The 72089-nt window shown below is 44.8% G+C and overlaps 1 protein-coding gene across 1 annotated transcript; it reads left to right on the forward strand.

Moving 5' to 3' along the window:
- The first annotated feature begins 8753 nt into the window (after window positions 1-8753).
- LOC130127625 (heparan sulfate glucosamine 3-O-sulfotransferase 3A1-like) lies at window positions 8754-53992 on the forward strand. The gene is made up of 2 exons (XM_056297312.1): window positions 8754-9355; window positions 53371-53992. The coding sequence occupies exons 1-2, from the start codon at window positions 8754-8756 to the stop codon at window positions 53990-53992; spliced, it is 1224 nt and encodes a 407-aa protein (XP_056153287.1).
- The last annotated feature ends 18097 nt before the right edge of the window (window positions 53993-72089 follow it).

Genomic DNA, 72089 nt, shown 5'->3' on the forward strand with positions numbered 1-72089 from the left:
AGCCTTCATCCACCTTCACTGCTGTTGTCTTCTGCCAGTTCCGCCACTGAGGTCTTTGTTGGATTGCGCTTCATCTAGAACCTCCCCCTTGACCTATCCACTTTGGGTGACCCTACCAGGAGCCAAGCTCCGGATGGCATAGCTCTTGGGATCATTAGTACACAAGCTTCTCCATCACGGCACAGTGGTGATCCAGGAGAAGCAAGTACTCAGTATTCACAATGATAAACAACCCCATATACTGGAGGTTACTGGCTGCATTTCCAGTGGGAAACTCTCTTTACAGTGTTGGCTCCATACTCTGTTATATTCAGTGGCAATGATGCATATTGCCGAGAGCACTAAGTCCTAGTTAAGACTTAATGTTAAATATAACAGCTTTGACAAAAAGCCAATGCATTGCAAAGGTGTTTTTAAGGGTCGCACAGCAACAGCAGAAGCAATAATCCAGTTTTCCTCCACTTTTGTACAGGGTGCTACCAGTGAAAGGCTGTGGTGCCAATTGAATACGCACACTTATGACTCATAGACACAATACATTTTTACTGATCCATCCATCCATCCATTATCCAAACTGCTTATCCTGCTCTCAGGGCCGTGGGGATGCTGGAGCCTATCCCAGCAGTTAAATGGGAATTACCACATTATTATACTATACTCCAAAATACAACCTAACATCTATACTGGCACTGTCAGAAACCCTGCCTCGATTTTATGACAAAGAACATTTTGTCTGAGGTTGTACACGCATAGCAAAGTGCCATATCTTGTGGTTTTGGAAAACTTTACAGAGTCTGGTCAGGGTGTATCTGAATGAATGTAAATGACTAGGCTAAGTCAGGTGGCCTGGAGAGAGCCACCTGTGGAAACATGTAAGTCAACTTTCAGGTAGCTAAACTGACATAAATTTGGATAAAACTGAGATGACGGTACAATCACTTCACCCTGTGATGGCCTGGCGGCCTGTCCAGGGTGTCTCATTGCTTGCTGCCCAGTGACTGCTGGGATAGGCTCCAGCATCCCCGCGACCTTGACAGCAAGATAAGCGGTTTGGATAATGGATGGAATCTAGCTTGTTTCATTAACGTCATCAGTCCTGACGCACAACAAAATCACACATGTTAAGGACACGGGGAGCTATTACCGAAAACCTTTTAAACCAGCATAAGTGGCAAACTCCTATATACAATTTCAAAGTCTGAGATACACTCTGACGTGCTAAAATTACTACTTAATATCACTGGTCCAACGTCAAAATAATAGATTTTTGGCACTTTGGAGCAGTAAGGGCAGAAATGTTGGACAAGAAGAAAGTAAAAGACAGCCTTGGCAAGACATTGGCATGCACACACAGACGCAGCATTTGTCACCACCCTTTGATTATGTGCTGTGGCTAACAAGGTATCTTTCACGCTTCAGCTCCTATTAACGAGTCACTGAAGGCAGAAATTTAATTAGACTTCTGGGGTCTCTGAAAAAAAAAAGAAAAAAAAGCAGACAGTAAATAACTGGGGGCTCCGTTTTTTTTTTTTTCATGAGACACCACTTGGCCAGACGCTGACATTAACAAATAGTGTTCATTACATATTTTCCATCTGACCAGTCCACATCTTCCCTGATGTAAATATTGTGAGTGCAGGGCGAGAGGTTAGTTCCTCACCTAAATATGAAAGATGGCAAAGGCGGCCTTATCGCCAGTGAGACGGTGAGTTTATTGTCCAAATGACGATGAAAAATCACCGCGGAACACCATTTCCTCCTCATCAACCCCATTCAATATCGTCATTTAAAAAGAAAAGGGAGAGGCGAGTTTGCAGCTACACAACCACATTCTTTCGACATCCTTACCTCACTCAGCTTATCTAATGAGATAATAATTCAATAAGCATACGTATTCATGCTAGGACTCCCCACATGCACACACATGTGCACACACACACACACACACACATATGCACATACAGAGGCCAACTTTTTGAGAAACTCTGATGTGCAACAGTGCCAAAGTAGTTACCTCAGTATGGTTCTTATTTTGAGTTGGTTTCTTTGACCCCGGGCCTCCCTTTTGCTGCCTGTCCATGGGAGTGTTAGTTATCTACGGCGCCCAAAAGCCTCCAAATATATCACTGTCTCTCTGGAGGAACAATCGGAAAGAAACCCTCAACAACGGCTGTCAGTTTCATGCCCTTGGTGATGACACGAGACGTCATTCGATCCCGTTAGACGTCACCCCGGACATACACGCCGATAAATTCTTGCTGTCAACCACTCAGGTTTTAATGACCTCCTGGTGCATTTCCACATGCAGGACTGAGCTCAGGTGTTTTCAGATTGCGTGGTTTCAAGACCCAGGTTTCCTGTGTGTGGACCTGAGTTAAACAAAACAAAACACAACACAAAAAAAAAAGAAGTTAAATTTCACACCCATGACTGATTTGAACTGCCATCATCACCTTTTTGTAGACGGCCCTGGAGAAAGGGAAACGTCTATTCAATAAATATTAACTGATCACATCTCAAAGTAGATCAATCTCTCTCAATTCACGTCAGCCTGACTCAAATACAATCCATTTGTCATTAGCAATGGATTCCTCTCCAGCGGTAAGGCAATATCCGCCACGTCCAGCGCCAGAGCCTTGTCTATCACAGCATCTCTGCTCATATGCACTTCAGGGAGTTCATTAAGGGGGAGGAGGGTTGTCTAAAGTGAGCAGGCTGGTGTGGTGGTCTGCAAACACAGCAGCCTCGCTCCATACATCATGCTGCCTGACACCGTCAGCTCTCCTGACTCTTGACAGCAGCTGCCCCCGTCTCCCCCGGCTTTGCTTTCACTAAAAATTATTCTTACTACGTACAATAATCACACGGACCAAGGGGACTGTTTGTCTTGGCCTAGGTCCTAACTCTCACATGTCCATCAATGTGGAGTCTGGGATTGATCTGCATCTAAATGTGTGCTGAAGACCACACGGAGCCATACCATTTTTGGACAGAGTTTTGGGAGTCACGAACCCAGGTGTAGAGATCACTTTCAAAGATAACAGGTGAGAAGGAATGAGTGCGGCTGCCGTGTGATATCCCTGTAAAAATGCACTTCAAGAAATGTGCAACCACACTGCATTTTAGTTATGGTAATGGGCCTGATCATTATAATACCATCAAAATGATTCAGATCTTTGTTATGGTTGAGCAATCTGCCTAAAAACCACAACATCACATATTCAGTGCTGTATGTAATATTTTTTCCATATGGTCTGTGATACTGTATTCCATCAATAATTTGACACGAAACACGATCACCTGCCAAAATAAAGACCATTGCTATTCTGCATGTTTAACATCAGATTGGGAATATTCGACCCAACAAGAGGGCCACGGAACAGTCATACAGTTATTTCAGCCAGGCAGAAAAGGCACCTGGTTCCACAGCCAGTTGCCTTAATTGATCCTGCTTGGTCCCATCACGATTTGAAGCAACACAGTTTGTGCAAACTCAACGTCACAGGCTCAGTCTTGTGTGATTACCTTGCCCTGTGGTGTCTGAAACAACCAACAGACTGGCTGTCTTCTTTGGATATACAAGCAGATACTTATCTGCAGGAAATGGATCACACCTCCACATATCGCTTCTTAATGAACACAGCATGGTGTTGTTCAGCTGCACTCAAATGGGCTCACATCATCTGCACTGGTCATTCGGACGCCAGTATTAATCCCATATCTCCTACCACCATCTTCACATTTTGGCCCTGGACCAACCCACGAGAGGAGTCAAAAGGTCAGCGTAGCATACTTTTGTTCTCGAAGAGCCTCTCTCTCTCTCATATTTATACCATCACTTCTTTCATTACCAGTTATAATTGTATAGGGGTGTAGCAAAAGCAACAAGATGGCTTTTTAATGATACACAGACTCAGGGTGTTTGGTGCCTGACAGGGTAATGAAGTTATTTCATCATGCTGTGATAGGGAGTATATTACGATATGGAATTTCAGCTTGGTTTGGTAACATATCAGCGAAATTAAAATCACAAATAAACGTCCACACGGCATTGAAAGTGACGAGGGTGAGGGAGCACCCCTCCCTCCAAATGCTCTTTGAGAAGACTATAGTTAAACAGGCTAGGAAAATTATCGCTGACCCTTCTCATGTCCTGTATTCAGAATACGAACTGCTCCCATCAGATAGATGCTACAGGGTTCCAATTAAATACAGGAAAAGATACCTGAACGAGTATAAAAAAATCTTTCATCCCTCTATCAGTGAATCTCAAAAACTCAGGACATAAGGAGGGTGTGAAATAAGAGACTGTGCTGCATGTATTTGAATGAATTTTATGTCTGCACTTGTCTGTGCTATGCACTTTATGTTTGTTACGGCACTATATTGTATGTAGTTTTATGCGGTAGCCTTTATGTCAAAGACAAATTTACCTCAGGACAAATAAAGTAATCTTGAATATCCACTGATGCTATTACATATTTAACTGTCGTACATATTTAACAATAATTTGATGATATGGATTTAGATTTTCCGCTCTCTGGGGGAAAAAAAAAATCTGCCATGTGGAGAAAATTAGGGTAATGTTCCACATTTTGCTTAGAGAATAAACTCAGAAGTCACTGCGATATTATTATTATCCTCATGCCAAGTGCATTCGGAGATTGGTTTAGACAATAGTCCACCCGTTTTGATATGATATCGCCGCCCATATGTGTCGTTAACCCTGTTGCACCCGGACTGGCTTGTCGTTGAGCCGTAGCCTCCTCACTGGAAACAAAAGAGGCCAGTGAGTAGAAGAAATATGGATACACCATCACCCCGCAACCTCCCTCGCTCTCCCTCATAATCAGCTGCATCCTGCTGCCTCTCACAGGAAGGAATGTGGCATGAATGCTAACGCAACACACACAAGCTGTTGGGAGGGAAAACCCACAGATGAAACAGTGCAACATACAGTCCCCAACATGTTTTTCTTGCAACCACAAACTTGCTAAATCTTCACCAGATTGATTTGCCATCATCCGACAGAGTGGCAGTAAATTATTTTTTTTGCTGTTTGAAACATAATTTATGGTAACATTGTTATTTTAAGATAACATGATGAACAGCTCTCCTCTTAAAACATTTATTTTGGGCCCTCAGGTCTTACGCTGTAGCTGGGACACAGGTCACATGTAGCGTGAACTTTCCAGATTTTTATCAATCTTCGTTTGTCGTGTATTTTTTATGGTTATAGTGAGTTAATAAACCACATCCTTACACCCTCCTCTTCTAAAAAAAAAAGGGGAGAGAAAATTTGCAGCCATAGTACCGTGTCCTCCTCTTTTGCCCGTGGCATTGTTGAGTTTGAAGATAAAACAGTGACGAATGGCACAGTTTGTGCATTTTATTCAAATCGGTTGCATGTTGACATTTTTGAGAGCATTTAAAGAGACACGCCACTTCAGATGAGTGTTAATCTGATTGCGAGGATGATTTATTTGAATTTCCACCGTCAACAGAAACCCTTCCTGTTCTGTGCGGGGTGAGTAAAAGAAACGAAGGAACACACAAGCTCGATGAATGGCCAACAGCTGTGTATATAGAACCAAATACATTTCCTCTCATGCCAAAAAAAAGTCCCCGTTTGAGTGAAACATTAACTAGCTATGTCCTGCAAAATGAACCCATGCTCCGCTCGGGCTTGCCTACCAGGCCATACGTGTACGCTGGATTAGAGGTTTTCCTCAAAAAATGTCGTAAACATGCACTGAGTGTTGATTTTATGCCTCCCCCGAAGTCGTTGTGTTAATCACAATGCAAAGGATATAAAAATGGCGCTTACAGGAGGCAGGGTTGAACAATACCATGACCAATTTGCCGGTTCATAAGTGGGCAATACTTCAATTTCCAGCAAAATGAGACAGCTTTAGGAAGTTAGGAAAATTAAAGCCGAGGAGCTCAGCTTTTTTTTTTTTTGAAATTTGTGGTGGTATCCGTGGCTCATTCAAGAAATATATAAATTCTATCCATACATATTTCCAAATATGGATCTCTTTACTAATAGCACCGACCGTTTCTAGAAACGTTTGTTCCACCGAGTCTCATCCTGTGGCGTAAATATGTCTTCCACAAAACTGTGAATCTTATCAAACCTGTGCACCATCCAAAGAGGTTCGTTGTCCGAACCTGAAGATGAATTTCGCCCCAAATAGCAAAAAATGCAAAATTTTACAGCCGTCGGATTTCAGGTTGAGTAATGCAAAGCCATAATATTGGCAGTAAAGATGTCTCCTCCAAACTGACAGCTCCCAAACCTCAGTTCATAAACCTGTCTGAGGATTATGTGCATGGCTGAGATACTGAGTCTAACTACTTGGCCAGCTCAGCAATGGAAACCGTTTCCGCATGACCAAATTCTCACTGTTGATGGTGCATTTGAGAGCGCTAGCACACAAGTCTAGGTATGTTTTATACATTCCTATAAAACAACAATCAGACACAGATAATTCAGTCATTTCCTACTTGGCTTCGCTTTGGTCCATGTTTGCTTTCCCATGTCATGCCCAGCGAATTTATTCAGTATGCAAAGAAAAAGTGTAAGACTATATTCAAAGGATAATAAACAGTTTGTGTTTGTACTCCTTTTAAACTTAAACCCCGACTCTGCATCCAAGATTCCAAAAAGACTGCGTCAACGTAACCATAGTGCAGTAATTTGGATAAACGCAGAAGATGAAAGCCGGATTTCGTTTTTACATGCCTCCTAGACTGCTTGCACATTTTTCAGAAAGCACCAAAGTCTGGGTGTGTAATTACACACTAAATGCTGTTTTTTTGTTTGAAGGAAGTATGTGTCCCTGCACAAACATTAAACCCTCCCGAAAATGGCTACGTTGCACAGGGCACGCCCCAGACCCGGATCATACAGTCCCCAATACTAACCCAGCAGAAACCAGTGAGTGGCGCGGGCTCACTATACGGTGACAAAGAATGAATCTGGCTGTTGACCCGACTGTAAAATTGTCCCGTATTTGCATTCACCGCAAAAAATAAAGGCATCTACAAATATTTTAAATAAACCCTCATTGTGTCAACGTGTCCTGAGAAGTATACAACCGACAGCTGATCTTTTTTTTTTTTTTCCGTTTTTGAGTTATAGTATCAGTCTATGGGTATTCTACTCTCCAGTCTGATAGCGAGGATGTGAAGACATCTGACCCCTGTGAGGCAATGCTGACCTAAGGCTGAGCAGCCATGCTGTCTCTGCTGGGTTGGGGAGATGGAGAAAATAAAAGACAAGACAAGACAAGACAAGGGGTTTTGTCTTTGTGATTTGTTAAATGCAAGGCACCCCCCCTCCCTTGTATTGTTTCCACAACATGGGGGACATCTGGCACAGGCAATGCAGCCCAGTGTCTGAGGTCTCCATCCTCTCTCTCAAGCAGGGTGCTGTGCAGCATTGAAGCACTGCCCAGACATTCTCATGCTAATGCCCAAAAGGCAAGAGCAGATGTGAAACATTTGGCTCTGTTCTCTCTCACTTGTAAAGAAATAATGTGCCCTGTTATCATTATTTTACTTTTTTGTTCTACCGTGTATCTCCAAAAAAAAAAAAGAGACACAGAGAGAGACACAGAGAGAGAGAGAGAGAGAGAGAGAGAGAGAGAGAGAGAGAGAGAGAGAGAGAGAGAGAGAGAGAGAGAGAGAGAGAGAGAGAGAGAGAGACAGAGACAGAGACAGAGAGTTGACAGTGGGGGCCATCTTCCTTGGTGGCCTGACCAAGCTGCAGTGGCCGCTGGAAAGAAGAGGAGCGGTGGAGAATTGGCTCATGTGGTGAAGATGGTAGAATAATTTCTAAATGAGTATCAAGTTGAAATATGATAATATTTAGGGATAACTGCCGAAACAATCCTTCTAGTTTAATTCTAAATTAGCCCTCTGTGTTTTGTGTGTGTGTGTGTGTGTGTGTGTGTGTGTGTGTGTGTGTGTGTGTGCCAGTATGTGTGCGGTTGCGGTTGCGTGTTCAGTGTTCAAAGAGCCCGCAGAACTGCAGCCCTCGCACAGCTAAACAGGCAAATTATAAATTCATATGCATTATTATAGACACAAATATACTTCTAAACCCACAGTGAAGACCTGATGGGATTCATTTCATGTTCAGACCACGAGGATGTATCTGTGTTCACGCCCACCTGGAGTTTCATTGGCTCGCTGACATGTCTCCTTCTCCCTCTCTCTCCATTTCTTATACCTTGACCAAACACGTCGAGGCAAACGACACTGTGACATGCCCGCTGTCCAACCTGACAGGCTGCACAAGTTTACAACTCCACATACACACAGAGAAACAAACACCACACACATACACACACACAAACACGTGTTTAGAGTCCGGAGGTCCTCCTGCATGGTGGAAGCATCAGACACACTGAGGACGGACAGAGACAATCTCAGCTGAGGGCAACATAACGTGATGTGAATTATTACTTTAACAACACACCGTTTTCCATAACGATAGATGTCAAGTGTCAGGCATAAGCCGACATCTTCGGCTGTCTTTCTGAGGGGATTTCTCTTCATCATCTTCTTTATTCTAAATCGCAGCTAGAGGGTCGTTGTCCCAAAGGAGCCCGGCGAGGTGCTGAATCGACGGCCGCGGTGTGTGGATGCAGCCTCGCGGGGAGAAGTGGCTTTCCTCATGGCAGAGAGACTCCGGGATGTCCGCCTAGCATGGCTGCGGCTCCTCCACCGATCACCCGGGGATCGATATGGCTTTCAGCCGCGTCTGTAAACCGGACCCTCTTTCCCGGGGCGCCTTCAGGAAACCCGCGGTCATGCTGTGCTCTCTCCTCACCTCCCTGTACCTCCTGCACTGCCTCGCCGACCGCTGCGGCACCGCTCCCTCCCCGTCCCCGGTGAAAGCCTCCGGACCGGTCGACGCGGAACTTGACGACCTGACGACGTCGCTGAGGACGAGAAAGCGGCTGCTGCAAAGATGGACCGCCGCCGCGTCGGACGGCGCGGTGAGCGGCGGTCATCACTACGCCGGCCGCGACCGGGCGGAGAGAGGCGGCGGCGTCCGTAACGCTCGGCTCTCCTACGGCGTTCAGGAGTTGGACGGCGGGGCGCCGGAGGAGTCCTTACTGCTGCCCGCCGCGGATTTCGTACCGTCGAGGTTTGCGGGGGCAGGTAGACTGAGTCCGCTGGGAGAAGGAGCGAAGAAGCTGCCCCAGGCCATCATCATCGGGGTGAAGAAGGGCGGGACACGGGCGCTGCTGGAGTTCCTCCGCGTGCACCCCGACATCAGAGCCGTGGGAGCGGAGCCGCACTTCTTCGACCGTAACTACGACAACGGGCTTCAGTGGTACAGGTAGATACACAAACATAAAGAATCATCCAAATACTGTATATGTCATCATCAGCGCTAATTAACGTAAGCGGGTCTAGAAATTATAACATCTATAATGTCCGAATGATGATTTATTCGGTTATTCTGGATCATTTATTATCAAGAAGTTTGCCCCCCCCCTAATTTTTTTGCAAATGTTTTGGCTGTCAACTTGTCAAAGTAATACGGGTAAACTTAAGTCGTCGTTTCATGATTTTTATTCAAGCGAGAAAAGGAAAATTGTTTCGTTTCTAGACCTTGTTCATCACTTCAAATTAGTTGCTGTTCAGCTTTGTACTGTTGTATTCTGGCCCTATTCCCTCGTCACTTTCGCCCAAGTTTAATTTATTACTTTTGTTTTTCTGTCTAAATCACGACGCACAAGTTTTGGCACTAGTTAAGTCGCCGATTTTTTGTGAAATTTGTTTATTTCACAATGAAAACTTTGGAATTAGAAAGCACTAATACACGTAGCTAGACGATATTGCAAGAAATAAGTTGCATATTTTCCTTCTTAAGAACTTTTTAACGAGATGTTTTTCTTCTTTTGTCACAGATTTCCACCTGTTTGTTTGCGTTAAACATTTTATTAGCATATTAACAATTTGAATATTTGTGTTCCTTGTAATGGAAGCCATCAGTATAACTAAACTTTTTTTAAATTATCTTTAACATTTGCAATTTCCCACCCACCTCGATGTGCCCGTCTATAAAACCCACGTCTTTTTCGTACGGAAATTTGTTGAACTTCACTTTGATGGAGAAAAAGAAACTGAAATTAAGTTTAAATTTTTTCAATACTGTACTATAAGGTAGTTCCCCAGCAATATGTTGGATGTTTTATAACGGATACATTAATTGCAAAACTTTTGATCAACTCATCTCTAAAATAAAAATGACACTGAAAACTTAATGAAAAGAATGTTCACGTGTGATCCACGTACGTGCAGGGGCCTCAAGGGGCAGAATAGAAAACTTCATCTTTCTTAAACACAGTTGAGATTGAGGAAAAACAAGTTGAAAGTCTCGCAAAATCCCTTTTCCCCCTCCGGTGGAGAGATGCAAAGAAACAGTCAGTTGGATTTGACAAAAAGTTGATACTTTGGAGAACTCTTGGGACCACACAAACACGCTTTTATTCCCCTCCAAGGCGGGGTTACCCTTTGATATCCCACATTCCCCTTTCCAAAGCTAACAGATTTGGGATTTATTTTATCTGACACCTTGCGCGTGTTCGCGCGTGCGTGCATACATCCGAGCGCGAGCGCGCGCTCGCATTTCTGCAGGAGCTATGGAGAATAATGGCTCTCCTTCTCCGTGGTTCTCTGTCTAATGGTGCATTGCCGACATTGCAGGTCTGTTATTAAGAAGGATTAGGGCTATAATGAAAGGTTACCTGAGTGTCTCAGGAGATATAATTCACCTTTTGATTGAGTTAACACCATGCACAGCTCCCCTCTCTAAAAGCCTTGAGACAAAACTTTTACTCTCGCTCTCCGGCGACTCCATCCAACACCCCCCACCCATCCACCCCTACCCCTCCTTCATCAAACACTCTCTCTCCCTCTCTCTCCGTTTCCCCACTCACACACCTCCCTCTTTGTGCCCCTCTGAGTGAACACTCTCTTTTTCCCATCACTCTTTCACGCCCTTCTGTTTACCTATTCATCCATTGTGTGTGTGTGTGTGTGGGGGGGGTATATCCGTGAGGATCCCATCTATCCCGAGGAGTTGCCAAGATTCCCTGGAATTTGGATCGTGCATCCAAGGACGGACCTCAGTGCCGGTTACACTTAATGCCGCCCATTGAAGAGAGAAGGAGCCCTGAATTGAAAAGGAATAAATAACTGTTCCAGAGGCACGGCCCGCTCTGAAGGAGTGCATCTGCTCTTTGGGGCCGATCTCTATGGCATTCCCCTCCAAAATGTCTGATTGGGATCCTATTGATAGACTTTATATTTTGTGTATGCAGACTTCCTTTGATAGAATTACATTCATTTAGGCTCGTTTGCTCGGGGTCAAGGAAGTCTTTTTGTTACCTCCAAGTGTCAGTCAACAACAGGACAAGCCCTGTCCCCTCTGCTGTTCACCAGTCAGACTGACAAAATTAAGGCGCTATTTATTTTTTTAACAACTTTCATACGGCTCATGTGCTTTAAAAAAACAAAAACAACTCGTAAACTCTTGATATGTAAGTGTGGCCATTTGTGCCAACGGCCAAGAAGAAAACAGAAAAACCAAACAGAAAAACAAATGAAACCAGTAAGTGATTCAAACTGCACGTCAGACTGGATTTATTTTACTTTTCTTACATTTTCTACCCAACGGCTGCCATGCTGAAGCAAGGTTTTCTGTGACTATAATCACCGCGTCCAATTTTGCTGGAATCATGCAAGACTTTCCGTTAGCAACTGTTGCGGGCGCTTAAAACGTACTGGCGTTTGCCTCAAGAGGCCATTTTGTTTATCGTAATGGCCGATATGGCTCCTTCGTATGACGCGCTCGTCTCTACGGGAATGCGTGGGATAGGCTGACACCTCGCAGCTCTAACATGACGTGGCAACTCCCATAGCGCCGTTTTCCTTTTTTATTCCCGGTGCTTTCCCAGAATCCTACTTCACTGGCAGCTTGTGGGGATTCTCCAGAAAGTGCCCTCGAAGTCGCGCGCTCGCACACCCAAAGCTATGACGCAGAAGTATTTTAACCTATTGAGAAGGTTTACGTGTTGTCTGTCTCGGCTCGTGCTGTTGAAACCTTGGCAAACGTGAGCCCGCGTGCTGTGAAACAAACGTCCGTTGCTGCTTCCCGTCAGCGTTGTTGTGCGTGCGTGTGTGTGTGTGTGTGTGTGTCTGTCCTCGCTAACTTCAAGGAATCCAACAGCCCGCCAATAGCTGTGAAGAATACTCTGTCTTCCATCCTCATTTATTCGGATCTCCGAAACCACTTTTTCTTTTTCTTTTCTTTTCTTTTTTTCTTTTCTTTTAGGTTGGAGTGGAGCTTTCTGGGTGTTCCCAGGCGGTATTTCCAGTACATCGACCTCACTTAAAACCAAAGTGAAACGTAATCAACTTGAGGTTTTCTTCACTTCTTTGAACAAAAAACACCCATATTTTTTAGCTCGTTGAACAGAATATTCTGCTCCCTCTTCAAACACTTTCGTACAGAAGCATTCTTCTTCTTTTTTGTTTTTGTTTTGCTAGTGATCTGCATCTGTTAAATTCAGGCCTGTTCTTAAATAGGAAACCAACACTGGGCCTGATCGGTTCCGCCGGCCGTCGGTGTTAAATTCCACTAAATATTTCTCCTCGTTGTTGCAAGACAGTCATCCGCAACCTGTCGAGGGTTTTGTTGTGGAAATGAGCCGTCAGGGTGAACATGGAGGTCAGACACAAACACTGCGATGCGAGAGAAGGCCCAGCTAAGAGTGACCGGTACAAGGCTTGTGGTCTTCTAGGGTTACATCCAGACTGGCTTTCACCTGTCTAGAAGGAGGCGGCGTAGGGGTGTGTGTGTGTGGGGGGGTGATGTCAGCAGCCTGGTTGGATTAGGCAGCTCCAGATCCTCTAATGGGTTAATTACTCTTCATAAAAACACAAGTGACCTGTAAAATGGGGGGCACCGTGGTGCCGCGCTCAACACACCCAGACATAGACACACACTCGAAAATCCCCCGCGCAAGCGCACACGCCACACACTATTTTTTTCTTTCTTTCTTTCTCTCCCAGTCTGACATACACAAACATACCCCCCCCCACACACACACACACTCGTACACAAACACACAAGCAAACACACACTCGTCCACTTATCCAACCTTTCCCTTGTTATCGCTCCAATCCCCCTAAGCTTAGACAGGCCCAATGCATAACAGGACTCTGCAAAGCAAATAGACAGGGGATGAATGGCTGGCTGCTTATTTGTCTGCAAAGCCTTTGTACGGCTTTGATAAAAGCCAAGACTCAATTTGTCGCTGCGCTGTTATTTGACGCCGCTTTTTATAGCTATTCGCAAAAGTTCATCCGCTTTTATTCCTCTACTGTTGATATTGACTCGTGTTTACAAAACTATGCCATACTTGAAACCACGAGAGAGCAAATGCAAAGGGCATGCTCAATAAGAAAAATAGGAAAATTAGATTAAATTAGGGGGTTCCCTGTTCTTGAAACTGGCCTTATTTGAAAGGAAATTCTGTAATGGTGGTAAAAAGTGGTCTTAATAATAAAACTACTGACCCAGTTGGGAGTAATCTAGAAAACAGTGAGGCAGTGCAGTCTGGTTTATGCCTCTGGTCTGTATAGTGGCCTGGGGCAAAAGACCCTCAGATGTGGATATGCAGGGAGCATATCAGACTATGGAGGCTTTTACTACAACTGAAATGCCATACAAGATCCAGATGTAAAATGTGCGGCGTAATATTAAGTGCTCCATCCACGTTTGAATTCCATAAATGCCAATTTTCTCTCTCTTCTGTGATTATCGTTCTTTCCTACATTGGCCTTGCCAAACAGAGTTGTTGACATGGCTCCATTATGGATAAATTGCTCAGAGAAAGTAAACTCGCCCATTTGTCAAGTGCTGCTGGTGAAAAGCGGTCGAATTTCCAGCGTTTGCTGTAAGATCGGCTTCCAAGTTGCTTGTGTCTTGGCCGGGTTTAGGTGTCAATTAAGTGGGTGGCAGAGTTTAAACTCTGGCCTTGTTTGTTGCCGTCTGACATGTCACTCATCATCCAGCCAGCGGGGATGGTGAGGAGGACCTGTGGAAAGCCTGACACGCCAAAGAATGGGAGGGGTCGGCCTTTAACAGTGGAGGAAAAGTATTATGGCTCACTTAAGCTCTGTCTATTTGCAGAGTACATTTGGCCCATTCTGCAGACGCTATCATTTACCTAAAGTCCGATGAAAGAAATTGTATTTGTGAAACTCTTCCTTACCACCTCATAATAACTTCACAGGAAATTCGCCAACGTTTCCTAAATGCCCCGTGCTTGCACCTAACTATACCTTGTGATGCAGGTGGGCTGTTATCGTTTTGACAGGAGGATTGTGGCTGCAGCACCTCACTACCCTGAGTCCCGGCGTGTATTGTAAGTGCTTGTAGCAGGTTGTCTTGCAAGAATAGCACATCAGCTGAGGCATGAGACCAGACCTAACAGAGAGACCCCTGTGTGTGTGTGTGTGTGTGTGTGTGTGTGTGTGTGTGTGTGTGTGTGTGTGTGTGTGTGTGTGTGTGTGTGTGTGTGTGTGTGTGTGTGTGTGTGAGACAGAGAGAGAGAGAGAGGCCGAGAGACCGACACAGAGAAGGAGAAAGAGAGAGAGGGAGCGGGAGCAGGAGAAAAAAGGAGAACGAGCAAGCAAGGGAGAGAGCATATGTAAGCTGTAGGCACCTGCAGTATACTTTGGGTTCTTGCAGCTGCCCTTTGATCCAACCTGGACAGGAATATAGAGATGACATGTTTGTCAGAGTTTTAAATAGAGTGAGTGAGTTGAAAATAGTTCCTCACCACCACTCTCTTTTGCACGACTCCATACACAAACATTGACATGCCCCATGTGTCTTCTTGCATTTATATAATTATACAAACCAGAGGCACACAGTTCCCCTGTCGTGGTGGACTTGCGTGCATGTTTGTTTGTTTATTGTTCATGCGTGTGTGTGTGTGTGTGTGTGTGTGTGTGTGTGTGTGTGTGTGTGTGTGTGTGTGTGTGTGTGTGTGCTCATGCACATAGGAGTGTGTGTGTAGGAGTGAGCCCATATGCATGCCTTTGTACAAGCGCTCAGTCGAGAACGTCACTGTCTGCAAGGTAGGAGTATGAAGACTGTGAAAGGGGCCGTTTGTCTGAGCATTACTCTTCTGCACAGCAGAGTTGTTAAATGTAGACTTTAACACACTTCTCATAATTGGCCTCTGGTTTGATTTATCCGATTTTCCTTCACGTGATGATGCTGCGCTGGAAAATAGCGAGCAGCAGTTAAAACATCCTGAACGGGCGGCGGGCCGGGAAGAACAGCGGTGGCCTCAGGTTTCAGGCTCTGTGGCTGGCCCAGTCTCCCAGTATGGGGCCAGTTTATGGAGTGTGGGTGTGATGGGTGCATTGGATGGTGGGTGGGGTGGGATGGGGGATGGGAGGGAATCGGGAGGGCACACATATGAGAGAGGTAACATGATCCCGAGAGACCGCCTGAGCATGAGCTCAAAGCTGCCTTTGGGTTGTGAAAGTGATTATCATGGGGTATAATTGTACAGGACACAAGGGGCTCCCTCACCTCCCGCTGAAGGAATGCAATCCACCAATGCCTGTAGCCCTCCTCCCCCCGTGACCTCCACCACCCTCATCGCCATCTCCGCACACCCCCAGCAGCTGACCAGAGGAGGCCCCATAGAGGGGAGGTAGATGGACGCAGGGGGACTATCCAAAGTTCTGCCTGTCAGCAGCTGCCCTGTGGCATGCTGGGAATCTGCCCCCTTCTCCACCCCCCCTACCGATGGGAGGGTGAGGACAGGCAGCAGGTGCAAGCTGATCTGCAGACACCACCTGGACCCCTACTGGACCCTCACACCTGATGTTTTCACCTGACACACTTAAAATAAGAGCCGTTTGTTGTCCGCCATAACTCCAAAATGGAGGTGGGTGGGCTAATTTGGGAACTTCCATTCAAATGGCTCCGGCCCAGAGATCAGGAACCCCAAGAGCCTTGATGAGCACGTGTAGAAAGAAAGGGTAATTAATCACATTCGGGTCAGTAAAGGCCACCTTGAGGGCCGCCACAGAATGTGCCACCCTCCGAGTTCACGTCACCAACAGACGGGACTGCAGCGTCGCGCTTTGGCTACACTCGTCCGTCGGATTCTGCCGTTTACTCGATTTTGGGTTTCCGTGTACGTGAGCCAGCAACCTGTTTGACCCTTTGATATTTTAGGGACCTTCAGCTCGACAGCTGTTCTTTTTTTATTCCGTTTATTTATTTGTTTTACGAGGTCTTGGGCGTTACACTATCGGGTGTTCATTCTGGGGCTTGGATCACTTTTCTCTGCTGGGTATGCTTTTAAGACCGACCGTGCAATACATCGCACTGTCGAGCTGTGATTTGTTCTAACTGTTTTCATTGTAATACAGACAAAGGGGATATGTTTTGCCTTTTCATGACGTTACCTTTCGGTCTTTTCTACCCTTAGCCAGTACTGCTCCTGAACACTTACTGATTTAATGATTTTAATGCAGCGGCCACGACTGTCAGTGATGTTTGTTTGTTTTTCCTTGAGCTCCATGGAAACTCGCCATGTATTTTTTTATTTTATTTTGTAGCATCACAGCCTTGCTTCCTGCAGGCGCTTCACATTGTGTGCAAGCTGTCTGACTCAAATCTAACTAAATACATAAACTATGGTTGCCAGCCTCTGCGCGTATTATATTATCACTTCCTATTTATTTGATTTGTTCTCTTCTTGGCAGCGCCAAGTTGATGGACGTGAAGTGTTATCCTTAGAAAAACAAAGAGAAATGGTAACCCCGTCGTTTGGCACTGGCGAGTCGTGCACGAGGGGGCTTTGGCCCATACACTGTCTGAGCCTGCACAGCGGGAGTGAACTAAACAAACCAGAAAAACAGCCTCGAAAATTAATGCACATCAAGACTTTCAGTGTTTTTTTCTTTTTTGCCAGGAAGCATTAGGATTTTCAAAATATGGAGCCAAGACCATGTTATTTGGGCACAGAAAGGCTTGGTAAATGATGCATGGCTGGAGCGTGTACGCGTTACAGCCCTCACTGGTGTGGATTGGCAGGGTAAACCCTCGCCTCAGCATGATGGATCTCTCTTTCCCATCTCACAGGCAACAGCTTTATCACAGGACAGGGAGTGCTCTGCATTTTCCACCAGAGAGAGGAGAGAGAGAAGAGAGACAGACAGACGGACAGAGAGAAAGAGAGGGCGAGCCAGAGCCTCGCAAAGCCTGGGAACCAATAACAAAAAAAAAAACCAAAAAAAAAAAACGAGGAAGCCCTCCACTCTTGGGTGCTCCGTTTTCCGTTTTTTGACAGAAATGTTCTCACTAAAACGGATTTGCCACATATTCAGTTTTTTTCTTCTTTCTTTTCTGGCACACGTTGCCGTTCAATATTTCAAGTCAGGGTAAAATTAAAAAACTGTGAAGTATTTACTGCTAAAGGAAGTTGGAGGTCCATCTTTTCAGCTCTTCACTTCCATTCACTCTGCAATAAAGTGTTTTTCCCTCTTCAAGGGTCTTTTTTTTTCCAGGCTCACTGGTCAAACATGAAATTTTTTCCTTTTTGTGTGCTGCCTCTGTGCTCAAAGGCCTGGACGTTGATGCACTTGCCATGTGTGTGTTATCTGCAGCCGCCTGTGTGGTGATAGGATGGCACCAAACATCCCCCCCCGTTCCACTGAGGCCTGGCCAGTGCCAGCCGCCTTGGCAGAGTCTGCCCCCCAGACATCTGCAGAGGCCTTGCCAGGACGGGTGGAGATGTGCAGACGGCATCGCAAGCTCAACCTCTGTTTGACTGCAGAACCTCTGTCTCTGTGCTGAACAGAGAATGAATTTGTACCTGAGCTTTTAGCATTAATATGTGGATGTGTGTGTGTGTAGGTTTAGGTGTGTGTTTGCCCACTGAGTGAACCAGAAATGCAGTATTGGCATTATTCTGGCACGACCGACCGATATATTATTTTGTTCAGATGTTCTTTCAAAGCTTTCAACACTCAAAAGAGTTTTTTTCCCCACTAGATCCAGGGTACTCTGCATATTCCAGCGAGGGGGTGAACAAAGAACTGCATGGTGGTGGTGAGTGAAACAAAACATGCCAAAGATTAGGGTTTGGCAGTGCTACTGCGCCTGACCAGAAATCCTACACACTTATTTAAAAGGCTTATAATGAAGGCAGCGAATGAGGAGAGAACGACAGAATGGCGTTTAATCTGGCTTGAGTGCTATTTTATTCAAACAGGAGCGGCGCAGATCTGTTACATATGCGGTTTTGAAGAGCTACCTGTTTCCTGCAGCAGAAATCCAGCTGTTCAAATAAATGCCCTTCCTTATAGCCATTGTGTTTCAAATGCTAAAACATTGCAATTGTAAGAAGAAAAAAAAGCCATTTACGGTGTGCTCGTCAGGTATTTCTTTTAGATTGTCATGATTGGTTAAAATGTGCAACTGCCATATACCACAATCTCTTGCAAAGCACTCACGTGCCCTCTATTTCTCATTCGTAAAGACAAACAAGAGCCATTACAATCCCAGCTGTTTTGCTTTTCATCCTCCCAGCCATTTTTATTCCTTTTGGAGGAAAGATGGCATACAGCTTTTTTACTAACTCCCCCAAGTGCCAGGCGGCATGATTAAAGAGAGGAATGTGTTGGAAAATGAGTTTGCCATCGCGTAGCCGTTTATTGATAGATGGAGTGCAACAGCACAGCCTGCGTCTTTTTGCATAAAGATGGAAGAGGGTGATAAAGGGTCTGTGTAACGCTCAGCCTGTGATTGATATGCCCACAGTGGAGTGCAGGGAAGCCACCCAGTAATTCAATTAATCTTAACCTGAACACTAGTAATTGCTAATGCAACTAGCCCTGACTGTACATTAGACAGGAGAGGAGATTGCTATTACAGGAGCATGTCTTGCTGATGGAGGTAGGAGGAAGGAACATCCTCTGTGCTCTGGAGTTGCACATACCGCTTTTTTCCCTCATTTTTCCATCTTGGAATTTTTTTTTCTCCTGTTTTGTTTTTCCCAAGAAGAGGATTTACATGTAAATTACAGGGTGTAGAGAACAGATTTACTCATTTTGCACTGACATGATTCTGACGAGAGATGGCACATATTGTTGGAATTATGTTTGCAAAGATACACTGATGAGCCAAAACATTATGACCACCCGCCTAATATGCTGTTGGTCCTCTGTGTGCCACCAAAACAGCACCGACCCATCGGGCCATGGACTCTGAAGGTGTCCTGTGGTATCTGGCACCAAAACGTTAGCAGCAGATCCTTCAAGTCAGTTGCAAGGTGGAGCCGCCATGGATGAGACTTGTCGGTCCAGCACATCCCACCAATGTCCAACTGGATTGAGATCTGGAGAATTGGAAGGACAGGGCAACATATTGAACACTTCATCATGTTCCTCACACCATTGCTGAATAATGTGTGCAGTGTGGCAGGGCACATTATCCTGCTGAAAGAGGCCACTGCCATCAGGGAATACCACTGGTTGTACCTGGTCTGCAACGATGTTTAAGTAGGTGGCACGTGTCAAATTGACATCCACATGAATGGCTGGACCCGTGGTTTCCCAGCAGAACATTGCCCAGAGCATCATGCTCCCTCCACCGGCTTTTCATCTTCCCACAGTGCATCCTAGTGCCATCACTTCCCCAGGTAAACGGCACACATGTACACGGCCATCCACGTGATCTAAAAGAAATCGTGACTCATCAGACCAAGTGACCTTCTTCTATTGCTCCAAGGTCCAGTTCCGATGCTCATGTGCCCATTGTATGTGCTTTCGACAGTGGACAGGGGTCATCATGGGCACTCTGACCGGACTGCAGCTATGCAGCCCCATGTGCAGCAGGGTGCATTGCACTGTGTTGTGACACATTTCTCCCGTCACCATCATTAAGATTTTCTTTGACATGTGCCACAGTAGACCTTCTGTCAGTTCGGACCAGACGGGATAGGCTTCATTGCTCTTGCGCATCGATGAGCCTTGGGCGCCCAACACCCTGTCGCCAGTTTGTGGTTCGGACCACTGTTGGTAGGTACTCACTAGAGGCGGGACCCAAGGCAAATCTCGCAGGAACAGGCGGTTTTAACTTTGCTGCAGGCAGGAGCGGGCGGTCAAAAAATAAACTGCGGGTCCCGCGATTTATGTAGCGCTAACAAGAAAGATGGAGTCAACAAATGAAGTTGAAAAGAAACTCAAAGTTGGTCATTACAGTACAAAAATAAAGCAAGGAAGTCTGATATTTAGAAAAATGTCTTATGACAGACAAAGATGGAAAAGAACTGGACTTTGTTAGCTGCAACAAATGTGCAAAAGTGTTGATGTACAACGGGCACAAGTCCAGCACCTCTGGGTTGAGGCGACATACCTGCTCCTTTCTCCCCAGTCAGAGTAAACTGTCTTTCAAAGATACAGCACCTCTCCCTGAACATATTAAACAAGATATAATCGAGAAATGTGTCGCACTTTGCTGTAAAGACATTCGGCCGTATGACTTCATCGCCAGGAAAGGCTTTGTTGGCATAGTTCAATGTAGCCGCTAGATATGGCAAATTTGATGTAAGATTAAAAAAAAAGGACCGGTTGTTAAAATCCCTAGTGTTTGCACTGCAACAGTTTCGGTGGGAATTAAACTGGAGATGTCTGCCAAGGTGACATTGCCACCACCAGGACCCATCGTCAGTTGTGTACCTCAGCATCACAGGGTGTTTCGGCCTTTTATCACAAGACACCCTCCGCTGAGGCAGGCCCACCACAGGTTGATCGGTCCTGGGCGTGTGACCTGTGGTTAGCTGTAAAAGATGTTTTGCCTCACCCAACCACTGTACCCAGACATGTGGAGGGGAGAGTTCAGGCACTGCAAGCTTAGTGGCAATGCAGATCATCGAAACATGGATGTGCCATCACAACAGATACATGGACTGAGGATTACCACAAAACATCATTCATACCCAGCACCACCCATTACGCAAACAGCGATTTCAGTCTCGTTTCAAGGACATTGTTTGCGGCTCCCTTCAGAGACGGTGTGTCAAAACCAAGAGAGAAGATCAGCAACCTGCTGTTTGGGAAACTCCATGCATTTGGAACAAACGCGTCACTGCTAGCTGGCCGTGTTGTGTTTGTCACTGACCGTGGAGTCAACATAGTTGCTGCCCTTATTTATTTATTTTATCAGCTGAATAAAACATTTTGTTGCCAAGCAGTCGATTCGTTTTTCGGTTGCGTTTAATGGTGCAATTTTTTTGATACAGCGAAGTGTCATGTATGAATGCAGAGGAGGAGAACAGAATAGAGGAGCGCTGCTCCTTATCAGTGTGTTAAAAGACAGAGAAATGTAAAACAACCTCAGCAAAACAAACAACATAGGTTCTAAAATAATAAGTCAAATATAGTTTAATTTTGCCCTACAGTAGGTGTACTTATTGCACTGAAAGATCTGTAATTATTGCACTAGTATCAATGTAATTATGCACTAGACTGTAATTCCGCCCTGTTATTGCCGACAGGTATGCATCCCTTTATTAATAGTACACAGTAAAATAATGCGTTTTCCCTGTGGGACGGGAGAAGATAAAATAAATGGGCTTCTACTGTGCGGGTCTGAATGGTCAGAATGTTTGTGGGAGTGGACAAGCACATTGTGGGAGTGGACAAGCACATTGCGGGTGCAGGCGGTAGTGGTCAGAAATCCAGCGGGAGCGGGATTAAGAAAACAGTCCCGCGCAGGGGTCTAGTACCACTGCTGACCGGGAGCACCCCACAAGCCCTGCTGTTTCAGAGATGCTCTGACCCAGTCGTCTGGCCATCATACACTCAGACCTTGACATTGTGCCCTTGTTTCGAGATGATCAACATTATTCAGTTCACCTGTGAGTGGTCATAATGTTTTGGCTCATCAGTGCATTTGGTAGTTGGATTTCACTGCTGCTCTTCCTGGGAGATTAATTTTCCCGATGAAGTTATAAAGCCATCAGTGAAACAAGTGGTTACTTAGGAAGACAAAGCAATGGTATGTATGGCTTGTATGGTTTAGTCTTAATCAAGATTTACTGACAGGTACAGATTTAGAATAATCGTTTGGTTGCTCTGCTGTGTTTAACACGTATTGGGCTCTGCCATCTAGTGTCTTGTAACCAAATGCCACTGGATCACTGGAAATCCTTTGAAAACACCCTGCAATATTGATCCTATTGTGTTGTGGAAGCTCACAACAGTGATTTGGAGGTGTTGACCCGAGACGACAGGAAGACGGGGCTTTGTATGGGCTGGTTTTGTGCATCCTCTGGAAACGGGACACCTTGAGAACAGCAGCGATATCAAGTATGCAGTAAAATCTATTTTTCTTACCTTCCTGTGTCTCTTTCTCTTACCACACATATTTCCACTTAACAACTAGGATCCTGTCCTGCCCTGAACAAGAGCAACATTAGTTCCTGTCACTGAGTTTGCGCTGGATCGTTGAGCCCTGAAGCGGGTGCCAAGTATTTGTGAAAATTGATCCTGTGACATCAATACCTTTTGTTTCATTTCTGCATTATTGCCGTCATTTGTATTTATGCAGCTGGCTAACTGCGGGTCAGCTCGGGTCAGTTTGGACTAAGGGTGTAACAACAGAGAGCCTGTGGGACTTGACTTGAGCCCAAGTCATTTTAGCCGTCAAACATGTGGGAGGGCAGGGAGCTTATTATATCATTATGTTGTCAGGCCAATTGTTTATGCTGTTATCCCCCTTTCACAAAGAGACATCCTCTATAGCGCTATCCTTTCTGATCAACAGGAGGAGGAAACTGGCCATTTAGAACCAAACGACGAGGCTGGGCAGATCTACAAGATACAGCACTCCAAATCTTTTCCAACAAGACGCCTGTGTGCTCTTTATCCACTGTTGCGTCCGCAAACACACCCCCATCAATTATTAATCCAGCCAATTAGCAGGGCTGCATTATTCAGCAGGAAGCTGTGATCACATCCATTAACAGAGCTGATGTGCCTCACTGTGGCTTTCCCGGGCGGCTTTTGCAAAGCCCACAATCCCCTTCTTAATTCACTTATTTGACCAACCGCCCCGCCCCACGCATCCCACCTTTTGCCTTGAGAACGAGCACTTGTTTGACGGCAGTGAATGCTCAAGATTGGTTTGCAGATGTAGATGGCCGCCTGTGCACAAAAGGGGGGTCCTACTTTTCCAGCTTTAACACCCAACAGAGTAATACTTCTGTCATGTTCATATGGCAGACAAAAGCTTTTCATCATAATCTTATCTTTTACGGAAATACGACTTCAACAAGCCCTCCCTATATAGCTCAGATTAGGAAGCTGAGTTTGCCGTCCTTCTGTTGTTTCCCAGGGCTCTGAGAATAGAGTGGCGAGTCTGACTGCTGTCATTTGGATTTATTGGCCTTCAAATCAGTGAATAAAATCACTTCCTGTTTCCTTCCCGTGTTTACCGGTCACACGGGCAGCCCGTGGTGCAACGGATCGGACGCGATTTATTTTCATTTGCTTATCTGCTTAATTGATGTCCCCCAGGCCTCCCTGGTAACCATAATTTCATTACACAAACAATTTAGAGAAGTTTTATTAACACAAATGAGAGTTCAGGGCCCCCCACTGGTTTACATTTTGTTCCCACACACTGGAAGTCACAGCATTCCTCACACCGCCTCTGACTCTTAGCATTATACCAAGGTCATTAATATCCTCTCCCAATCATCGACACAAGCCAGGGAGGAAAGGAGTTTCATTATTTGTCTGTGCATTGATCACAGCGAGTGTAATGTATACTGCTTCGGTAGAAATCATAAGGGGGGGGTGGTGGTAAACCATACTTGACAAGTCTGTGGCTCGTCGAGCAAAAAGTATGAAAACACCCTAGAATGATTTTTCATACTGAAATCTGAGCAGAACGAACAGTGGGTGACTATATAAAAACCCAGGGATAGCTTCAAATAGAGACCGCAGCGTTTCCCTTCACGTCTTTGCTTGCGAGGAAGATATTTCCTGCACGAAAAGAATGCAAATCCAATTATTCTGCAATGAACAACTGGTCAATTGGTTTTTTTCTTAGAATAAAAATATTTCGCAATGAAACCCACCGTGCGGCCGTCATTATTACATTTCACCCTTTCCGGGTCAATAAAAGTGTAGTTTGCTTTATCCTGAACCCTTCAGTTATTTGAAAGAGAGAAGTACCACACACAGATATTAGATATTTCATTTTTACACTTGTTTCCAACCCTGGTGGGCTGTAACTCAGTGCAATGAACTAGTTGGAGGCTAATTTGAAATCCTTGTCTTCAGCCAGATTCTCATTATGGCCGTCAAGGAGCAATTGTATTGATTTTGTTGTTTGGACTTCACCAGCAGCATTGATTTGTTTTCCTGCTGAGACAACTGTGTATAATTAGGCCTCATATTGTAAAGGGGTCACCCGCGATGGCCTCAGCTCTGGCAGTCCCTAGTGATACCTGTGCACCATGCTTTCATTTCTTACCCAATAAACCACGAGGGCTAATGGAGAACCATATATACGGATACATGCACATACGTCTGCACACACGCACGTGTGCACACAAACACGGAGACAGACTCTGGGGCTGGTGGGCAGGTCTGTTTCTGACATACCATTCATTACATCATATTATTTTCCACTTAGCCCAGCAGCACCAGTGAATAATTTCCTTCACTTTCCAGTTTTTTTTCTCTTATGTTTCTTTTCTCTTTCTTGTGTCCAACTGGCTTTTAAATGGGTCGTCTCTGGAAAGGCGTAAATCCAGCAGGAGGGATTTCCCTACTAGCCCACAAAGCCTTCACTTTTGGCATATGGTGCCACTGCTCACGTCTCGTTCTCCCCGATGAGCCCTGGGGTGTACATTACAGTGAAATGGACATTTCTAAGGCCTCCTTTCAGTCTTAACAAAACACACACACAACCATGCACAATTAAAAATAACACTTATATGTCCACAGTCAGACACACACACACACACACACCCAACCCACCCACACAAACTCAGACACACACACGCACACAACCAAAAAGAAAAATAATCTTTTTCCCTTTCTACTCTATCTCACACACACACACACTGAAATAACCCATAATACAGTCACACACATATACAGTATATAGTAACTGGTGCAAATACACATAATTTTCCATTTGACATGTTTTGGAGTTACTTTTGTAACACAACGGATTTTAATTTGAGTTCACCTATTTCACCGCATCTTTTTTTTTACCATATATGTTTTAACAATTGTATTACAGGTCTGTAATGTAAATGCAAATAATATGGAAAGTGGTTTATAATGGCATCTATTCAGCTGTCGTGAATATGAATGGCGTTAATATGCATTTCGTTACGGTTTGCTTCTTTTCTCGGTAAACGTGTTGTCGTGAAGGATCGTGTCCGCCCAGCCCATCCTCATGATCGCCTTTACACCATTTCTTTATTGTCTAATTGTGAGCTGGACGCCCGGTATCTATACATGCCGAGGCCTCTGTTTGTATGTAAGGCACATCTGTCATTCAAGCCTGGAAGAGTTTGACTCAATAACGAGGCGCATATTCAGCCATTATCTCTCCGCGGAGCGCTCCCTCAAAGTTAATGTGTTTTTAGGACGATTACGTCAACGTGAAATATTGAAAAATAACCCGCTGATTGACAACATGAATCATCAAGCGTCTGCCCCCTCCCCCCTCTGTACACCTCATTTACCGTCGCCGTGGCGATGTGCTCGGGAGTTTCCTCCGTGTAATCACCTGCTCGCATGAGATCTGGTTATAGGCCCGGCTCAGTAATCAGGCCGGCCGGGGTAGGGTTAGGACATCCGTTATTGGGCTGATATAGGCAAACAGCTGCGCGGGCCGCGGCTGCGTACTGCCGTACATAAACACACAGCAGGGCCGCTCTTGCAGAAATGAAGCGCAGCATCCCTCATGCAGATCGCTGTTAATCTATATCGCTGTTCGTGTAATAGAGCCTTTCAATCAGTCTTTTGGCCCCATTGCGGAGCTTAACCCTTCACATGCTGGGGGGGGGGGGTGAAACGTGGAAACGAGGCACAGCGGTGGTTCTTCTTGCGTGTTTTGGCAGCGTGCTGAAGTGCATACCAGGCTTATAACCTTTGTCATATGTCGGCTTTTTGTTCCCATGTGTCCCGTCACTTTTGCAAAACCATCAAAATATGGGACACATTGCCCGAACATGGCAGCAAAACAAAAGCCAACAAACTGATGTTTTTAATCATTAAAAAAAAAAAAGGAATGTTTTACGTATTGGCGGTTTTTCTCTGTTTTGTCGTTGACTCCGTGCACAGGCTTGCTTTGCAGTTTTGGTAGCGTGCCGTTTTTAGCGAGGAGGGAAAATGGCCTGAGCTGCACTATATCCATTGTCCTAACCCCGACAATGAGGTTCTGCCCTGTAATTACGTTCTATTTCGAAAACCATCAGTCTCTTCTCACCGAGAGCTGACAGGCTGGAGCATTAGCGCGTTGTCAGCGGCTGCTCAGATGCTGCCGTGCTCGGTTACAATTCATATTACCTTGTGCTCGCAACAGTTCCCCAGGGCCCAGATGGGGTTACTTCTTTACTCTGCGGCCTGCACGAGCAAAAGGAGGTGTTTTTTTTTTTCTTCTCCTGCTGCACGGTCAGTTTAGTCCGGCCATGACGGGGCCTCCACTTTCCGTCGAACTGCAGGCCAACGCTCGGCCCCGGGCCACTGCTGGCACCGCTTGAGCCGTTTTGCGTCTTTTCACCCGCTGTGACAGTCGACAGTGGGCTCGTTCAACACCTAATTTTTCACTTTTTCTCTCCGTGACAACCTGTTCCTCGTCCCAGCCCACCTCGCCGGAGCCGCTCACGGTTAGCGTGGGCTTTTATGCAACTGGTGCTGCTTGCGCGGTGACCTCACATGCCTGGGAATCACCTGTTCGTTATGCACAGTGCAGCTGCTTTGACAGAAACGAGCTGCGTGCGCCTCCATTTTCTCTGGGCTATTTATTTAATGGATAATGCACGGGGTGCAAAATGGAAATCGCGCGTTCGACCGTGTCGTTAACCTCGACTCCTCCCTGCCGGCCTCCCCAGCATTGCGTTTAGCCTCATCATAAATCATTTTGGTAACTTGGTACTACCAGCCTCATTATCTATTCTCCCCTATGTTTAAGCAGAGGCAAAAAAAAGAAAGCAAAAATCTAATCAAATATTTAGAGCCACGGGAGGTAAGAAAAGCAGCAGAACCTTCATTTGCCTCTAGTTCTCTCTGCACGACAGCGGAAAGGTAAGAGATAAAAAAAACCTTCGAGAGAGTCTGCCCGTAATGAGTTTATGTCAAGAAAAGTGATAAGAGGCAGCTTTCATACATGCTAATATCGGCCCCGCTCAGCTTGTCCTGCAGTGGCAGGGCAGCGAGGGGAGTGAGGGGTGGCTGGTGTGCCCGCTGTGGCTTGGCACGCAGAGGAGGAGAGCGATGTGATGGTGCCAAGTGCTTTGTATTCTGAGCCTCCGAGGAGAAGGAGGTGGGGATGTGATTCAGGAAGAAGGGGAGTGAGAGCAAGAGAGGGAGGAAACGAAACCGGGAGAAGGAGCAGGATGGAGAGTATAGTGTGTGAGAGAGGGGAGAAGCAGAGGGCGGGAGGGAGAGGAGGAGAGGGCATGGAGACAATGCAATCACTTTTACACCCTCTCTGCTGCACTCCGCCTGATGCTTAACTCTCAACTCCAGCCTTCTCCTCTTTCCACGCCACCAATAGCTGATTTTTTTTCCTCCTCTCTCTCTCGTTTCAGTTGCGACCGAAACGCGCGTTATGGACGTCGATGCAGAACGAGGGGGTGTGTGCGCAGCACCGTGTATTACCTTGTTAACCTCTGCCTGGCCAAATTGTTAGATTTTAGACTTCGCTTGCTGCGTGTCTGACGCCGCGCGTTTGAAGTTAGCCGTCAAATACACGTTGCAGCTATCATATTTCATATGGAAATTCTGTTTTACTGCCTCCTGGACTGTTGCTCTCGGAGGTCCTTCAAGACAGAGAACAATCAAAAAAGAAAAATTGTAATGCAATTTAGCATGATGACGGCTGAAACTGACTCCAATTCCCCGCTGTGGGGTGCTCCACGTTGACATGCGAGGCTATAGCGATCCGCTGAATTCCCACCGAGCCGGTCTGGCAGCCGTTCCAACTTCCACCTCCGCTGGCCGAGATGCTACCTGACTAAAATTGGGCTCTCGTACGCCAGCCTTTGAACAAGAACAATGGGTCCTTTTCAGAAATTGTTCTATTTTTGAAAATCCCAGGCGGTTTGCAGCCGGAGCACTCGAAAGTAAGCCAACAAGATTGACTGGGGCTTTAAACCTGTCAAGTGCTTGCTTTATGGGGTTTTTCCCCTCCCGGTTTTTCAGATTGATGTCATGTTATGTCTATCAAGTATAGATACAGAGTGATTTAGAGTGCCACTGTACTGTACAGAATTATCTACGGTGGCACGTTTCCCTTTACGGTAGGAGGCGAAAATGATACAGCAGCAGTTTTGAGATGACAACAGGCGCACACGTATCGATTAAATGACTCATAGCGTTGAGGATGCACATTTCATTAGCGCGTATCACAGTTCACGCTTTGTGTGACAGTACAAAGTGCTTTGTGAAACACATAAAAATTGCACCAGCCCCCCCCCCCCCCCCAGACATCACCTAGCTAGCCTGCACTCTGGCTCTCACCTCCCCCTCATACTTAATACAGACTCAAGGACATTGCTGAGCATGGCACAGTGTTGCCATCTTCACAGCGTCCAATAAACAACAGATTTCCTTCTTCCTCTTTCCGGACTACCCCACTGTACTCACCTCCGTTGTTATTTTTTTTTTGTTCGGATTTTCCCCCCTTTTTCTCCCCAATTGTACCCGGCCAATTATCCCGCTCTTCCGAGCCATCCCAGTTATTTCTCCACCCCCTCCGCCGATCCGGAGAGGGCTGCAGACTACCACATGCCTCCTCCGATACGTGTGGAGTCACCAGCCGCTTCTTTTCACCTGACAGTGAGGTGTTTCACCAGGGGGACGTAGCACGTGCAAGGATCACGCTATTCCCCCCAGTTCCACCCCGAACAGGCGCCCCGACCGACCAGAGGAGGCGCTAGTGCAGCGACCAGGACACATACCCAATTCCGACTTCCTATCCGCAGACACGGCCAATTGTGTCTGTAGGGATGCCCGACGAAGCTGGAGGTAACACTGGGATTCGAACCACCGATCCCCGTGTTGGTAGGCAACGGAATAGACCGCCATGCCACCCGGACTCCCATCCCTCTCATATTTAATACAGACACAAGGACATTGCTGGGCATGGCACAGTGTTGCCATCTTCACCGCGTCCAATAAACACCAGCAGATCTCCTCCTTTCTTTTCCCGGACGACCTCACTGTACTCACCTCTGTTGTTAATGTGAATCGAAGCTGGCAGTGAAACCTTCTTACATGGGCCCTCCCAACAGGCAACCGTGACACAAATTCATTCATTTCTACAGGAGTGATGCAAGCAGGCTGCGATGGTGAAACACAAGCCATAGCAATCCCAACTGTTATGTCCCTCTCATAATGGAGAGCAGATGCAGGTGAAAACCGAGACTCCTCGGGATTAAAAGTAGCTAAGCATTGTTGATCCTAGGTATGCCAGGGTTTGAAATGAGCCGCAATTTATCATCCCCCTAACTGTCTCTGTGTTTATACCGGGGTAGGGGAATGGAGCAAAACGTGACAGGCTGTGTTGCATTGTCAAAAAAGAAAAATAACGGCATAACCTTAGCTAACACATAGAACAGGTATATGTGTGGCACTGTTGTCTATGATTAATTTGTATTTTTTGAATCTGCCCTGTACAGTACATGCGTATTTTTTTAGCCACATGCAAAATCCGGCTCCCCTTAAACGGAGCCTGCCATTTGTAATCCAGTGTACAAATAAGCAGCGTTTAAGTGCAGCCACAAGAGCAGAATAACCGGATGCTCTTTGTGCATACGAGGCATTTTCTTCAAGTCCACTCACGTTTCTTTGCACTAACAATCGGTAGTGAAACGATCATCTCTGATTTTACAAGAACCTTTAATAAGTCTGCTGCTGTAATGCTTATTAGATCCTAGGGGAAGCGCTGAAGGGAGGGGCTCAGACACGTGCCAATGACCGGACTGAAGCCCAAATGTCTTTAACAAATCAACAAGGACGTGTGCGTGTGCGTGTGTGTGTGTGTGTGTGTGTGTGTGTGTGTGTGTGTGTGTGTGTGTGTGTTGGGGGGGGGTGAGGTTGAAGCCAGCTTCTAAATCTCATCTCATCGTGTCCCCGTTGAGCTTTTTTTCTTTATTGAAGATCCTACACATAGTAAAAAAAAAATCTATAAGGGTTCGAGCGAAACTGTATCATGCAACCGTACTCGAGAGGCTGAAATTATTTGGGCATTTTCTTCCCCCCAACGAGAGGAGAAGATGTTTGCTAGGGAAATCAATAACCCGCCTGTGCTGAGCCATAGAAAGGCTTAGGAGTACTCGTGCCAGTGTGCCTCGCGCTCCACAAAGGGGGATGGGAGTGGGATTGTCTTTTTGCCAGCCCATCATTTTATGGCTGGCACTTGGAAATTCACTGTGAGGATCTGAAACTCAGCTCGAGCTGGAGACGGGTAATCTCTTATCAGACTTTAGCCCTAATATTTATAAATCACATGCTTTTATGTGTTTTTTTTTTGAGCTGTGCCTCTTCTCTAAACATCAGCAGTGGCGGCGGCCAATGGACAGGATCTGTGCCTGCAAAAATTTGGCTCAAAACGGGATCTCTTTTCAGCGAGGGCTGATGTGGTGTATTCACCAAAGACTTCCATGTCTATATTGAATATTTCAGCAGCTTGGAAGTCATCGTGGTAATGATCCCAGAGACAAAAGCCCTAGCCTTTTTGTTACGGGTAGTCATCGCAGAGCACTCCCTTCAAAGCCTTTCATTTGGCTCTGCACAAATTCACATTTAATTACACTTCCATCATTTCTACACAGATTTTCTCTTTTTCTTTCTATTTTTTTTTTAAATCTTGCCCAAATGTGGAATTTAAACTCTCTTCAAAATGGTCTCCATTATAGGCTCTTGGATCGTTGTCTTTTTTCCCCCCCTCTGATTATACTAATACCAGAAACTAAAGAGCCGGGGATCAAGCAGGCAACGAACGGAGAGGGCCTTCTGACTTGCCCTAATGGAGACATCTATATAAGCTGATGTTAAAGAATACACAATACCTTGAGAGTGAGTTGGGGATTTAAGCCACAAGTTTAGGTGTCTTATCGCTCCCAAGCCGTTCAGAGGCTGAAAGACTGACTTGGCAGAAAGAGAAATAGCACAGAGCTCCGTTGCCAAAGCCGATCCCACTGGGACGCCATGCCCACGAGGCTGTGTGTGTGAAACTTCCCATAACTCTGAACAAGTGGGTCAGAAGAATATGAAAAAGTAATGCATGTGCCGTATCTGACAAACTACTCACAGTGTGCACGCACATGTGCACACGCACACACACACACACGCACCATGTCCCCCTATACTTGTGGGGAGCCCTCACTGACTACATTCATTCCCTAGCCCTTAGCCCTAACCTTAACCATCATAACTACATGGCTAACCTTATCCTAATCCTAATTTCCTAATCCTAACCCTAAACCCAAGTCCTAACACTAAAACAAACCCTCTTTCTCATGGGGACCCTTAAAATGTCCCCACAAAGTAGGTGGTTTCAAGCTTTTCTATCCTAATGGGGACCAAATGTCCCCATTAGGATAGAAAAATCTGGTACACACACACACACACACTCTCTCTCTCTCTCTCTCTCTCTCTCTCTCTCTCTCCATGTGCTGGCTTTAAAAAATGTGCACTTCCCCTTTGTGTTTTCTTGTTCTTAAGGAGTCACGGTTCGATTACAACAGAACATGAATCAAAAATGAGAGAAACAATTTTTTCCCCAAGTTGAACTTGTGTTTTCAGCTTATGTGGGCTTTTCTTTGTACTCCCCGAGGGAACAACACGAGGATGGTCCAAGCGCAGTCTAAGCCAACATCTTAATTGGCTTGGACCGTGGGCAAGGTTCACTTTCTCCCCGTCTTTTTCCGTGCACTTCTCTAAATACCATTTGCTTTTCACCTCTCTCTTTCTATTTTCTCTCTTCCTTCTTTCTCTCCCCGTCTCTCCTCAAGCTCTCCCCCCTCATCCGTCACCGGCAGCTCCCCACCCCTCCGCCCTGCTCCCCTCTGTCTCAGTGCGAGGGCTGGGCTTGTAAGTGAAGGAACGCTCTCGGTCTGCTTCTAAAAGCTTTTGGGCTCTCAGGTGGCTGGAGTGTCTTCTTCGGCCCCCGTGCCTCCCTCAGTCACTCTTCCACCACAGTTAGACGGGGTAAATAATTCACACAAAGATAAGGCTTATTTTTTCCCCCTTATGCAATAAACTGGGGACTTGCACTCTACACCGGGGGGGCACCCGCTTAAAACTCTGCTGATAAATTTATAAGAACATACTGAAAAGCTAACGTTATTAATTTTTCAATAAATCACATAGCAGTTGTTATGTGGTACGAAAAAAGGAGAGACAAAAGCAAGGAGAGTGTTCAGCAGATTTTCTCTCTCTGTTTCTTGCTGTGTGTGTGTCTGTCTGTCTACCTATCTTTCTGTCTTTTTATCTACCTGTCTGTCTGTCTGTCTACTCGTTTGTCTGTTTATCTGTCGACATGTCTATCTACCTGCCTGCCTGTCTGTCTATCTGCCCGTCTGTCTGTCCGTCTCGGTCTGTCTGTCTACCTGCCTGCCTGTTAATCTACCTGCCTGTCTCTCTATCTACCTGTCTGTCTTTCTGTCTGTCTACCTGCCTCTCTACCTACGTGTCTGTCTTTGTCTCGCTATCTGCCTGTCTGCCTTTCTACCTATCTCTCTACCTATCTCTCTACCTGTCTACCTGTCTCTCTATCTACCTTTCTGTCTGCCCACCTGTCTGTATGTCTGTCTGCGACTTTTTGTCTCTCTCTCAGTCTCTCTGTAAATAAGGACATGCAATGATACATACTATGTCCTCAACTCTGCATTACATATGGTGACATATTCAGTCAAACTAGATGAGTTGGACTTTCGTCCCTTCTCCTGCTGTGGTATTCGGCACTACTTTTCCTTCTCAAATATAACCATAAGGCGAAAATGTCAGGCTGCTTCAAATGACTTGAAGCATTGTATGTGAGTGGATCTAACACAAAAAAAATAAGAGTAGAAAACACAAAAAAGCTTTTTGAGACTTATACTCAGCATTATTGTATTTGGAGAGCGGTATGACACTAAGGAACAAGTCGGTCCCACTTTCTCATGCTTCTTTCATTCCAGCATTATAGTGTTGCGTAACTTTCCTTTGTTGTTTTTGTCAGAACAAATGTTAGCTTTTCTAACCAGCATAGTCTGCCGGGACACGGCCGGAAAAATAGTTCTGAATAATTTCTTTGTTATGTTAGTTTTCCTTGTTTCCAAATAATGGGATGGAAGTTCTACAGTCTGCCCAGCAGGAGCATGTCTGTGTTCAGGCAGAGCCGAGGATGGATGAGCATGTGGCCGTTTTACCAACAAGGCTGAGATATGATTTCAACATCCATATACAGGGACAAGCTCACCTATCACAACAGTGAGATGTTGTGTTGTCCTCTTTGCTGTTGTTTGATTTTTACACAGACTCCCAAAGGAGCTATGAAGGTGTTTGGTGGCTCTTTGGCTGCATCACCATCTTCTCAAGTTATAGTCACAGTGATCTACATATATAGTTCATCTATAGTTTAAGACACGAATCAGCATAGATTATTTTTTACACAAGCACTGGGGTTGTTGTTGTTCCAACATTTCTTGTTCCAATTTGGGTGGCACGGTGGCGCAGTGGTTTAGCGCTGTCGCCTCACAGCAAGAAGGTCCTGGGTTCAAACCCTGGGGTTGTCGAACTTTGGGGGTCATCCCAGGTCGTCCTCTGTGTGGAGTTTGCATGTTCTCCGTGTCTGCAGTGGGTTTTCTCCGGGTGCTCCGGTTTCCTCCCACCATCAAAAATACTTGCACGTTAGGGTTAATACTCCTGTCTGTGCCCCTGACTGAGGCATGGCAAGACGAACTGGAGTTGGTCCCCGGTGTTGCACGGCAGCTGCCCACTGCCCCTAGCTACACAGCTAGGATGGGTCAAATGCAGAGAGGAATTTCTCTATGGGGATCAATAAAGTATCTCAACAAAACAAAATTATATCTGTCTATATATATCTATATACATTATTATTATTCCGTTTCTTGGCCCTAATGCTTAGAAAAACCAATCACTCCCTGTTATTATCATGCATGTGTGGAACACACATGCATAATCAGCAAATTGATCATGCATTTTTTAAATTCCTATAATAAAAACATTGCAAGAGTTTCATTTTAAAACTTCCCACAGCAGTGGCAATGTGAGTCTATCGTCAGTGTCCCCAGTGTACTGCAAAGGTCCCTTTCCTGGCCCCATTTAGTCTTTATCAAAACCTTGTCATTTCCTTGGGAGACCCTGTCCTCCCTTTTTTCCCGCAACAAGAGATGTCTCTCTCTTATCTAGTAATTGTGCCCCCCCCAAATTACTTCCTACCCCCTACAGTTCCCATGTAGCGCTTTAATCCCTCCTACTATTCCCACGAACATACCCGCTGTTATTTCTAGATTCCTGAAGGCGCCAGTCCAGTGGCAGGAGAGCTAGTTTCTTGTTTTGTTTGTTTCACATTAATTTTAGTTAGCCAGAGAATGGGGATGTTTTCTACACAATACCAAGTTCTCCTTACAACTTGACTGATGCAAGGCTGCATGGAGACCTCTCTATTTGTGAGATGTGTTTACCCATGAATATACTGCCAACAAAGGACATGAAACACTCCAGTCTGTTGTACATATCGTCATGGAAGCACTGCCATTTAAACAGAAATAACAAGAGCCATGGGGTCGTCTCGGTGGAGGCAGCGCCCTGGGATTTATCGCTGTGGAGCACAGGAGGTGGGGAAGCAGGGAAGGAGAATCGGTCATTTGGGATTATAAATCCGCCAGAGTGACACAAGGTTAGGTGCGCTGATCCTGCAGGAATGAAGCTGGAGCTGTCAGGGTCATGCTGAGGGGACCTGAACCGGAGCACATGACTCACACCTGTAATCTCTACGTGATAAACAGCTGGATCTCTCACCACCCAGGGCCGCCGCTGTTGTCTGCACGCTCAGCCTTGTAGTAAAGACCACCCGAGGCGAGAGCAAATCCAGACCAAGTCTTTGCGGGGGGGGGGGTCCGAGTCAAGTCCAGCACTTTAAGGTGGCAAGTCTAGCTCAAGACCAATGGGGCCAAAACTTATGTTAAACTTAAAGATTTACACCAGAACAGCGAAAGTACAATTTAACACCATGACTGTAATTGTATTAGTAGTCTACCATCATAGGAAAAGTCAAAATTTCACTGCACTATTTAGGAAGGAATGTTTGATATGAATAACAATACAAAAAAAAAATACAAATTTGATTAGATTGCCCTTTATTGAGCTCCTCAGGGAAAGTTAGGTAAAAAAAGTCAATTAGTGTCTTGCACTCGACTAGTCTTGGAAAAATCATCACAACTCTGCACTGTCCAAGACCGAGTCAAGTCCAAGTCATTATGCTGTGAAGTCTTAGACGAGACCGAGACCTTCAAAATGTGGACTCGAGACCAAGTTGATACACGAGTACTACAACCCTTCTTGCACCGCCAACTCTTTTGACAAGCCCCCTTGTATAGAAATGAAAAGGCACGCTTTCGAATAAAAAGAGAGGTAAATCTGATTTCATAGCACGTGTTTCCTTTCATGATATGCCAGTGATTATGGTGGAAATCCCTGTGTGTACCTGTCCAGTGGGGGTTGTTACTTGGCCACAGTCTGCATCTCACATCGTATCTTTTCCTCTTGTATGCTATTATGCGAGGTGGTGCTGCAGGCGACTGCCATTCGTAATGCAGGTGAAGAGCTACGTTGTCGTTGTTTGGGGTTGACAGGGCAGTAAAGCAGGCACCACAGGGAAACAGGCCTTCCCTTCACCACACAGCAGTCATTACTCTATATCATAACCCCAATGCAGCCCTTAACACCCCCACACACCCCACCTTCCTCCCCGTCTCTGACCTCTGCTAGCGTCCGCTGACCTGGAAAATGTGCGCTGAGCTGAGGCCACCGACAGCCGCACTCTCCCTTCACCCCCCCCCCCCGCAAACAGCAGAAATATTGAGCCAATTACAAGATTATTATCTGGTGGCAGTGGCGAGGGAACTCAGTGGGAGTGTATTTATGTCTGCCAGGACTCTACTGGAAGAGGAAAAATGAATCAGAGGCTTGTGGGGGTGGGGGGTGGGTGGGTGGACAGCACTCATGCCCACTTGCCTCTGTGTCTTTATAGTTGCTGTCAGTTGACCAACACTGGCCCGCATCCAAGCCCTCCCCCAAAATGTTTTGGCTAACAAGCAACAAACAGTCGATTCTGAGTCAACTCCTTTTGTCAGCTTGTTTAGCTCCTCCTCGCTCCATGTTTCATATTGTCTACTTGCATATGAACCGAGTTCACGGTATATCAGGCCCAACGGCCGCGTATTGCAGTCGCACATGTTTTCGGGGCGCTGAAACAACAGAGGCACACATGAGTCACATGCGTGTGAGAGCTGGATATATGAGGTGGATTTGCAAGCGAAATTCACATGATGGGGAACCGAAAGCAGCGGCGCATCCGGACGTTTGTTTTCCAAAGGGGGTCTTTTATAATGGCGCGTACAAAGGACGCATTGAAAGATGTACCACACCATTACAGAGCACCTTGGAATTTTGCGCTTAACAGGGAATTGATTTGCCCAATGAGTCCTGACAGCCCATTTGGCCTAGTTAGTACCATATGAGGTGGGCCCTCTCCAAGTGTGCAGCATGCGCCATGTTCTGTCGCATACACAATCCCTCACTTATTTGTTTGCCGCATCATTAATTCCCAGACATCTGAAATCGTTTTAATTTTTTCTTCAGAACCTAAATTTATGCCTATGCAGAAAATATGATTTGTCGTAGCGACTGGGGTTCATGTGCTGTATTTCTTTTTTTTTCTTCAGTTTTGGTCTGTATGTTGGTTCATGAGCAAGTCGCGCCGACTGTATTTCATGCATCAGTGTGCTTTGGGAGTCATATTTTAGCAGTGCAAAGAAGACATCAAAGCGGGCTCGGGAACTGCAGTAAATCTCAAGCCCTTGGAAGGCTCTTCGTATGTTACATCACCTACGCTGCAAATAAAGTTTCATTAGAAAGCACTGCTTGCTGTTGCTGTAGGATGGAAAGAAATACTCTCGTGTAGTTCACATCAAACCAAGAATTCTCTTGCTGCCCTGTTCACCCAGTATTAACAATTACAATGAAATAAATCCATCATTTTAAGCTCTTTGTCTATATCTCATTTTCTGCTTTTTTTAGTACCTTTTTTTTTATTTCTGAACAAATTTTAACACTAACAATAGAACTTTGTCCCTATACAGTCGATTTCAGCCATGCCAGACATCTGGAATTTTATGTGTCACAGAGAACAAAGCCCATAGCCTACCAGTATCTATTTCACATGACCAAACCTCCCAATGGGACCTGAAACCATTCTTCCAATAGCAATAAAACCTACATTAACCTGGATATATAATGTCTCAATGACTTCCACACTTTCGCCGACTTCCAAACAGGTCTGGTTTCATGTTGCATATCAGAACCCATTACACATATACCCCCCACCTGACCCTCAAAGTTTACCCCGAACCTTCAAGCAGCACCAAACCACTGTGAGTGCATATGCAGGTTATCAAATATGAATGCCACCTTTAGAACAAGCTCATGTCTTTTTCATAAAGCCGTGCTGTCCTTTTTTTGTATTATACAGTGCATGTAGGGGTCGGGTCCTGACTGGCTTGACAAAGTTGCATCTCCAAAGCAGTATGATGTCAATAGGCAGGAAGCTTACCTGAATGGGAATGTCTAGCCTCCTTTGTTTGTCAATAGTTTGTCTCCATGTTCTTCAATGACACGTCAGCTCTGTAAACCTATGCATTTACAGAGCGACTATGTTACTAAGGTTTCATGCTAACACACCACAGTCTCCCCCTTTCAGCAGAGCCCCTTGTGGGATCTAAGTGCACACTACAAAAGCAATAGGCCCAAGCTAATGTAAGAGGAAGGAATAGGTGTCCTTCCCTCCACCTTCAGCCCATCTTGTCCTCCGTCCAGCTGCAGAAGAGGTTACTGTTACTAAGAGGATGGGGGGGGGGGGTCAGGTGACGGTCAGTGTCATGGGCAGATGTCAGGACACCACAACTGGGTTGCTTTCCTTGTATTTATCGACCACTTCCTCCCTTTTACCCCACGCTGGCCTTGTGATCTGTGGCTGCGCCAAGTTAGAGCCACAGAGAATAACAGTAAGTCACATATATTCGACTCATCTGCTGACAGTGCCCTGGACCTTTGAAGGTAGGAGAGCCACAACACTTGATTGACTCACCACTTTTGGCACCGTTTATTCACAGTTTTTGACCCCAGATGTGATTTCTCAGGCCCAAATGAAAACTTTTTCTTAAAGTTGCAGTGTTGTAATGTCTATCTTAAAGCTGACAACTGTATCTCAGTGATGTGATTAACAGTAATGACTCACAACCGACACTTGGCCCGGCCATTCCTCCAGCAAGCAAGACAAGCAAATAGAAAGGTAGATACCCAGCACATTTGCTGACATCTGCCATTTTGGAATTTTTTCAGTAGATACCAGAAATGGCTTCATAGTTGACTGGTGGCTGTGAGTGTGGGCCAAGTCTTTTACGGGGCAAGCTTTCAAACAACAACAAAAATATTTAGCTGGTCTGACTTCTGTGTTTTTGAATGCAGACATTTGGGGAGCGGGGTATGGAAATATAATAATGCCAGATGTCCTCTGTGCAAAATGGTAAGTTGAATTACATGAATTCAATAAAACCATATTGCAATAACAATGCTTGAATTTTTCTGCACTGCAATTAATTGAGGTTGTATATTTCGATGGAAAACAACATGTCAGCTTTCAAAATTCAGTGCACAAACAGTCACCGTCCTAAAATACAGTTCCTAAATATTCAGTTGTTCAAACACCATTTTCATTATTCAGCAGGTTCAACCCATTATTTTTCAACCTCACAAATTCAGTCTGCCAAAATTCAGTCTTAACATTCACCATCCAGACATCCCAGGGAGAGCAATGGATTTCCAATACATTATTGTAACTTATGGCAACATGTTCCTCGGAGCCTGCTCCAAGATCTGGTGGTTATGTGAGTGATGGGGGTAGGATTGTGTGGACAGTGGAAGCCACAAGAGAAGATGAACCAAGTGGTAAGTTAAGTTATGCTTTGTTGATCAACAGGACAGTAGGATATATTTTAGTTAGTTAATCATTGCAACTTCAGTGAAATAATGTTAGCTTTTTATCACTAGCCAACTAGCTGGCTAGCTAGTCTTCACCATTAGGCTTGGTTTATGACCAATCTGGCTAACATTATCCACCTGCATGGAGCCTACGTAGGTTTAGTCTTTCTAGCTGGCTATCAAGCTTTACTACAGTTAGCATTAACTGAGAATGGGTTTTTGTAATTGCCTAGCTAATTATAGTAGTTACTGTGGTATTAAACCCAGGTTTGTTTTCCCCACAGCACTTGCTCTTGGACTACACTCTCACTTGGACCAAGCTGTTGGGCATATTCATGTAGAGATGGACTACCTGGAATTTATTTGCTCACAGGAGTTTTTTTTTTTTTTTAATTTCAGTTTCCGAGATGGTGAACATCCACCCAATATTTTAGCGGGAATAGTAGAACTTCTTACATTAATTCTGCAAAACGTGGCCAAGAGGGAGACCCCCACCGTGATCATTCAGCAGAACAAGGGTCAATGGGGCTTCCATGTCTCAAAGACTCACCTAATCACATCACAAACCTGCTGGCCATGAATTTGTCTGTTCCCCCTACTGCCAACCTGCTAGGGATAAGTAGACAACCCTTATACAGATGAATGATGGAATGTAATCTCTCAGTTCGAGCTCTTTATAGCAGACTCATGGATGAGGAGTTGGATGCTTCTGTGACAGCTCTGAAGCAAAGCATGTCTCATTGTGGATATAGAATGATGAGAGCAGTGTTGAAGACAAAAGGACACCGGGTGCAGTTTGACCGAGTCAGAGCTCCAATGCACCGGGTCAACACAGTGGGAGACATATCTCATTTGACACAGCTCAGCTGTGTAGTTCGAAGGACTTACTTAGTCTCCAGTTCAAGGTCAAATATGCATATTAACACCAATCATAAGCTGATTCAGTAAGTAGTAAAATAGTTAATTTGAGTAGGAGTTAATAGTCAATTCATGTTGCAGTTTTAATTTAAGAGATGTGTTAACAAAACATTTGAACAATTTCAGCTACAACAGTCATTTTTGGAGGTGTAGATGGCTTTTCACCAAAGGTAAGGGTTACTCGCAATCAAGTAGATTTATTATTGAGTTTGAATGGTGTCATGGTGTTTTTCCTTATCCGATGAGAGGGTCTAAGGACAGGATGTTGTGTTGCTGTTAAGCCCACTGAGGCAAATTTGTAATTTGTGATATTGGGCTATACAAATAAAATTTTATTTGATTTGATTATCTTTTAGATGACTACAGCTTACCATGTGTTCCTCTTAACTTTCATAGATAATGTACCTTGGCACCGCATCTAACAACATCACTTCAACTACGCTGGCTTTTTTTTCCAAGAAGCAGTGGAGACTTTTGGCTTTCCCCTAAAGTACACTTGTTATAAGAATCACATTCTAAATATTAAAACCTATTTGATGCAATTATATTTCTTACCATTTTAATCTATACAGTATGACATTCATTCAGGACAAACTTTAAATTAGTTAAAGTGGCAAAGTCCAAAAGGCAGTTTCACAGTTAGTTTACTAAAGGTTTACTTAAACTTATAGTTTGCTTAAAATTAAACCCAAACTAGTCCTAAACTCAAAACTCATACTCAAAGCCCAAACGTGGTTAAAGAGAGGTTAATTCTAAGATAGGTGGGCTAAATCAGAGTATAACTAATAAAGTTAACTAAAAAGGCTGAAATTGCCCTGAATCTAAGCACCAACGTTTTTACACTTTCGGGGTACAAAGTGACCAAGGCATTGAAAATGTGGATGTTGCTTGTCTTTTGTTCACAGTCCATGGGGCGTACAGTGGCAGCTTTATTTCAGTAAAGAGTGTCCATAATCAGTGGTGTGTTGATATACTGATATAGATTATACTTTCAAAACCATGTTTTAATGTTTACTGAAGTTTCTGCTTACAAAATAGTTTGACACTGGATTTTATTTCTCTTATTTTGTATGGTTCATTCATTCCAGTATTGAGAGGCTGTGGCGAGATGTCTGGGCATCATGACAAATGTCTACTATGACGTTCTGCACTCTCTCTAGAGGAATGTGGCTTCCTTGACATTCAAGACCCAACCCACCTGTTTTGTTGCGACTGCATTTCTTCCACTGCTTCAAAATGACCTCAACCTGTTCCGCAGAACCTGGGACAATCACCCAATTTGCATAGAGGGCAGTATAACTCCTAATGAGCAATGAGAAGCATTTACCATCCTGTACCTGAACCCAACATTGAGGTATGTGGTCCACTCTTGACAGTAGTAGCCAACTACTTTCTATGTGATGCTCTCAGGCATTATTTTTTAAAGTAAGAACAATACATAAGAATGCTGCAATGCTCACTCTGTTGAGAGCTTTAGGTAGGTCGTCATGTGTTATGTTTAATGGTCCAAGATTTGTCTTTTAGGGACTGAGCATACCACACATTTACTGGGACAGTAGCCTCATTGCAGATGCACACTCCAGCATCATTGTTCCTATGACTGAATGGCCCCTGAGTGAATAACACATGGCAGCACTACGGGAAGCTGTACACCCCAAAACAACTTCACAGACGTTTGGCTGGGACATCTATTAAGCGACACTTCCGTTTTGCCAGTCATTCTTATGGAGTAATTGTCTACGTAACAGCAGACCACATTTGTTTGGTACTTAAATGTTTCAGCATATGAAAATAATCTGTCGGCAAGAACTTTTAATTTCCTTTGTATTGCCCTGAAACTATGAGTTTTTTTATCCCTTAGTTTACATTCATGAAGACACAAGTATTTATAGATGTAGCTAAATAATTGTTCAAAAAGACAGACTATAGCTTACAACTGAAAAATACAAAATGTAAATATATTTTGAAATAATAAAGTTAAAAAAAAGCATGAAAAAGGCTTTAAGTTTGACCACTGCATGAGCCCATTCTTCTTAAATAATGTGGCGGGGTGCAGTAGAAGCTTACCAAATGCTATTTTGGCAAATTTTGCATGTTCCGTGCATGTTAAAACAGTTATTTGAACAGACTTTACTATTATGTGATATCAGTTTTGGGGAATGTTACTTTTAAAAGTAACTCGTTACATTACTGTGTTACTGCCGTTAAAAGTAACACATTATGTTACAACATTACTTATTGAGAAAAATAATGCGTTAGAGTATTTTAGTGTTACCAAAATGAAAACCCTTTTGAGATTCCTTTTGCATGTTGGTTATATTGTCCAGAAGGAGTGTAGCCTACTGTATGCCTACCTTTGAATGTATTGACTCTACCGTCATTGCATAGCTTAGTCTACAGCCCACAATCTGTAACTCTGCAGGCTGATGCAATTTCCCCTTTACAGCTCTTAATTAATGATTATATTTAGTAAACATAAGATACACACAGTAGATAGACCAAGGGACAACATTTTGGGCAGCAGCGACTGAGGAGTTGTCTAAGAATTGTTGCTGCAATCACAAAAGAACATCTTTGGTTGCCAGGAAACGATGGATGATTCAATCAAACTGCAAAACAGGACAACCATTTCTCCTTTACACAAGTAAATCAAAAAGCAGCATGCAGTAGCCACAGGACCGGTGCATGCACTTCTGCCACACTAGGCAAAAAAACAATTATGCCGCCCTTCTATTTGCAACATACCATACCAGCAACAGCACACAAAGACCAATATGCCAAACATATAAAGCAAATAGTCTAGTGTAACGCTAGTGTTAACAATATTAAAGTATGCATGACGCAATATGCGGGCATTTTGCAGAGCCATATATAACGCACCAAACAGATCTGCATAATAACTCCAAATGGTTCCAAATTCTTTACAGCTGAGTCATGACAGCACTTATAGCTAATTTCCAATTTTGAGGAGCCAATTTCGGCTCCTCAAACTAAATAATACCAGTGCAAATCTCTCCTATACATCACTTGCTCATGTGTTTGAAACACACACACATGAAATGTGCACAAGCACATAGTACCATCAGCAACTTAAACAACAACTAGAGAGCAAATAAAGCTTACCTTTCATAAGTGTACACAGCGGGCCTTCATTGCAGCAAAGGTCTTAACTGCGTCCTCTATTTCAATTCTCTGTGCCAGTTCATGTTCTATGGACATTGTTGCCAGGACATTGTTGCCGGTCCATTAAGTCTGTAGTTTACAGGCCAAATCTATTAAAAATAAAAAATACATGCCAGAAGTTAAAGCAAGTTCAAACTGAAATCATACTTCAATTTGTAAAGAATTGTGGAAAAAAGGTGCCTGGTGACACCATCACCAATTGCAGTTTCCCCTAAATAACACATAATAAAGTGGACAAATAATTACAACACTGCTATAGTGCTACACATTTCATTGAACTCATTTTCATCTTTAACTGCTCTTTTCTATGCTTTACCTTTCAATTGGCATCTAAGGGCACATGTCCACTCCCCATCTTGTTGCTTGTAGAAGTTGATAAGTTCCCTCTTGTTCTTCAACACCTGATCTGAGGTCCATGTGTACATCTGAAGAGGCTTCCCAGTCTCATGTAGACAAAGAATTTCCTGTGTGCGCAAGGACACGGCCACTTTGGGATCAGGGTGAGTCATCCAATCTAGATGGGCAGAAAGCACAGATTTTGTTAGTTTAGTGTGGCAGTGATAAATGAAATACACTCAAATGTCACCCAACAGGTATCCACTGGCATTAGTTAAGTACAATAAGAAGCAATCTTAGTTACTGTTATCTCCACACGGCACTTAAACTGTGTTGTTCATTGTGTCATTCATTGTTCTACAGTGTAGGAAAAACAAACATACACTGTATATTTTAGAAATAACAACAAAGATTTATCATCTCACACAACAGATTTTTATCCATATTGAATACATTTCCCCACATACGCTGGCATGAATTTCCAAGACATTAAGGACCATTTCTTTTGGGCATATAGGACAACAAGTGTATGATGTATGATACATTAATACAAAATATGCGATATATGGAGACGCAAATTTAAATCTAAGACAATATTGAAATGCATTAAAAAATATATATTTTCCCTAGTCTTTCCAAAATTATGTGTAGTCTTCAACTAACACAGACGGTTGAGTGTACTCATGGAAACATAAAAAGAGACCCTATGGTTCTTCATATGGTTAAGAACGTCTTAACATATGTTTCACCAACAAACTAGTCAAATATATAGTGACAGTTCAATGGTACGCAACTGAAAACTTGAATATATCAAGTAAGATTACCTGTTCACTGTTCCCCGATTCCGCTTTATCGTCATCCACCGCCACAACACCGCATGACTTGATGCAGTCAGGAAGAACTTGAACAGGAAAGGATCAATTTCTTTTTTGACATATTGCCTTTGGCATGTTGTGGAAGGCCTCAGATGCTGGTGGCAAAGGAATAGTTTCAAGTTCCTCCTGGAGTGGCACTACATATATAACAGAATTTTCTTTTGTTCTCACAGATTTTAGTATCCTCTTATAGCCACAGTCTGCAGGAGTCACCACGAGAAGTTTTCTACTTCCCCAACCACCTTCAAGTCAAAACAAAATGTATATATACATAAAAACATTATACATTATACACACACCTACACACTTAAATTACACCTGCACAAGTTAATTAAGTGAATACTTACCTCCTGCTTTGTAAAACAGCCTACCAGTGACATCCTTCAGCTTCTGGTATAATTCAGTGAGCACATCACATATCTTTTACAGGGAAAAGGAGAGCGCAGGTACAAAATAATCAAATTAGTAGCACAAATGCTACCACTGCTGTACATGACAATTAACCAAGCTACTAGACACTCATTTGAACATATTCAATTTGTCAAACACCATATATGGTGAAACAAATTACTTACTACTCCATGAGTCATATTTTCATCTAAATTTCCTGTTCGGCATCCCAGTCCTCCTTTAGTGTGAAGCAGCTGCTCTTGGTTGTTTGGAGACCTCTCATTCTGGGTTGGGGGAATGTGGAACAACACCTGAAAGGGTTTTGGATTGCTGGGTACAGGATATGCACCATAAAAATGGTGTTTCCTCTGTGGTTTTCGAACAATCCCGAGAAAGCGTCTGTTGAAGAAAAGGATTTTTTTTCTAATCATCTAATTAAAAGACATAGATAGCCTACTTATTTCAATAGCATAAAAAAGTGTTAAACCTGGTCATTTCTGCCTGAACAGATGTCCTTGCCGTGTATCCTTCTCGACTGTGTTGTCTGTAAATGTATTACGAAGAGAGAAATCACAAAGTATTTACAAAAAAAGTCCCAGTAACTGTTTGTGTACAAACACACAATGTGTGAAAATGCTTCCTGTTACCGTCCTGGCTAGGCCCAGCTGAACCTCCCTGAAAATTGCTCAAGAGGGACAAAAGATGCCTGGGTGACCTCGGCACTTCCTCGTTGCCTGCATAGTAAAACAGTCATGTATTCAATCAAGGGAGCCGTGTAGAAACAGAGCCGTGACACCCCCCCCCCCCTTGACTTTAATGGAAGAATCTTTTGCCCAGTATATGTAGTGCATGGAGCAGCTCAAAAGTTTCAAACAGTCAAAGGAACGCTATCTGGTTTAACAGCTATGAGTGACTGGTTAATTTCATGTTTAGATATTCATATTAAGCAAATTTTAAGCACATTTTATTATTATTATCCTTTTTCAATTAGATAGGTTGGTTTTTAGCCCTATTATTTCTAATTTATTACTTTTTGTAACCAGTTGGATAGGCTAAAATTAACTACTACGGAGAACATGTCAGTCACTGCCAAAATATGTACCTTAATGAATTTGCGCAATTGAACTCCATAAAATAGTTTACCGCAGTGTTTACAAATGACATTCAAAGCATGTGGGGCGACTATTTTACTAACTTATAAGACTCTGATTCTGGCTAGCTAGTTATTAAAATTCAACGGTCAACAGAATAACTTGTATACATGAGCATGGTTAGCATTACTACATGAGCTTACATTCAAAGAGCTAAGATGGCCTATTTACTTCGAAAGAGCATGGCTGCGCATGTAAATAGTCAATAAAAAAATTCAATCCTCAAACAGACCAAATTATGCCGCCTTGAAAAGAGAGCTAATAGGCCAAGAAATTAATTGTCATGCTGGTTAACATCAGTGCACGGTAACGTCAAGAAGCCCAACATCTTTGGCGAAATCTTAATTGCCTGGGGTCCGGGGACTTTCTGTGCTCTTTTGAGGTTAGATTAGTGCGCTACAGCACATGGACGGTGTTGCCAACTCTCGCGAGATAATTAAGCAAACGCGGCTTCAGAAACAAGCCCAAAACAAGCCCAATACCGCTATAGCCTGTCATGGCCTCAATAACATATTGTAACGATCTCCCGCGGTGCGGGAGATACGGGTTCGCGTCCCGGCTGCAGGACGCGACAATATATTAAACTGAAACAATTTAGAGTTTGAAAAACAAAAATAGAATTTATTTTACCAACTCATCCAACAGCAACAAAGTGTGCCTACGTAGGGAAGGCAGGCATTAATTAAACTCAATTCGAATTCTGACATGCCTATTTGTTTGGCAAATTAGAACATTTAAACACAACATTCACAATACATGTCTATTTGACATAAACAAACCAGTGTGTGTGTGTGTGTGAGAGAGAGAGAGAGAGAGAGAGAGAGAGAGAGAGAGAGAGAGAGAGAGAGAGAGAGAGAGAGAGAGAGAGAGAGAGAGAGAGAGAGAGAGAGAGAGAGTATGTGTGCGTGCGCCTGCCTGTTTCTGTGTGCTGTTTATTTTGCTAAAACTCATCAAACGCCAACAAAGTAGGCCTAGGCTATAGTATATGGCAGGCACTGATTCAATTCAAATGTTGGAAATGCCAGTTTCTGCATTGCCAGATACCAGATCAAAACATTTAAACAAACATTTACAGCAAAGTTGTGACAAACATACATATATAGGTTTGTGGGAGGGCCAATTGCACCGCTCTGATTGTATGCGTCCACGTCGAAGGTTCACAGAGCCGACTGCATGCTGGGTAGCCTCGACGCGCAGGCTGCACCGTAGGCTCTGCGAAGGTTCGCGCGCAGAAGCCATGCTGTAAGCAGATAGTGTCAATCAATGCTGCTGGTGAAAATACACTCAATGTAAAAACAAAGTCGCTTATTATTTTTACAATCCAGCAACCATAGTTTTTTTTAAAAAAAAAAGAAGCCCAAATTCGCGTATTATAAGCGGACTTGGCAACCATGCACATGGAGAACACAAATTCAGCACTGTCCCATCACTGATGGCGATCAGTAAAGATAGCTAGTAGGTATGTAGCTAAGCCCACACTGACTTCATGCAGGTGGTCAACATTAACGTCAGCCAAACTGGTCACAAACCAGACAGTGAAGGGTAGCTAGCTAGCTAGCTAGTCGCAAGTTAGAATGAATGACTATAATTTTGCCGGAAAAAAATAACAAAGGAATTCAACAGTACACTTAAAATATATCCAACTTTCTTATTGATCAACAAAGTACAACGTAATATACCGCTTGGTTCACCTTCTCTTGTGGCTTCCACTGTCCGCACAATCCCATCACCACTCATGTGGACCGGAGCTTGGAGCAGGTTCCGAGGAGCATGTTACCACGGAGAGCCATGTGTATGCAGGTTTTCATTCCAGCCGGACTCCACACCAGGTGATTTCACTGTTAGCAACCCTTCAACCAAAGAGGAAGAATGGATCAGTGAAATCGCCGTGAAATCACCTGGTGTGGAGTCGAGCTGGAATGAAAACCTGCATACACATGGCTCTCCATGGCACATGGTTAGCCACCGCTGGTGTCTCTTCCTGTGATACCTGGATGGTGAATGTCAAGACTGAGTTTTGGCAGACTGAATTTGTGAAGTTGAAAAAATAATGGGTTGAATATTACCTACCGAATAACGAAAATTGTATTTTAAAAACCGAATTTTGTAACTGTATTTTAGGAAGGTGAATGTTTGTGCGTTAAATTTTGAAAGCTGGAATTTTGTTTCCATCAAAATATACAACCTGCAGTGCAGAAAAGTGGTTATTGCTTCTTCTTCTTCTTTTTATTTGTGTCAAATTGTAGTGCAGAAAGATTCAAGCATTGTTACTGCGATATGTTTTCATTCAATTCATGTAATTTAACATGCCATTTTGCATTGAGGACATCTGGCACTACTATACTTCCATAGTGGGCACATGAGTTTATTTGATTTCGCTTCAGTCACTACCATTCAGCAATCCTAGCTGATATTTACTTGTCATAATATGCTTTAGGAAGTCAGAAATATTACACATTTATAAGGTATACAATCATGTATGGTTTCAGACTTATCAAAGTACATGCTGTATGTCTTAACAAATACAGTGGTGCTTGAAAGTTTGTGAACCCCTTAGAAATTTCTATATTTCTGCATAAATATGACCTAAAACAGACAGGAAAGGAAAATGATCCAATATTACATATCTGTGAGTTGCAAAAGTATGTAAACCTTTGCTTTCAGTATCTAGTGTTAACCCCCCCCCCGCCCCCGCCCCACAGCAATAACTGCAACTAAACATTTCTGGTAACTGTTGATCAGTCATGCACATCGGCTTGGAGGAATTTTGGCCCATTCCTCTGTACAGAACGGCTTCAACTCTTGGATGTTGGTGGGTTTCCTCACATGAACTGTTCACTTCAGGTCCTTCCACAACATTTCAATTGGCTTAAGGTCAGAACTTTGACTTGGCCATTCCAAAACATTAACTTCATTCTTTGGTAGAACGACTTGTGTGTCTGGGCCATTGTCTTGCTGCATGACCCACATTCTCTTGAGATTCAGTTCATGGACAGATGTCCTAACATTTACCTTAAGAATTTGCTGGTATAATTCAGAATTCATTGTTCCATCAATGGTGGCAAGCCGTCCTGGCCCAGATGCAGCAAAACAGGCCCAAACCATGATACTACCACCACCATGTTTCACAGATGTGATAAGGTTCTTATGCTGGAATGCAGCATTTTCCTTTCTCCAAACATAACGTTTCTCATTTAAACCAAAAAGTTCTGTTTGGGTCTCATCCATCCACAAAACATTTTTCCAATAGCCTTCTGGCTTGTCCACATGATCTTTAGCAAACTGCAGACGAGCAGCAATGTTCTTTTTGGAGAGCAGTGGCTTTCTGCTTGCAACCCTGCCATGCACACCATTGTTGTTCAGTGTTCTGATGGTGGACTCATGAACATGAACATTAGCCAGTGTGAGCGAGGCCTTTAGTTGCTTAGAAGCTACCCTGGGTTCCTTTGTGACCTGGCCGACTATTACACGCCTTGCTCTTGGAGTGATCTTTGATGGTCAACCACTCCTGGGGAGGGTAACAATGGTCTTGAATTTCCTCCATTTGTACACAATCTGTCTGACTGTGGATTGGTAGAGTCCAAACTCTTTAGAGACGGTTTTGTAACCTTTTCCAGCCTGATGAGCATCAACAACGCTTTTTCTGAGGTCCCCAAAATCCCCTTTGTTCTTGCCATGATACACTTCCACAAACATGTGTTGTGAAGATCAGACTTTGATAGATCCCTGTTCTTTAAATAAAACAGGACGCCCACTCATGCCTGATTGTTATCCCATTGATTGAAAACACCTGACTCTAATTTCACCTTCAAATTAACTGCTAATCCTAGAGGTTCACATACTTTTGCCACTCACAGATATGTAATATTGGATAATTTTCCTCAATAAATAAATGACCAAGTATCGTATTTTTGTCTCGTTTGTTTAATTGGGTTCTCTTTATCTACTTTTAGGAATTGTGTGAAATCTGATGATGTTTTAGGTCATATTTATGCAGAAATATAGAACATACTAAAGGGTTCACAAACTTTCAAGCACCGCTGTATGCTGGGTATTCTTTTGTATAGCGATCCCTAGAGATGGGTACACTTTTGTCACCATGATTTGATTTTTCCTAAATCAAACACTGAAATTTTTTGATTGAAATTAATTCATTGTCCTTGTTATTACATTCTTTTCAGGAATTGCCGAAAATCTCAAGAATTTGACTGAAACAGCGTAAGGCTATCAGTAAAACCAGTCGTTACATTCAGTATGACAGCTGGTGTCTTCAGAGATGGGCTCCCTCTGTTTAAAGCCCAACCTTCGCAAATATCTCATTTAGCTCTGTGTGTGTTAAACGGAGCATGATTGTTTACTTGCCTGTTTGCAAGGCAGTAAAATGGTGCTCATCATATTGGGGGATTGAGGTTTGGCAGGAGGAAGATGCTGTATTTTCTTTAAGCGTGGCGGTTAGGGCCGCCACAGTACATGCTCCTATAGACTATAGACTGAAGCATGCAGCCATCGTTGGCCTCCACTTTGTGCGAAAGAGTTCAGAGGTTCTCCCTTCACGACAGTCTCAGTAGTTCTGTCACGGCCAGCAAACTGCATCTACCTTGGGAGCAGCTCAGGCCACTTTGTCAGCGCCAGTCCTGGCTTTAAGCGGCACCAGCCAAGGGAATGAATAATTGAGGCTTGCATTCTGTACTTTGGTGAATTTTAAAGCTGTATTCTGCAGAGGCTCTAAATGGCAAAGAGAAGGAGCGTTAATCATTCATGGGCTGCTTTTACCCGCTTTGGTTCAGGTCACTGTCCTGAAGGCTCTTGTGCCAGCGGAGAGAAGAGAGCGAGAGAGAGAGAGAGAAAAAAAGTGAGTGAGTGAGAGAAAGCGAGACAGAGAGAGAGAAAGTGGGAAAGTGAGTGAGTGAGAGAAAGCAAGAGAGAGAGAGAGAAAACGAGAGACAGACAGACAGAAAGTGAGTGAGAGAAAGGGGGGAGTGAGAGAGAGTGAGTGAGAGAGATTTTATTTTTTTTATTTTTGACAATACTTTAATAAAAATTACAAAAAAAGTTACAACACAATAAGCAGGATAAAAACCAACATGGTCAGTAACAGCAGATTCACAGAATCTAAATCATCTCAGTACACTCCCAAAGATCAGCTCATCATCGACAACACAGCAAAGCACATTTTTACAACACCACACACTGCGAAAGCTTTCCAGATTTCCCATCATATTGAAGTAGCAAAAAAATCTACTGTTAAATGTGCTTTTAACATTTTATAAACACAAAAACAGCATCAGCGTCCCCAGCTTTCTCCATCCTGTTTCTTCTGCTCAGATACGCGGCCATTTTTGCACTCACCAGAATGAAATTAAGAAGCTGGCATTGGGCCTTGTTTTTCTGAGAGTACCTGTAGCCCAGAATGAATATGGGTTTGGAAAAGACCTCCCCTAACAATCCAAAAACATTTTCCAGCAATGTAAAACGTGGCAGCAGTCGACAGCATTCCATGAAGCAATGAAAGACAGTTTCACGATTAGTGCAAAAAGGGCACTCATGACTAACATCAGAATAAATCACAGAGACAAAACCATTAACAGCCACGATACCATGGAAAACCCTCCACTGCAGGTCTGCAGGTCTGCAGGTCTTTAGAGCAATGGTGGTTTGTACAGCGCTCTCCATTCAGGTCCAACACCATCGCTCAGACCTAAGTGAGCCCTCCATGGGGTGTCAGGTTTACCATGTAATTTGTCTCTGTTCAGAACGTTAACAAACATTTTGTACACTGACCTTCCGTGAGTGTGAGAGAGAGAGAGAGAGAGAGAGAGAGAGAGAGAGAGAGAGAGAGAGAGAGAGAGAGAGAGAGAGAGAGAGAGAGAGAGAGAGAGAGAGAGAGAGAGAGAGAGTGTGGGGGGGTAGAAAGGAGGAGTGGTGGCGCAGAGGGATGTCATGGCTGAATAGATTAGCTTGTTTCTCACCGCCTTTGTGAGCCCATGATGGAAAGGGAGTCAAGCACACATGAGGAAATTTTGCCAACACAAATTTACATCCAAATGTTATGGCTAAGCCGTTTGCCCACTTGAACTTTGGTGCCGTAAATATTTGAGGTGGGATATATGAGTTTTCTTTCATCGCTAGGATTTAATTTCCTGGGGTTCCTCCTTTTATTCTCATTGAGGGAAATCAGTCTTTATGACAGTTTGCTATGTCTACCTCCTCTGTATATTCTGAGCCCTTGAGCAGAACTGTTTATAATGATTGCAAAATACTCCAACTTTCCAAATTAAGTTCAAGTAAAGGTGACATTAAATCTGTGCGGAGAAAAACTTGCAACTGTAGCTTCTCAACATCGACACGGAGAGAAATTATGGCTGGAAGCTAAGAAGGTGTTCGTTTATGTCGAGGGAGGTGCTTGACTCAGATATTAATGTTTTATGACCGGTAATACCATAATATGATGGATGGAAATTGACACTCTTCTTTCCCTGTTAAATGAGAGTGAAGAGTACCCCCTCTCAAATGGACCCGGGGGACGGCGCCTCTTGATTTCCTCGGCCCTGAAGCTACATTAAGGAACACTTGAGGAAACATCCAGATGCTCTCGTGACAAAATTGTCAATATGTCCAGAAGTGCCTTGGGGTTCTGCGCCGACGCTGTAACCCAACATTTGGTCTCGCCTGTTGGCAGTTAATTGAGCTTGAAGATACAGACACCCATTGAAGATTGAATAAATAAGCTACTGTAAACAGTTTCAAATGTTATTCTTGAGTGATTGGATTCTAAATTTCTGATGGCAAAGCGAGACTCTTTCCAGCGTGAGTGTTTATTGTAACAGGAGTGGCTGCATGACCGTGAAAGTTGACAAATGCATTTGTTATGAGTCAAATCTCTCACTCTCCCCTTTTTTCCCCCCACCTTCTCCTCTTTCTCTCCTTCTCAGGGAGCTGATGCCTAAGACCCTGGAGGGCCAGATCACCATGGAGAAGACCCCTAGCTACTTTGTGACCAGAGAGGCTCCAGCGAGGATCGCCGCCATGTCGCGGGACACCAAGCTGATCGTGGTGGTGAGGGACCCCGTCACCAGGGCAATCTCCGACTACACGCAGACGCTGTCCAAGAAGCCCGACATTCCCTCTTTTGAGAGCCTGACCTTCAAAAACAGGACTACGGGGCTCATCGACACCTCGTGGAGCGCCGTGCAGATCGGCATCTATGCCAAACACCTGGACAACTGGCTGCAGTACTTCCCCATGGACCAGATCCTGTTTGTGAGCGGCGAGCGTCTGATCAGCGACCCAGCGGGAGAGCTGGGCCGTGTGCAGGACTTCCTGGGGCTCAAGAGGATCATCACAGACAAACACTTTTACTTCAACCAGACCAAGGGCTTCCCGTGCCTCAAGAAGGCTGAGGGCAGCAGCAAGCCCCACTGCCTGGGCAAAACCAAAGGGAGGACGCATCCCAACATTGACCCTGAGGTGGTGCAGAGGCTACGGGACTTCTACCGGCCCTTCAACATGAAGTTCTACCAGATGACAGGCCGTATATTTGGCTGGGACGATTGAATGTGCCTCTTGTTTGGTTTTCGCAGAAACAACACGGACTGCTGACTGTGAAGTACGGCGGTGGGGTCAGGCACAGTACCACGCGGAAGCGATACGTGTCTGTGAGAAAGGGCAATGGGAGGCCTAATCTGCCCTCGCTGGCATGCCAGATATGCAACGTTTTGCTGTAACAGGCTCCACTATCAGAACTGCCTCCAATCCAAAGTCGGACAAATGTGAGGAGATGGCTTATTTCTAAAAAAAAGAAGAGAAAGAGAGAGAGAGAGCTATGAAAGCATTACATCATATCTCTCTGCACTAACAGCAGAAAGTGTGTTTTCTTTTTTCCTTTTTTTTTTCTTCCTCTGTTGATAAGTCCATTGCTGTTACACAGAAATTACAGTATGCAACATTTCTAGGGGGTGGTAAAAGCCCCTCCCAAGTGATTTAATGCCATATTTTAAGCATAACTAGCTGCTTTCAAAGCCTAACATTTCTCTAGAAAAAAAAAGAATATGAAAAGATAAAAATATATGTATTTTTGAAATGTATTTATTCGAGAATTACACATGCGATATGTATGTATTCTGAGTTACTCACCACGGATTTATTGCTCATACTTTATGTTCTCCATGTGTTTTGGGTTTTGTTCGCTTTATGCCCGTACACCATGAATACCCCCCCCCCCCAAGTGTTAATTTCTGGTTATCTATTCTGATACGATATGTGTATTCTACATGTGGACAAGCTCTCTCACTTGTTTCCAATTAACTTCCAATCCCGGTGCCATGAGAGTTTGTTATTTCGAGGACCCCCCCTCCCCCGCCCCCATTTTCCCCACGTTCGGTTAAACCAAGTTAATTAAGTTAGCGGGCAAAGATAGCACTTACTCTTATCCAAGCAAAAAGCAACTCTGATGTAGGGGAAAGACCTCCAGAGGGCCCACCCAGACCAGGACTCAAATTTCCTCAACATGCCTCCTTGTGATCCGTATATATACACTTGATGTCATGGGCCTTCCTTGCCCGGAGGGCGCCGTGTGTGTGTGAGTGTGTGTGTGTGTGCGTGTGCGTGTGCGTGTGCGGAGGCCACTCGAAAGCCAGGGAGCCCGAGAACAATAGCGACGCTGTGTCCCAGACTCAAACCCGCTCCCCTCAAAACAGATGTGCCTCGAGGAGACACTTGCTCATCAGCGTTTCCGAGCCGGGCGTCGCGCAAGATGCGTGTTATTGGTTTTTGCTGTGCTCTTTCGTGGGTTTTACTGCAACGTCCCCGACTGTTGTCTCCTTAATTTAAAGTCATGTTGGAAATTTTAAGGCACACTTTTAATAAAAGATAACAGTTGCGTAAAAAAAAAAAAGGCGCCCAGTGACGCTGATCCTGCCTTTTCGTGTGATGTGATGTGATGTGATGTGATGGGATCTCACGTTTCTACTTATTTATTTATTTATTCATTCATTTTGTGATGGTTAATCCATGCAAGGCCACAAAGATTAATTTGCGCAGGATAATGGGATACCATTTGGGCGCAGGGAAGGAGGGAACGTTAACGTCATTAAAGTGCAGCTCACGCTCCTCGCAGGCTCAGCTCCCTACAGAACCATGAAAACGCTGCCTGGCTCCTTCCCTATCTCCCCCGTTACACCTTCTCCCATTGTCTCTGCTTATCTCCGTCCAGCCTCCGGGGCAGAATGTCACAGGAGGCGCTGAGGAGTTTTTTTGAAGATGCTTTCAATGTGTGTGTGAGACGGAGAGAGAGAGACAGAGACTTGTTTTTTTGTTTCTGTTTTTTTGGACTCGGGATGTCGCTGGCAGGTGGATGAGTCCGGGTCAGGGGCTTCGAGGGCTCGGTTGTGCAGCAGTACTCTCATGGGGCTCTGGCGGAGTGAGAGGACCGTTTGGGTAAGTTTATGGTTTGACGCGAGGTTGCAGCGTGCATGCCTAAGGGAAGCGCTGTTCTCGCTGCCTCCGTCTCTCCATCATCACAGCACCTCCTCTGCCAAGGTCTCTCCCCCTCAGGGGCGTCCGGGTAGCATGGCGGTCTATTCCGTCGCCTACCAACATGAGGATCGCTGGTTCAGTGTTACCTCCGGCTTGGTCGGGCGTCCCTACAGACACAATTGGCCGTGTCTGTGGGTGGGAAGCCGGTTATGTGGTGAGTATGTGTCCTGGTCGCTGCACAAGCGCCTCCTATGGTCTGTCGGAGTGTCTGTTCAGAGGGGAGGGGAAACTGGGGGGAGCGGAATAGCGTGATCCTCTCACGCGCTTACGTCCCCCTGGCGAAACTCTTCACTGTCAGGTGACACTGTCAGGTGCGGTAGTCTGCAGCCCTCCTCGGATCGGCAGAGGGGGTGGAGCAGCGACCGGGACCGACTCCATCGACACTCCCTCTCCTCCTCCTCCAACAACTCTTATGTGTTTTTCTTTCGCCCAATGGAATCTCGGACGCCGACTTCTCATGCTCCCCGGTGATTGAGACGGGTAAACGGAGTCAGTCTGTCACACAGTCCGCCACTTAGCGGATGAGCCATCAGGGGAGGAGGAAATCTGCTGACATCCAAGTCTATAAACCAGTGAGGCTCCGCCGCGGCGACTGTCAGGGTGATGACATTGAGTTGCAACTTTAATGAACCATGTTGTGGGGGGGGGGTGCGCCCATGTTCATTTGTTGACTGGGGTCATCAGCGTTGCGGATTTGTTTGTTATTCCTTCCCTGAGTGGGTTGGCAGGGGGCCTCCTCGGTGAAACGTTTGTCAGAGTAATAAACCCAGACAGTTTTCGTCCTCCTGCTCAACCCTCTGAAGGGCGGCTAACGACAGAGGAGGAAATGAAACGGCAACATCTGCTGCGGGAAGGAGGCACAGACCACCTCTGTCGGAGAGCGTCTGGCCCAGTATCAATGTCATGGATGGAGAGAGAATGTGAAGTCTGTCTGTTCCACAAGGTCTGACCACACGCGGCTGTTTTCTGAGGACGGCTGCTGTAGAAAGACAGGCATTTCTGGTAGTCCCTCAAGTTGCTTTCATCCTCTCTTTACCCCCCCTTTTTTTTTAGATTTCCCCCTTCATACCGTTTGTTCCTTCCATCAGTGTGACTTCTTTTCCTGCCTCCCTCTCGTCCTCTCTCTCGTTCTCCCTGTCTTATGCTATACAAATACACATGCACTCACATACCCTGCCATCTGTCTGTGTGTGCATGCACGTGTGTGTGTGTGTGTGTGTGTGTGTGTGTGTGTGTGTGCGCGCCAAGGCAGCAGCCGGTGTGCAGGAGCACCTGCATGAAGTCACCTGTGCACCATTACCTCTCTTCCACCTTCAGCCCCGTCCTCCCACTCACCCCACCCCAGCCCTCCGCTGTGACTTAGCCAGCAGCGCCTCAACTCATACGGACGTCTCTATACACACACACACACACACACACACACATGCACACACACACATGAAAAAAATAGCTAATGAGCTGTGGGCTGTACAATAATAACTGACAGAGGCTTAGAAAAACAAAATTTTTGATGTGTGTGTGTGTGTGTGTGTGTGTGTGTGTGTGTGTGTGGACATTGCATGCCCACAGCATTGTATAGATCACCAAAAACAATCAAATGGAGAGGATTACAGAGAGCTCGCTTTGAAGGAGGGTTGCAGGCATTGTCTGACACAGGGTGCATCCTGTGAATGTGCACATGTACAGAATAAAAAGATCTGCAGCTCAGCATGCAGACCATGCAAAGCTACACTCTCACACACAATGTGTGCAATACACTATTACAGTAAACATACAACACACACACACACAGACCTGTGGAATATCCCCTGTAGTCTGTCACACACCCATCTACGCAGAGAGCCACACAGCCCGAGGTGGGACATGGTTGGGATCAGGCTCCTGTTTTCTCTGGATCCCTGAGGAGAAGCTCTTAATGCAGGTCCAAGTCTGAGCAAATATCTCCAGCAGGCATGCTCCAGACACCGCCTTAAAAAACAAAACAGCCGAAGAATTAACCGAGTTTCAATTTCATTTATCAGGGTTATCATAGAAAAATAAAAAACAAGCTCAAAAGAAAAGGTTTATGTTTCATCTGATACACTCAGGTGAGCTATATCCAAGGTGCAAGATTTCTCGGAAGGTTCAAAAGCATGCAAATAATCCAACGTGTAATAGAAATGATCATAATAGACAATATGAAGTATACACATCTTGAGAGTACATCGCATGAAATATGGAAATATGCTAGCAATTAATTGTTCCCATTCTCAGCAGAGAAATAGCACATAGATTTTAATATCTATAAAGATTCATAAATCTTTACCTCCTTTGACTTTTTTATTTGTTTTTGTTTTGTTTTTGTTTTTTTTTTCCACCCAAGATGATTAGACCAGCAGCCTCTGCATACCAATTTTCCCTCATTGTGACAGAATGGAGGATTTGTGGCCTGCAAAAAAAGACCTACAGAAAAAAAATATATCTTTAACCATGCGACAGAAAAGGCTTTGGTTTGAGTTGAAAGGCATTCTCATGAAAATTACCAATTGTTTGTTCATGATCAAAAAGTATTATAGAAATGGTTTGCATGCCAGCAATAAAATGAGAGGGGCTGCTCTTTGAACTGTCACTTCTATGCCTTGAATACGACAGACAACACACAAAATTAGCAATTAAGATTGTCTGGGACGAGAACTCTTTCCAGACATGTGTGTTTTGACTCCATAAGTTTTCACGCATCCTTCAGCAGGAGAACCTCCTTCAAAGAACCGCTGCTCTTCAAAAGGGCGATAATTGATCCTGACACATGATGAAAGACGTGCTCATGCTAAGCTCAAATTTTCCTTCTCTTGGATGAAATGCAGGGCAGCAGTTATTCTAAACAAGGAGGCAGCAAAACCTGCGGGGCAGAGTTGGGGATTGCTCAGGGGAGTGGAGGAGGTCTGCCTGGTGGCTCTGTTGGCCGTTTCGCTTGGCTCGGAGGCCACCGCTACACCGAAACCTTCTCCTCACCTCATCAGAGATGCATTTCCTGTCCAATGATGTTGGTCAGTTTTTGGGGTATCATTTGATTTGACTCCTTAGCGCCCTTTTGCGATAACTGTGAGTATGTTTAAACTCGAATGACAAATCCAAAGAGTTATTTTACGCCAGTATATCAGTTATTTTGTACATATGAATAATCATAATATAATGACTCTATCAGCTGTATCTACGTGATTCTTTGCATAATCACTATGTGCTTCACAGACACCACCTATATGCTGCTTCCCCCGATCTCGCCATCATTTAGCCTGTGTGATGGATTTCCGCCACTTTAAGTCAATTTTATTTGTATAGCCCAATATTACAAATTACAAATTTGCCTCAGGGAGTTTTACAGCAACACATCATCCTGTCCTTAGACCCTCACATTGGATAAGGAACAACTCCCTTAAAAAAAAACTTTAACAGGGAGAAAAAATAGGAAGAAACCCCAGGGAGAGCACCAGAGGAGGGATCTCTCTCTCAAGACGGACAGACGTGCAATGGATGTTGTGTTTACACAATTTATAGAATACAACATTGAAAGAGGACAACAGAATTATAACAGAATTATAAAGTATATGAAGAATATGATGGGGAGGATGCCAAGCAGTGTTAGCTCTTCTCTTGTATCTTGATACTGCTATGTTTGAAATAGATATGTGAAGATATATGAAGAATATGATGAGGAGAATGCCAAGCGAAGAATATGATGAGGAGAATGCCAAGCAGTGTCCAGATGCCACCGGAATAGCCCAGGACCCGAGCCACGTGACCAGCATTACCATGTAAAAGAAACAAAAAAACAATGTCCCATGTTAGTGAGAGAAGGATATAACATTAAAACAGGACAACAAAATTATATGGATCCATAAGATATATAAAAAGAACATGTGATGAGGTGGAAGACAAGCAGTGTCCAGGTGGTGACCACCATCACCATGGAGACCTGGGAGGAGGACAGACTGCATGTGCACACATGGGAGACTCACATCACACCATTTACACACAGAAAAAGAAAACGGAGAAGACATCATTCAGAGAGAGAGAGAGAAAAGACGTGAGGGGAGAGAACAGTTTGCAATAGTCAGTCTATACACTATAATCTCGTCGGTAGAACGGTGCTTGGTAAAGTCATTGAGACAGAAACCAACACGCCTGGTAGTACAGGTTGTGAAACACTCAGCTTAAAGGGAACTAATTGTAGGCTAAGGCAAAAAGATGAGTTTTAAGTTTGGATTCAAAGGACTCAACAGACTCTGATGGCAGCAGGCAGGTTATTCCACAAGAATGGGGCCCGATAGGAAAGGTTTCTGCTACTAGCTGACTTCGTTTTAACTTTGGGTACACATGGGAGCCCTGTATTTTGAGAGTGAAGAGCTTGAGATGGAATGTACGGTTTAAGGAGATCAGACAGGTAAGTTGAGGCAAGACCATTTAGGATTTTATAATTCAGCAGAAACACCTTGAAGTCTAATCTAACATGGATAGGAAGCCAATGAAGAGGGGCAAAAGTTGGTGTAATATGGCCAAATTTTCTAGTTGTAGTTAGGATTCTAGCTGCAGCATTTTGAACCATCTGAAGACTTTTAGCACGAGCATGTGGCAGACCTGAAAACAGAACATTATAGTAATCAACTCTGGATGAAACAAATGCATGTATTAGTCTCTGCGTCAGCCATTGATAGGAAGAACTAAATTTAGCTATGTTACATAAGTGAAAAAAGGCAGTCTTGGTGATTTCTTTAATGTGCTTATCAAAGGAAAGGCTGGGATCGAACATAACACCCAGATTTTTGGCTGCCACACTTTGTGAAACCACAGAGTTGTCGATTGTTATTGTTACTTGATCAAATTGATGTCTGTGTCTAGCAGGGCCAATGACCAGCATTTTGGTTTTATCTTAATTTAAAAGCATAAAGTTTAGTGACATTCATTTTTTCATGGCAGACAAGCAGGCCTCTAAATTAGTCATTTGTGTATGATCATCAGCCCTTACAGGCACAAACAGCTGAGTATCATCAGCATAGCAATGGGAATGTATTCCATAACTGCATATAATTGGCCAAGAGATGAAATATAAAGAGAGAAAAGTAGAGGGCCAAGAACTGAGCCCTGAGGTACATCATATTTAACATCAGAGAATTCTGATGTGATATTACTATAGCAGACACAATGTGTTCTTCCAAATAGGTAGGACTTAAGCCAAGAGAGCTAAACCAGAGACACCAAAATTACAATCTAATCTGTCTAATCATATATAGTGATCAATGGTGTCAAAGTCTGCACTGAGGTCCAGTAGTAAAAGCACAGAAGTGGAATCAGAGTCCATAGCTAGTAGAAGATCTTTCACCACTCTGGTCAGAGCAGTTTCAGTGGAGTGACAGGCCTTGAAAGCTGATTGAAAAGGTTCATAAAGATGATTTTCTTCTATATGGGTTGAAAGTTGCTGATATGCAACTCTCTCTAGTACTTAAGAAAAGAATGGAAGATTAGAGACTGGTTGATAAGAGACCCTGGATCAAGTTGCAGTTTTTTTTTAAGTAGAGGTTTAACCACAGCTGTCTTAAAACTGTTGGGAACAGTGCCAGTAGTAAGTGATAAATCAACAATGTCTAGCATTGTAGGTCCCAGGAAAGGCCAGAGGTCTTTAAAAAGTTTTGCTGGTATGGGGTCAAGTAGGCAAGTAGTTGGTTTAGAAGCTGACACAAGCTTTAATCTATACAGTTTCATTTTTTTGGTGTGACAACAAAATTATCTGACAACAGGTTTCATTTAGCTCTTTGATACACCATGAAACCGGGTCCATCAGGGGTTTCAGGACTTAACATCGGACACCCTCACCTCAGCAACCCAGCTGGGGATGATCAAGCCCCAACTTGTGTCCAGGTAGCACATTACGCCACACGTCACCCCTCTTCATCCAGAGTCAACAGGAAGCCTTTTCAGCAGCTTCCAAGATGTTCCTAATGGCTCTTCTTCTTTACAGCCCACAAATTCCCAAGAGTCCCAGCACCCAGTGTAGAGACTGGCCTGCAAAGCCCCTGCAGCCCACTTCAACCAGTGGGCCTTCCACCCATTCCTTCGACACTTAGCTACCAGATCTGCATACCTGGCTCTCTTCCTTTCCTGTGCCTCCTCCATCCAATCTTCCCAGGGGACAGTTAGCTCTAGCAAAACCACTTGCTTGGTTCCCATGGACATCAGGATCGTGCCTGCTCTGAGTGTGGTAACTGCAATCATGTCTGGCAACCACAGTTAATATTCAGAATAACTAAAAGTTAAAACATGCTCATTAGCTTTCGTTTTTGTACCAGGTGGCTAAAGAAATGCTGAGACACCCTGGCAGCCATGTCTGTTGTCTTTCAGAATCTGCGACTTCCCCCTCATGTGCAGAGTTTGTTGGGTTTTGATAATGTTATTTAAAGCCACACCTCAATTTTGGAAATCTGAAATAGGCTTTCACATGCATTTCCCATGAATTATAATCACAGCATTTCCATAATTGGGGTAAGTTCACTGTATTAGTGTACCTATAAACACACCCTGTGCCTTGCAAATGAGTACTGGTATCCAAAATACTGCATGGTAGCAGTACGACAGGTGACTAGGAATCCAAAAGCCAGATTTGTTAAGCACTTCTGGAAAATAAACAAAGTGAAAATACCTCGAGTTAGGACACACAGAGAAAGAAAGGGACTTGTTTTAGAGAGAAAAAAATACCCTGTAATGCCTGAAAGAAATAGCTCTAAATTAATAATTACTCACTTTTTTTCCATTCACTGCACAGTTTTCTGCTTGCCTTATGAATAAAAGAGAAGCAACCCTTGTTTACCGACCCCTCATTACAGACACTGGTGCCCCACACTCCAGGGGACACACAGGCTGCAATGTTCGCACAAAATTGGCAATCTCTTTACACCTTGGTTCACTCTGAATGCTTTCATCACCCATCCTCTTATAAACACTCATGCTAGCTAAAATATAAAGACACGTACACACACACACACACACACACACACACACACACACACACACACACACACACAAACACGCACACGCATGCAGACCTGCACATTTTATACACCACCATAAAAATGACAGATTGGTCCACATACGCAAACATCTTTATCTGTCAAGCTACATTTACACACAAACACACACACACCAGCCTATTGCAAAATAGCCTGTCTCGGTGATTACTCAGACTGTCAAATTGACTCTATGACCACAGTCTATCGCGGCCTCACTTAAATATGAAACAAAACTGCAAACACAAAAGAAAGTACACCGAGTCAAAGGGAGGTTGTTAATTATTGACGGCACTGGAGCACAAGAGTGCTGCACAAAGGGACAGCATGCTAACACGACACAAGAAACGTCAAGGCCACAACAACTAATTATTTATCACCCGAGGCTATAGCTGTCGAGGCAGGTGCGTTGAGGCAATATGCCATTGAAAAGAGTACAGATGCTAAACTAAGTTAAAGTAAATCCTTATGAGGTAGGGTGCGTTCCATATCACCCTTCTTACTGCAGGTTATGTTGGTACAGTTCATGGCAATGTTGTGATGGATGCATGATTACACACTACAGGTGATGGGACATTTGAGCCACTAAAGCCCCATCAAGGCCCACCTGATGTGGGACTGCAGTATCAACTGCTTCTTTCATTCCTTTGGTTGCTTTGGGTGGAGGAATTAGCCTATTTCAAGGGGCTAACACTGAGCATGCCCGACAAACTGATACCCCCACCCTTGTGACATATAGCACTGTGTGTTTATCCAATCTCATTCTCCAATCCGTCTCTCCATCTTAACCTTGGAGGGCGGGGGTCTCTACTCATTCATTAACCCTTTAGTTATGACTTGTCTTCTTTTTTTCCATGTTATGACAAATGACACTCCCACTGGGGTCATTGTGTGAAGTATGTGCTCGCTCTGTTTGCCGCCAACGGAGGCCCCCGCACCCTTAAATATGACAAGTATGGCGTTTTGTTACCCCCCCCCCCAAAGGAGTGCGTTTCTGTAAAACTCGAGGTGCAATCAAGTGATGAATTAGCTTTTGTGAGCGGTGCAATAATTAGCAGGGTTGTAGGGAGGATCATTTACATGGCCTGTCACAATTTTGACGCACTTACAGCACTAGAGTTTATTTGAGTGCAATGGATAGCTCCCCTTATTGCCGCCTCCCTTTTAACAACAGTCATAAACTTCATGGACATTTTGCAAGACAGTGCCCACTGCTAAGTATTTCAGTAAAACCTTGTAGTCACATTGGTGTGAAGCATGTGTGTGTGTGTGTGTTTGTGTATGTAGATGTGTGTGAGACTAATCCTTTGTGTTGTGACAGTATATTACACACATTGTGTGTTGTGTGTGGGTGTATAAAATTTCATCGCCTGTGTGCCAAGTTGCAGACCTTTTTTTCTGTTAAGCACGTGTGCACGTGCAGACCAACCCTGTCTCAGAAAATGTCTATAATCCTCCCTCAAAATGAACTGTGTGTGTGTGTGTGTGTGTGTGCGCATATGTGCTTATGCGTGTGTCTGAAAAAATGTGTTTTCAGGTGGGCATGTTTGCGATTGTATTCATTTCTGCATGCGTGCAATGCATCCTCACAGTTGAAGTCAGGTAAGCAATCCAGGTGGATAGAAGTAGGCTCTGGTGTCTGGTTTCAGGCAGCAGCTGGCGAGCAAAGCCTGGCTTGGGTCACCCATCCAGGACCCCCAACCCCCTCGTCACCCGGTCCCCCCCTCCCTTAGGGCTCTGGTCCGAACTCACGCTGTCATCGTCATCCGATCTGAGCCCTATTTACAGGGGAACAGTGGCCCTGCTGCACGACAATGGAGCTCTTTTAATTAGTGGAGATAGGGGCCTCGCTCGAGTGATGATGGGCTGAAATGTATGTGCTCCAGTCATGAGACAAACAGTGCTGGCATTCAGGCATGAAGCCTTAGAAGCACGTTGATAATTGATCACGTTGTCCTGCCATGTAGACAATACTGAGGCCCTGTACATAGAGAGTGTTAAGTTTTATCACAGACAGTCTCATGCAGCAGGCATCGCTCAAAATCCTGACAGACAAACCTTTAGACCAGGGGTCGGTAACCTATGGCACGCATGCCCACAGTGGCACGCGAGGGTATTGACATGGGCACCCGTACCATAACCTTTTTTTTATAAAAAGAAAACATTTTTAATATAAAATATACCCTAACGGTGAACTAAACAAACAATTCGATTTAAAACAATACTGAAATAACTAATTAGCCTCAGAATACACCATTGTTTCTGACAGCAAGAGAGTGCACACAATTGATGTGGTCTATCACAGAGTGCAGATCTTTTGGCATGAGGAATCTAGACGGTGAGACAAGCAGCAGCAGTAAATAAATAAATAGATAAATGCTCATTATGAAAATGAACTGGTACTCAGGTCTGTGATCCCGCACCCCCCCCTTTAATCTCCTCAATTGTGCTTACCCAATTACCTCACTCGTCCCCTCTGCCGATCCGGGGAGGGCCGCAGACTACCACATGCCTCCTCCAATACATGTGGAGTCACCAGCCGCTTCTTTTCACCTGACAGTGAGGAGTTTCACCAGGGGGACGTAGTGCGTGGGAGGATCACGCTATTCCCCCAGTTCCCCCTTCCCCCCAAACAGGTGCCCTGACTGACCAGAGGAGGCACTAGTGCAGTGACCAGAAAACATACCCACATCCAGCCTCCCACCCGCAGACATGGCCAGTTGTGTTTGTAGGGACGCCCGACCAAGCTGGAGGTAACACGGGGATTCGAACCGGCGATCCCCGTGTTGGTAGGTAATGGAATAGACCGCTATGCTACCCAGATGCCCCTGTGATTTATTTTTAAGCTTTGTAAAGTGGCACGGGGCATTCAAAAGGTTGCCAACCCCTGCTTTAGATGATACTTATATATAATCTTAGACTGACTTGCATGCAACACACACACACACACACACACACACACACACACACACACACACACACACACACACACACACACACACACACACACACACACACACACTTGTAATGCTGTCTCCATAGTGAGGATTGATTGTCCTCATTTCGTCACCCTACTATTACATGTTTGGTAATAACCCTATCATTATCTAGGCCATACTTACCAACCTTAACTCTGACATGGTCCCTTCCAAGTGGGCACGAAAAATAACCTTCAATAAATTCTCATATCTTGTGTAATATACTCAAACTGGCCCTGTTTGATGCTAGTATGCACACACATACACACACACAGACCCCCCCCCCCCCAGGGATCTGCTGTAGTCTGTGTTTATTTAGTCACTCTCTCTGGCCTACGTTACAGAGCAGCTTGTCATAATGACCAACACGCTGAGGTTTCTTTCAACAGCGGAAGTCTGGCTAACATGTTTCTCCATGTCCCGTTTCGCCAGCATGAAGGACTGCAGTCGCGTTTAGCCCAAAGCCTCACAGTCGTACCGAAAGACTCCCTTTACTAATCACAGTAGTGCCAGGGCCCCAGACTGAAGACAAATGGTGGTGCAAAAACAGAGCTGCAGTGAGACCTCCTCACCTCACATGTTCAGTCTCCCACCCGCCTTGAGCTCTCAAAGGTAAAGTCAGCAACACCCTGTGGTCTCTCTTTCCCCTGTTCCCACCTTACACTTTCCCTTCTCTCTCTCACTCTCTCTCTCTCATCCTACACTAGCAAGTGTAAACTGAGTTTGTATTGGGACGGGGTTAGCCGTTGGACCCATGTGGCCGTTATGGCATCTAAATGGCGAGGCACATTACGTTAGCCAGATTCTGGACTCTTCAGATCCTTTATTATGAAGCGATGTCATTTTCAAGCTTTGCAGCGTTTAACCATCTGTCAGATCAAAATAAGAATCAACTTAATTGGCCAACTGTTCATGCACACAGCAGTTAAGGACATTGTACAATGGTGTCACGTTCAGTCACTTATGGTGAAACGTTTGCCACTGAATAAAACACAGGCTTAAAAAAGCAATTCTACTGTCCTCAATCCCATCAAAAACATTTTTCTGAATTAGTGTGGAGACGTAAAGATAGTATCATAACAATGCATATAAATGTGTGTTTTTGAATAGCTGAGCAGAGGTCAAAGGATGGAAAAATTGGCTGGGAACACACACTGCTCCGGTGCCGGCTCTTCAATGCCGACTCTCGTCGGTCCGCACAAGAGTGAGACTCCTAAGGATATGTGGGACGAATTAAAAAAGCTTTATGCCTGGGGTTTTTAAAGCGTGGCCTCCTCAGCTCGCCAAGGAAATTGAGTTTGTGACCGAAAAAAAAATGCACTTTCCTCTTAACCCCCTGACCAGCCGTCACAGACACACAAACTTTCTCTTTGAAGGCTAAACGGGCAGAAACGAGGGAGGATTGGCTCTTCTGGGGAGTTATGGAAGCCCTGATCCTATTACCCACCCCCTTGAAAAATGTGTCTGCAGGCCCCAGGAGCTTTTAACCTTTCGCTGCTCCGTGCTTTGATTCATGGGGGCAGAAGCACTCCCGTGTGAGTGTTGCTTTTTGTCAATCCTGCACCGGCCTCTGAAAAATATGGAGCCATCGCGTTTTAGCCTGGGGTCGAATCTGACTCGGTGTTACTGTACATGGAGGGATTCCCTATCCCTCCGGAACAGCACATGAATATAAAATTGATCGCGGGGCTCCTTGGAAGAAAATGAAAACAAGTATAACAAAAAGAAAGGGAAATAGGAAGCATGTAAGTTTGCACTCATGTGTGCTATGGTTTTGGAAAAGAATAGCCAAGCTACACGGGTGGTGGGGGTGGGGGTGGGAGACGCTCAGAAGGAATAAATCAGTCAACGTAGGAGCGTACGAGTCATAAGAGGCATCGTAAGCTGACATGCGGCAAGCGGGAGACGTAGCTTTGGGCCGCCTGATGCATTGTAAAGGCTGGATCTGGTTTCTAGATTTTAAGAGCGCTTTCCCTTGCAAATGAGCGCGCATGCAAATCACGGCCCATCACGGGGATGTCAACACGTGTCAGAAAGCCCCGCTTTTTTTTCTCTCACACACCTGGCAGCGCGAGGCAGGATCATGTACTGCCGGGGAGCGTTTCACACACAAAAACAACAGGCCCTCGCAGCCAAGGGCCGGAAAGCGCTGCCGCCACTCGACTGACGTCACTGACAATGAGCGCACGCACGTAACACGCGCGCACGCAGACGCAAACAAAGCCAGCCATGTTTATTTGATAGGATTTTTTTAAAAATATAATTCTGATTTTTCCCTTTTTTCTCCCAATTTAGTGGCCAATCGATCCCTAATTTTAATTCAAACACCCACCCTCGTACTGCATGCGTTCGCCAGCTGCATCTCTCCGGGCGGCAGTCTCGAAGGAGACCGCCTCCCCGCTTTCGTGACAAGGCGACTCCAGGCCGAACCAGTTTTTTTCCGACACACCAGTGACGCATTCACGTAACGAACACAAGCCGACTCCGCCCCCCTCCTGAAGACAGCGTTAGCCAATGATTACTGCTTCATCGAGTCCGGCCATAGTCGGATCTGACGAGCGCGGGGCGCGAACCCCAGTCCCCAGTGGGAACTGCATCGACACAAAGCTGATGCTTAGACCGCTACACCACCGCGGGCCTATATTTGATAGGATTTCTCCGACACTACCATTTCACTCGTGACGTCACGGGACGCGGAGGGCTGCGTCGAGCGCCTCCAAACAAAGCTGCCCAAGTCAAGCAGTGTAAACGGCGCACAAGCGGGACACGCTCATGTGAGGTGAGGGGTGTTTACCAGCGGGAACGTTGTCTACGTTCCCTCACTGTAGTTTCCGTTTCACCAGACACATAAACAGCATCACTTTTCTTACTCGCGCCCTCTCTTTTTTGTGGAAAACACTCCAAATTGGCCCATGGAAACGCATGCAGCGCGGGCCAAGAAGCAGATGCCCTGGGGGAGAAACCCACTCTCGAGAAGCAGATGCATAAGGAACTTAATGATCTGCAGAGGTTTCAAAACAGAAACTGAAAAGAAATAAAAATGAAACATCTGCTGGTTATTTCGTCAATTTTGAAGCGATACTCTGGAAGCTCCGTGCACACGGATACGACGGCGGGTAACGTGCCGTCAACTCCAACGGGGTTTGACATCGTTAGAAAGCTCCATTTCAAACGTGTAATCTCGTGTACGCTATGTTTACATCTCTGCCCGATTTATACAAGCCGCATATCAGAAAACACAGTACAAGCCGTGCTTTACGGCTCGGTTTCACCTGAGATGTTTACAAAATGCAGTAATTTCCCCCGGCAGAGCTCTTAATGGGATTTAACAAAGTGCCCTGACGCCGAGAATGGCCTTTTGATTCATCCAGTTTTTCCATAAGCATCGTGCGGTTGTCGCCACGATATCTACTTGTGTGGCAGCGCATAACTCACCATATGCCCCGGCTAACGTGTTGGCTCAAATACCACAGAGGAGCTCTGAAAACAGGCATTAAAGTAGGCTAAATCCCCCAAGTAGCTATGTACTTAGCATGGTCTCTGAAAGGTATCCAACCGTTTATGTGAAACCTAAGCGCCTCTTGATCAAAGGCTTCCAGGAGACTGGGAGGTGAGTGAGGAGCCTTGTAGGATTCTCCTTTGATTACAGTTTTTTTCTTCTTCTTCTTCTTCTCCAGCCAGTGCACGAGAGTATGTTTTGTGTCTCCAAAGGCGGGAATCTTTCACCAGAGAGAAGGGATTAACACATCAAATCCGGCCCTCTCGATCAATAGCGAGGTAATGGAGCGATAGAGAGTATCTGCTCCCTGCCTGCCTGCCTGCCTGCCCGGTAGATTTAGGAAGCTTCTGCCCTTCTTCCAACGCACGACACGCTGCCATAACAATCTGGTATTACATGCCATCAGTTTCTGTTTTACGTTCAATTTAGAGAGATTAAAACCAACAAGATGCACACCGCTGTACTTACTCTACTGTACTTAACACCCTCTGACTTGTACCTGGGATGCACTGATGATGATGATGATGAGGAGGAGGAGGAGGAGGATAACGACGAGAAGGATGAAGATGAGGGTGAAAGTATCGAGGGTTGGGCGCCCGGGTGGCGTGGCGGTCTATTCCGTTGCCTACCAACACGGGGCTTGCCGGTTCGAATCCCCGTGTTACTTCTCAGCTTGGTCGGACGTCCCTACAGACACAATCGGCCGTGTCTGCAGGTGGGAAGCCGGATGTGGGTGTATGTCCTGGTCGCTACACTAGCGCCTCCTCTGGTCGGTCGGGGGCCTGTTCCGGGGAGAGGGGGAACGGGAGTGTGGCGTGATCCTCCCATGCGCTACGTCCCCCTGGCGAAACTCCTCACTGTCAGGGGAAAAGAAGCAACTGGTGACTCCACATGTATGGGAGGAGACATGTGGTAGTCTGCAGCCCTCCCCGAATCGACAGAGGGGGGTAGAGCAGCAACCGGTATGACTCAGAAGAGTGGGGTAATTAGCCGGATACAACTGGGGAGAAACAAGTAGGGAGGGGGGAAGTATCAAGGGTTTATTGACAGCAGAGACACAGTGGAGGATGACTACATATGCTCAGTTTAATTTTTTTTGGGGGGGGGGTAATTAGTAGTAATTTCCAATCAATGTTGCAAATGTGTTAATTTGATTTACTCTGCTGCAATCAAAGTAATCAGGTTATGAGTTTGTTCTAAAACATTTTGTAACTGATGAAACAGTAACTCTCTCTCTATATACTGTATACTGGTGGTTGCTTGTTAAATGGTGACCACTGATGACAGTTTGCACTGCAGCAAACTTTACACGTGTTTACACAGCACTGACCGCAAGCTAAAGACCCCATTGCCCCTGACTACGGATGGCTGAAACACAGTAACTCTGTGTTTGCAGAAACTTGACCCCCTGATCGCTTGCTGTGGGGTCACGACCCCTCTCACTGACCCGTCAACAAACTAATTTGTCGAAAGTGACCCTTAAGGTCGGAGCCACACGCTGTCGCTTCTTTCCCCCCCAACATGTAGCCCTTTCCTCACAAACAACTGCCAGGACATTAGCAAATAGTTAAGAGAGTGGGGGGGGTGACAATATTTAGGCGGCACCAAACAATTTTGTACTAATAATGCACATCGCCGTCGCCACTTTTTATACTTATGATCTGAAAAGCTAATGTACTGTTATCGCATGAAGGCCGTGCTGCATTCAGCATTAAAACTCGCCTCTATATCTGTACCATCGCACTAAACGAATATTAAGCTTTATCAAACTTGCATGCATTGCAAGTTGCAGGTGTGCAGATTCTTCAGTGTGTCTTATTCGGTCCTGCTTCTGTAATACTGGGCTAAACTGATGGACACAATTTTGCAGCTACTGTCCAATTGTTCATCTCTTTTTCTTTTCTTTTTTTTGCTCCCCTCCCCCCTTTTTCTCCCCAATTGTACTTGGCCAATTACCCCACTCTTCCGAGCCGTCCCGGTCGCTGCTCCACCCCCTCTGCCAATCCAGGGAGGGCTGCAGACTACCACATGCCTCCTCCGATACATGTGGAATCACCAGCCACTTCTTTTCACCTGACAGTGAGGAGTTTCACCTGGGGGACGAAGCACGTGGGAGGATCACGCCCCCCCCACCCAACCCCGAACAGGTGCCCCGACCGACCAGAGGAGGTGCTAGTGCAGCAAGCAGGACCCATACCCACATCCGGCTTCCCACCCGTAGACACGGTCAATTGTGTCTGTAGGGACGCCTGACCAAGTTGGAGGTAACACGGGGATTCGAACTGGCGAGCCCCGTGTTGATAGGCAACAGAACAGACTGCAATGCTACCCGGATGCCCTAATTGTTCATCTTTTGAAGAGACCAGTGCCCAAATTTAGAAGTTTGCCTGAAAAGTCTTAAACCTCTTCAAAGCAAAATGTGGTCATGTACCTCGACGGATATTCCTGGGGCCTTTTCTCCGAGGCGTTGTGCGTTCATGCTAAGGTCTCCCTGACACGTGGGCTACTTTCAGCACCGGGGAGAAATAAAAGAGCACAAGAAAAGGAATGGAGGACTGGAGATTGCATGTGTGATTGACATGCGATGTTAATGAATGGACCTGTTG

Source organism: Lampris incognitus, chromosome 17 (genome assembly GCF_029633865.1).
Source record: "Lampris incognitus isolate fLamInc1 chromosome 17, fLamInc1.hap2, whole genome shotgun sequence".
NCBI lineage: Eukaryota > Metazoa > Chordata > Actinopteri > Lampriformes > Lampridae > Lampris > Lampris incognitus.

What these genes read in the sequence shown, in the direction of transcription:
- LOC130127625 (XM_056297312.1), top strand. Translation starts at nt 8,754, where the DNA reads ATGGCTTTCAGCCGCGTCTGTAAACCGGACCCTCTTTCCCGGGGCGCC. An exon ending in AACGGGCTTCAGTGGTACAG is followed by an intron (nt 9,356 to 53,370) that starts GTAGATACACAA and finishes TCTCCTTCTCAG; the next exon opens with GGAGCTGATGCCTAAGACCC.